This window comes from Hibiscus syriacus, unplaced genomic scaffold (genome assembly GCF_006381635.1).
Source record: "Hibiscus syriacus cultivar Baekdansim isolate YM2019G1 unplaced genomic scaffold, ASM638163v2 tig00003454_pilon, whole genome shotgun sequence".
In the NCBI taxonomy this organism is placed as follows: domain Eukaryota; kingdom Viridiplantae; phylum Streptophyta; class Magnoliopsida; order Malvales; family Malvaceae; genus Hibiscus; species Hibiscus syriacus.
The window spans coordinates 72,776-144,864 of record NW_024061972.1 but is presented as its reverse complement, the minus strand read 5'-3'; positions in this window follow the sequence as shown (position 1 = coordinate 144,864).

Here is a 72,089-nt window from a genome sequence, read left to right as displayed (position 1 = left end):
GAAAGCTTTTCTAAAGTTTGTGGCATCATTCCTTCCCTTGATACTTCTGGTTCCTAGTTCTTATAACTAGAGGGTCAAAGTCCTTACTACCATCCCTTATAAGACTTATAAGAAATGGGTCTTTGCTTCCTATAGCATTGGTTCCTTCTTAGTTTTATAAGATACAATCTGTCCATCACCATTATCACGCCTATATCATCATCATATTCCATCACCATATCACGCCTATATTATCACCAACTTCTAAATTTCCATTTGTTCATCTTTGAATTATCCTTCATCCTCAACAAGGCATTCGTCCATCACCACCATTGGAGGTTGAATTCATCAATTCTTGAAGGATTCTTCTATCATACTTTCGCAGCCATCTTCGATAACATTTCTATCCATTTCCTTTTCTTATCATTTCCTTTCTTCTTTCATATTCTATTTTAATCATTTCTTTCTTTAATTTTTGCAGATTACTTCCAATTCAACGTGTAGCATTTAGTGTCTCTCCTAGATCGGGAAACAACAAGGTTGCCAACTTCTCCATTATTGAAGAAGCCTGCTTAACCTTACATCAAGTATGAACACTCATCCATAAAGGTTCACTCATTAAATGTTTTGTATTCACACCATGCACTCTTAGGCCTATAAATAGATTTCCATTCATTTGTAAAAGAAAAGAATTCACTTTGTTTAATCAAATATTTGTGAGAGTTTCGCTCTTTAGTTCTTAAGTGATCTTTATCGACTTATCAAGCTTATGCTTGTGGCGTCACCCCTATCTATGTCACCCTGATACTTCTGGTTCCTATCTCTTTATAGATAGTGGGTAAAATTCCTTGTGTACCATCCCTTAAAGAAACAATATAAAGTTTTGGTCTTTGTTCTTTAACATTGGTTCTTCTTTGAGTCTTCTTTGAGATACTACTTTTCATATTCATCTCCATCACCTTCATTCTACTTCCATTACCATACTTCATCATTTCCTTTAAACATATCACCAACTTATATATATTTTCTGCTACCATATTTATCTTTCCATTTCATTACTTCTATTTAACCATTTTTTTAGCTTTCTTGTTTGTGCAGGATACTTGTTGCTTTCCTAGATCGAAACAATCAAAGGTACAACCTTGACTTCACCATCCATCCAAGTGAGGCTAGGTTGAACTGTATCATATGGTATCAGATCTAAGGTGGATTGCAAGAAGAACAAGTAAAAGAAACATCCTATCATTCAATAAAAAGAAAATCAAAAAGAGAAGTGCCAAAAGAAAAAAATCAGCAAGTTAATCCCAACATCAACAAGGGATTCCAAGTGAAAAAAAACTAAAGAAAGGAAACAAAGAAATCAAAATGCAAAGAAGTGCCAAAGGTGACAAGCGACATCATTATTTCAACCGATCCTAAGGAAGTCTTCAAGACCTTTGATTGTTCTTCTAGGAAGGTGGTGAGTATCTTTGCATAGTAAGTGAACCTTTCTTTATTTTTCTTCCTTTTATAAGACAACCTTTCATTATTTAATCTTTCTACCTTTCTATTTTTTTCCTCTACACTAACGAATTTTTCAGCCGACGTCCATAGCACTTGAAAGGTCTCGAGTTTGTTCTTTTAAGAACTTTACAAGAGAAGAATGAGTGGAAAAAGGCTAATCGAGTGTGCGAGATCAGAAGGGGAATTGAAAAAGCCAATTTATATTCCCGAGTGCAAACACGAGCGTTGAGTGGAGCATCATCATTTTTTTTGGAGTGATCGTGAGGATTTGTGAGTGATTATTGGTAAGGTCCTTTCATCTTATTCAACTATTAATTTTTCACTAACAATTCTCCCATCTTTCGAATGGAATACGGACAACAAAGGAGGAATCCATTTCATACTTGTTTTCATGTGAATGATAAAGTATGCCTTGTAGCCATTGATGGTGGTAGTTGTGCAAATCTTGCAAGCACATACATGGTTGAGAAGTTGGGGCTTATAACATTCAAACATCCCAGTCCATATGTTTTGCAAGGATTAAATGAAAATGAAGAGTTAGAAGTCATAAAGCAAGTACGTGTGTCATTTTCAATTGGGCGATATGAAGAAGTTTTGTGTGATGTTGTTTCTATGAATTTAAGACATCTACTCCTTGGACATCCTTGGTAGTTCGATAAACGAGCATTGTATGATGGGTTCTCCAACAAATATTCATTCAAACACTAAGGGAGAAAGATCGCGTTGGTTCCAATGTGCCCAAATCAAGTCCATGAATGGCAAGTTATCGTCAAATCACGTATAGAGGAATGGAAGAAAACTAAAGCCATGAAGAAAGTTAAAAGAGAAGTTTCACGTGAGAAACAAATAACAGTGGAGGGAGATCAAAATGAAAATGATAAAATTGATGTGAGAAACGTTGGAGTCGAAAATGAGAAAGTTGAAAAGATTGAATTTGAGAGGAAATGGGGAAGTACGTGTGGAAGAGAAAATGAAAAGATTCCAAGTGAGGTTGTGGTTAAAAGATATGATGGAGTTGAACATGCACAAACCAAAGAAGAACATTGTGAGAAAACCAAGATATTTGGAGTTGAAAATGAGAGTGTGATTTTTCGTGAGAAAGCCATTGGAGTAATTGAAAATGAGAGTAAGAGCATTGAGAGTAAAGATGAGTGTGTTGAAAAACATGAGCATGAAAGAAAAGAATGCGAGGAGAAGGAAGTTTTGCTTTATACTAATCAATTTTTTTCTTCTATTCATTCTTTGAATTTGCAAGTTATTCCAAGGGACATTCAAGATGATTCAAGCATCATATCTTTTGAAATTCCAAAAGATGTGTCACTTGAAATTATAAAGAACATGTTCATTAACCTTCAAAGTACATTCACCTCATACTCAAGATCGAATGCACCTTATAAAAGGGAAGATTCAATGAACCTAACCATGGAGAACATTAAGAGTCCAAACTCATTCATTCATGAATTTAATCCTTTCCTTTCCTTTGATTCTAAATTATCTACTTCTAACTTTGTTCTATTTTTTAGATTGTTGATTCAAAAGCAAAGACTTGACCATGTGAAGCATTTTGAGCAAAGAAAACGATGCAAGATGAGAATGAAAGAATTTCCAGTCAAACGAATATCAACGTTGTTCCCTTATGTACCAAGCATCGATTTGGGGACAAATCACCTTAAAGAAGGAGGGGATGATGTGATCCTACCGACCACCAAGTTCAAACAAAACATGCTCACAACTTTGATGTTCTTCCAAGATGATTCTAAGGGAGTCTTGCCTTATTTTATTATTTATTTACTTATTTATACATTACATGTCATGTGAATATGTTTATCTTATTCTTAATTATGCTTGAATGTTATATGTTGTCATTTATATGTATAATATATGATATTCATGCATGACTTATTAATTCACATCTTTATATAACTCATTCAATGCATATGCATTCATAGTTAGCTCATTTGCATTATTAACATAGGTGGAAGCATGCATTCATAATTATAATAGCTCAATTCCTATCTAATTATTTGTTTACATACTTTGTCTAGGGTCATTGGATGCTAAGAAGACTAAAGGCAATTGAAGAGTTGGTTGGACAGTTCACGTCAGTCAGATTGATCTACATTTTTGAACATGTTCCAAGCATCTTTGGGTGATGAAGTCTCTTAAAATTTAATCCCCTATCTCGTATCTTTCCAACGCATTTTGAATCACATCAATCCGATATCGGGAGCTTGAGATATGCCCAGATTACTGAAGACAGTGCAGGCTGGAAATTAATACGGGATTTGCAACCATTCATCTCCTTCAAATGACTTATGCATGGGAGTAATTAATGAAGACATGCGTGGACAAGAAAAGAATATTAAAATGAATCAGAACATTTGTGAGGAGGTGCAAGGATTCATTCAAAGGCTTTTAAATTCATCCATTCATTCATATTCATGCAAGAAGCTAAATAGTCATGTTCACACAAGGGGGAAGAATCTCAGCCAAGATACATTCATGAACATTCATCCATAGAAGAAAAATCAACAAGCTCACACAAGGTGGGATGAATTTGACCAAAGGATGTATTCCATTAAAAGATGAACATCCATTCAACAAAATTCATTCACCTAAGCCATGCTTTGTATCTACTTAAAGTATGAACACTTATCCATGAAGGTTCACTCATTAAATGTTTTGTATTCACACCATGCACTCTTAGGCCTATAAATAGATTTCCATTCATTTGTAAAAGAACCCAATTCACTTTGTTTAATCAAATATTTGTGAGAGTTTCTCTCTTTAGTTCTTAAGTGAACTTTATCGATTTATCAAGCTTATGCTTGTGGCGTCGACCCTATCTATGTCACCCTGATACTTCTAGTTCCTATCTCTTTATAGATAGTGGGTCAAATTCCTTGTTTACCATCCCTTAAAGAAGCAATATAAAGTCTGGGTCTTTGTTCTTTAACATTGGTTCTTCTTTGAGTCTTCTTTGAGATACTACTTTTCATATTCATCTCCATCACCTTCATTTTACTTCCATTACCATACTTCATCATTTCCTTTAAACATATCACCAACTTATATATATTTTCTACTGCCATATTTATCTTTCCATTTCATTACTTCCATTTAACCAGTTTTTTAGCTTTCTTGTTTGTGCAGGATACTTGTTGCTTTCCTAGATTGAAACAATCAAAGGTACAACCTTGACTTCACCATCCATCCAAGTGAGGCTAGGTTGAACTGTATAATGTACCATCTCTTCAATCTCTACATAATGCTGAAGTTCAACAAGGTTAGCAATATCAATATTTAGGCCAGATAAAAACCTTGCCATGGTTGCTTCTCTGTCTTCATCAACTTTGGCTCGGATCATGGTTATCTCCATTTCTTTGAAACAATCTTCAATGCTTTTGCTTCCTTGTTTTAGATTTTGTAGTTTATGGTAAAGAACTCGGTGATAATGAGTAGGTACAAACCTTTTCCTCATAATGGCCTTCATTTCTTCCCACGTAGTGATGGGTCGTTTACCATTTCATCTTCTTGAACTCACCAATTGGTCCCACCAAACTAAGGCATAGTCCACGAATTCCATAGCAACAAGCATGGCCTTCTTTTGCTCCATATAGTTTTGGCATTCAAAAATGTGTTCGATCTTGATTACCCAATCAAGATAGGCTTCAGGATCAATTCTTCATTGAAATGTAGGAATGGTTACTTTGATGTTGCTGAAGTTGATATTCTGATTTCGATGAGCATCTCTTCGCGCTACTGATGTTACTTCAGCCTCCTCTTCTTCGAATTCTTCTTCCATTCTAGGGCGATTTACTTTTCGGTTGCCTAAAGATGCATCAAATTGATCCATACGATCATGCAAAGGCTCCAATTCTAATCTAAGCAATCTAGCCATTTCATGCATGATTGCTTGAGTTTGCAAATTAGGGGCTTCTCTTTCAGGGGTTCATCCTGGACTTCGAGACATGGTTAGTGAAATAAGAAAAGAATAAAATGTGTAAAAGACCTTACCAGAATATACTCTCAGAAAGCCTCATGAGTCACTCCAAGGAAAACTTGAATGTCACTCAATCCGCTCATGTTTGCACTCTAGGACTTTAATGGCTTTTAATTGTCCTCTTCTGATCTCACACATGCTCCAGCCTTTTTCCTCTCGATTCTCTTGTCCCAAGTTCTAGAGAACTTTACTCAAAACTGTATCAAGTAAATTTTTACTTGTTTGGCGTCGGCTGCAAAAGGGTTAGTAGGAATGGAAAGCAAAATATAATTAAAAGGGTGGATTAGAAAATAGAAAGAAGAGAACAAAAGGGGTAACTTACACAAGTCACTTCACATCCTTTTATCATCACAATCAATTTAAAAGGCTTACTTGAATGGCTTGGTGATGAGAATTGTTGATGAGTGCTTCAACTTTCTTTCTTTTCTTTTCTTTGTTTTTTTCTTCTTCTTTTTGAGTGCTTAAATTTTCTTTCTTTTGGAGTGCTTCAATTTCTTTTCTGATTTTTCTAGATTTCTTTAACTTTGCACTTCTTTTTGTATTTTTCTTTTTGTTGTTGTTGCACGTTGCTTCTTCCAACAAAGCTCTGATTATCGCTTGATGTAAGGCACTTGTACCTCTTCAATTGATTGTGGATTTAGGAAGGAAGAAAAACAACATACACAAGTGAATGGCTCAAAAGAAATGGTTAAGGGTGGTGGAAGTAAGGGTGAATAGGTGGGTTGTTTAATAAATGAGAGATGGAAAGATGATTGATATGGTTATGGGTTATGGTTAATGAAACAAAGGGATGGTTGTGAGGATAATATCTTAAAGAAAACTCAAAGAAGAACCAATGCTATAGAGAGCAAAGACCCATACTTTATATTGCCTCTTTATGGGGTGGTATGAAGGACTTTGACCCACTAATTATAAGAACTAGGAACCAGAAGTATCAAGGAGAAGGGTTTGACGCCACAAGTATTAAAATACTTGATAAGTCGATAAAAGTCACCAGGACTTAAGAAAAGAGAATAATCTCACTTTAAATAATCAAAAGGTCTGAATACAAATGATATATGCTTTACTATTTATAGGAAATGGAGAGGCATGGTCAAATGATTACAAGGGGATTCGACCAGCCTTGTGTCTTCCTATAGAGTCATAATTTAATTACAAATAGAGATGATGGTTCAGTTTAAATGGAGGGTAATAACCCTTGAACGAATAGCTCTTGTGTCCCGTCATGTTGACGCCAAATTGGATGGGAGATGATGCTTGGTCGAATAGGGAGAGGGCTCTTCATCTTGGCGCCTAAATGAAATCACACTCAAGGCACATGGGGGCTGGTCATATGGCACACACATGGGTGCTCTAGGGAGCCTTGTGGTGTAGCCTTGTGCATGGGATGATGGCTAGTCATGTGCTCCATCTTGGGCATGAATGTGTATCATTTAAGCTAGATTGAGTGTGGGAGCTAGTAGCAAGCATCGGGCTATTTGTGAACAAGCTTCCTAGTCGAGTCCTTGTAAGCTCCATAGCAATATGATCAACTACATTCAGCTACCATTGATATCACTTTTGGCAACTCAGCTCCAAATAGTCTATCTAGCTGAGTTTAGCTAGCCTTGAGCTCCTGATGTAAGGCTAACCAGGCTTCTTCAATAATGGAGAAGTTGGCAACATTGTTGTTTCCCGATCTAGGATAGACACCAAATGCTACACCTTGGATTGAAAGTAATCTGCACAAAAGAAGAAGAATTGTTTAATTAATATGATAATTAAGAAATTAAAAGTGAATGGAATTGGAAAGAATAGAAATGGAAAGGAATGTTATCAAGATGGGCTGCGGAAGTGTTGAATAAATCTCCTTCAAGTGATGTTGACTTCGGCCTCCAATGGTGGTGATGAAGTATGCCTTGTTTATGAATGAAGGATGATTTAATAGTGATGAAATATTATTGGAATGATGGTAGAGTTGGCGTGAAAGTGATGGACTATGGTGATGTTATAGGCGTGAAAATAGTGATGGAAGGTAGTGATGATATAGGCGTGATAATGGTGATGGATTATGGTGATGATATAGGTGTGATAATGGTGATGGACAGATTGTATCTTATAACACTAAGAAGGAACCAATGCTATAAAGGAGCAAAGACCCGTTTCTTATAAGTTTTATAAGGGATGGTATGAAAGGACTTTGACCCTCTAGTTATATGAACTAGGAACCAAAAGTATCAAGGTGAAGGAATGACGCCACAAGCTTTAGAAAGGCTTGCTTAATCGATATAGTTCTAAAAAGAACTTGAAGAGAGAATAATCTCACAAAAGGATTTTAATTATCAAAGGGTTGGTTTACAAATGAATGCCAAAGCCTATTTATAGATTTGTAAAGGCTTGGTCGAATAAATACATGCCTTTTCGGCAAAGTTCATGTCTTAAAACGAAAATAAATGATGCTTGGATGAGGGGAGATGTCTTTGGCCGAATGGTTCCCATATCTCTTCATCTTGGCGCCAACTTGAAGCATGATGATGTTTAGGCCGAATAGAGAGAAGCCTTTTCATTTTGGCGCCTATTTCATTCACATGCAAAGCACATGGGTGGCTGGTCATGTGGCACTCACATGGATGGTGTAGAATGCTTAAGGCGTGGACTCCTCCATGGCTTGAAGATGAACAGCAACTTAGGCGTGACTTAGCATCAAACATGTGTCTAGATGACATGGCATCAATGGGGCAGCAACTAATTATGAAAGGTCATATTTGTGTGAAACAACCTTTCATCATTTGAGCTACTTCCCATGAGTTTGAGCTGAAGTTGAGCTGGCCATAAATGAAGGACATGTGTACAAGTCATAGGATAGCTCCTTGTGAAAAGGCACTTCTCGGAATGGCAACTCTTCGCGGAAAGGTATGAATCCACAAAAATTGACCTATACCATATTTGTAGTGCTCTGTGTGGTGAAGATGATGGTGCAACTCTCCAGCTGAAATTAAGTCTCTAGCTAGCTCAAAAGTCCAGCTCAAGTGAGCTATGAGCTCGGGGGTCAGCTAGCAACTTTTCACCATTTGTTCGTCATGATCTCCCGAGTCATCCTTTATAAGATTTTCTAGCTTATTGACTCCAATTCTAGCTTTAAATCAGCTCCCATAATGTGGCCGAACATGTACCTACAAAATAAAGCATTTATAAGCTAAGTAATATAAGATATAAATATGTGTTTCATAACAATAACTTCATACATTCATAATATCATCATCATAACTATAATTATAATGTATGTAAGCTATTATCATAACTACGGTATAAAGAAAGATTAAGTTAAGAAAAATCCCCCTTTGAATATTGAGAAAGGTTGGAGATGCTAGTCCATTTTTGACGTTGAATCGTATCACATCATCCCTTCTTTAGGCTCTTGAGTGAGATATGCCCATGTAAATTTGCTCTGAATATTTAGGTCCCTTGATATCCCAAAAGTGGTGTTTCTTAATACACCAATAGACATGATCATTGAATTCTCATAAGTCACGTCCATTGGTTCTTCTAAAGACACATTCTTTGAATGAAAATTGATGTCCTTTTGCTTTTCAATGGTCACATCTTTTGGATTCCCAAATGTCACGTCTCCTAAATCTTCCTTTTGGAAAATGGTGCCTCTTGGTAAATCCTGCAAGTTAAAGAAAAAATCTGCATGTTCAAAGTTAGAATAATCATCTTTAACCTTGCATTTTGTCAATAGGCATTCTTGAATCAAACACTTTGAAGAATAAACACTTGTTTTTGGATCAGTTTCTTCCACGGTTGTTGCTTTTCCTTTTCTCATAGCCTCAATACCCTTCAATTTGAGGACAAATTGCTTTAAAGAAGGGGGGATGATGTGATCCGATTCAGCGTAAAAAATGGACTTGCATCTCCAACCTTTCTCAATATTCAAAGGGGGATTTTTCTTAACTTAATCTTTCTTTATACCGTAGTTATGATAATAGCTTACATACATTATAATTATAGTTATGATGATGATATTATGAATGTATGAAGTTATTGTTATGAAACACATATTTATATCTTATATTAATTAGCTTATAAATGCTTTCTTTTGTAGGTACATATTCGGCCACATCATGGGAGCTGAATTAAAGCTAGAATTGGAGTCAATAAGCTAGGAAATCTTACATAGGATGACTCGGGAGATCATAAAGAACATATGGTGAAAAGTTGCTAGCTGACCCCCGAGCTCATAGCTCACTTGAGTTGGACTTTTGAGCTAGCTAGAGACTTCATTTCAGCTGGAGAGTTGCACCATCATCTTCACCACACAGAGCACTACAAATATGGTCTAGGTCAATTTTTGTGGATTCGTACCTTTCCCCGAAGAGTTGCCATTCCGAGAAGTGCCTTTTCACAAGGAGCTGTCCTATGACTTGTACACATGTCCTTCATCTATGGCCAGCTCAACTTCAGCTCAAACTCATGGGAAGTAGCTCAAATGATGAAATGTTGTTTCACACAAATGTGACCTTTCATAATTAGTTGCTGCCCCATTGATGCCATGTCACCTAGACACATGTTTGATGCCATGTAACGCCTATGTTACTGTTCATCTTCACGCCATGGAGGAGTCCATGCCTTAAGCATTCTACACCATCCATGTGAGTGCCACATGACCAGCCACCCATGTGCTTTGCATGTGAATGAAATAGGCGCCAAAATGAAGTGGCTTCTCTCTATTCGGCCAAAACATCATCATGCTTCAAGTTGGCACCAAGATGAAGAGATATGGGAACCATTCGGCCAAAGACATCTCCCCTCATCCAAGCATCATTTATTTTCGTTTTAAGACATGAACTTTGCCGAAAAAGGCGTGTATTTTTTTGGCCAAGCCTTTACAAATCTATAAATAGGCTTTGGCATTCATTTGTAAACCAACATTTTGATCAATTAAAAATCCTTTGTGAGATTATTCTCTCTTCAAGTTCTTTTAGAACTATATCGATTAAGCAAGCCTTTCTAAAGCTTGTGGCGTCATTCCTTCACCTTGATACTTTTGGTTCCTAGTTTAAATAACTAGTGGGTCAAAGTCCTTTCATACAATCCCTTATAAAACTTATAAGAAACGGGTCTTTGCTCCTTTTATAGCATTGGTTCCTTCCTAGTTTTATAAGATACAATCTGTCCATCACCATTATCACGCCTATATCATCACCATAGTCCATCACCATTATCACGCCTATATCATCACCATATTCCATCACCATATCACGCCTATATTATCACCAACTTATAAATTTCCATTTCTTCATCTTTGAATTATCCTTCATCCTCAACAAGGCATTCGTCCATCACCACCATTGGAGGCCGAATCTATCATCACTTGAAGGATCATTCTACAACACTTCTGTAGCCCTTCTTTGATAACTATTCTATCCATTTCAATTCTTTCCATTTCCATTTACTTTTCATTTCTTAATTATCATATTACTTAATCAATTCTTCTTCTTTTGTGCAGATTACTTTCAATCCAAGGTGTAGCATTTGGTGTCTCTCCTAGATCGGGAAACAACAAGGTTGCCAACTTCTCCATTATTGAAGAAGCCTGGTTAGCCTTACATCAGACTTGAACCCACTAGTTATAGGAACTAGGAACTCGAAGTATCTTTGGAAGAGGTTGACACCACAAACTTTAGAAGGTTGCTTAATCGATATAGTTCTAAAAAGAACTTGAAGAGAGAATAATCTCACAAAGATTTATATTATCAAAAGGGTTGAGTATAAATGAAATGCCAAAGCCTATTTATAGGCTTGTAAAGATTTGGCCGAATAATTATATGTCCATTCAGCTAGATACATGACATTTAAATGGAAATGCATGATGTTTAAATGAAGGGAGATTTCCTTGGCCGAATGGTCTCCTTGTGGTTCATCTTGACGCCAATTTTGAAGTAACACCTTGGTTTGGCCGAATAGGGAGAAGCCCCTTCACTTTGGCACCCAATTTTTTCTACATGCATGACACATGGGGGCTGCTCATGAGGCACTCACATGGGTGGTGTAGAATGCTTAAGGTGTGAACTCCTCCATGGCGTGAAGATAAGCAACAAGTTAGGCGTGACTTGGCATCCAAGATGTGTCTAAATGACATGTCATCACTGAGGCAACAACTTGTTATGAAAGGTCACATTTGTGGAAGGTAACCTTTCATCATTTGAGCTATTTTTCATGTGTTAGAGCTTAAGATGAGCTGGCCATATATAAAGGACAAGTAGGTGAGTTTTAGGATAACTCCTTATGAAAAGATACCCCTTGGAATGGCAACTCTTCGCGAAAAGGTACGAATCCACAAAAATTAACCTAGACCATATTTGAAGTGCTCTGTGTGGTGGTGATGATGGTGCAGCTCTCCAGCTAAAATAAGGTCTCTAGCTAGCTCAAAATTCCAGCTCAAGTCAGCTATGAGCTCGGGGGTGAGTTGGCAACTTTGTCCCAAAATGTTCTTGAGTTGTCCCGGAGTTATCCTAGTCAAGTTTCCATAGCTTTTTGACTCCAATGCTAGCTTGAAGTTAGCTCCCATAATGTGTCCAATTATGCACCTACAAAAGAACGCATATTATTAGCTAAGTAATATAAGATATAAATGTATAAATATGTGGTTAATAGATTATATTATATGTTAACATTAAACATATTATATAATCTATTGTTTGGGGATGAATTTTTAAATGATTCAAAAGTTTTAATGCATTTGGATGTAAGAGATTCCTTGAACAGTTTGGCTCTTTGATGTAAGGCTAACCAGGCTTCTTCAATAATGGAGAAGATGGCAACCTTGTTATTTCCCGATCTAGGAGAGACACCAAATGCTACACCTTGAATTGAAAAGTAATCTGCTCAAAAGAAGAATAATTGGTTAATTAAATGAATAATTAAGAAAGGAAATGGAAATAATTGAAATGGATAGAATAGTTATCAAAGAAGGGCTGCAGAAGTGTTGTAGAATGATCCTTCAAGTGATAATGGATTCGGTCTCCAATGGTGGTAAATGGACGAATGCCTTGTTGATGATGAAGGATGAATATGGGTGAGAAGGGATATGGATAATGGTGATGGAAATAGTAATGGAATGTTGATGGAGTTGGCGTGAAAGTGATGATGGAAGGTGGTAATGAATAGATAGTATCTTTTAAGACTAAGAAGGAACCAATGCTATAAAGGAGCAAAGACTCGTTTCTTATAAGTCGTTATAAGGGATGGTATTAAGGACTTTGACCCTCTATCTAAGGAGATAGGAACCAGAAGTATCAAGGTGAAGGAATGACGCCACAAGCTTTAGAAAGGCTTGCTTAAACAATATAGTTCTAAAAAGAACTTGAAGAGAGAATAACCTCACAAAGGATTTTTTTAATTATCAAAGGGTTGATTACAAATGAAATATCCAAGCCTATTTATAGGCTATCATAGGTTTGGCCGAATAAATATGTGTCCATTCGGCTAAATACATGACTATTAAATAGAAATACATGATGTTTTAATGAATGAAGATGTCCTTGGCCGAATGGTCTCCTTGCTCTTCATCTTGGCGCCAATTTTGAATCAAAAGGATGCTTAGGCCGAATAGAGAGAACCCTCTTCATTTTGGCACCCATTTCATCCACACGCATGGCACATGTGTGGGCTGGTCATGAGGCACTCACATGGGTGGCTTGGGGTCTTATGGTGTGTCTCCTACTTGGCGTGAAGTTGAGCAGCAACTTAGGTCTGACTTTGCATCCAACTTGCTTCTAGATGATATGGCGTCAATGGGGCAGCAACTATTTATGAAAAGGTCACATTTATGGAAGGCAACCTTTCATCATTTGAGCTACTTCCCATGTTTTTGAGCTGAATATGAGCTGGCCATAGATGCAATACATGTCAATGAGTCTTAGGACAGCTCCTTGTTAAAGGGCACTTCTCGGATTGGCAACTCTTCGCGAAATGGTACAAATTCACAAAATTCGACCTAGACCATATTTGTAGTGCTCTGTGTGGTGAAGATGATGGTGGAACTCTCCAGCTGAAAAGAAGTCTCTAGTAAGCTCAAAAGTCCAGCTCAAGTGAGCTATGAGCTCGGAGGTCAGCTGACAACTTTTCATCATTTGTTCTTCATGATCTCCCGAGTCATCTTATGGAAGTTTTCCTAGCTCATTGACTCCCATGCTAGCTTTAAATCAGCTCCCATCATGTGGTCGAACATGTACCTATAAAAGAAAGCTTTTATAAGATAAGTAATATAATGTATAAATGTATAAATATGTGGTTCATAACAATAACTTCATACATTCATAATATCATCATCATAACTATAAATATAATGTATGTAAGCTATTATCATAACTATGGTATAAAGAAAGATTAAGTTAAAGAAAATCCCCCTTTGATTATTGAGAAAGGTTGGAGATGCAAGTTCATTTTTGACGCTGAATCGGATCACATCATCCCCCTTCTTTAAAACGATTTGTCTTCTAATTGAAGGGTGGTTTCTTTTCAACTTTCCTCCATTCTATAGTTGTTGTTTCGTCATAAATTGGGATCCCTTCTTTAGGCTTTTGAATAAGATATGCCCATGTAATTTTGCTTTGAATGTTTAGGTACCTTGATATCCCAAAAGTGGTGTCTCTTAATACTCCAATAGGCATGATTATTGAATCCTCATAAGTCACGTCCATTGGTTCTTCTAAAGACACGTCCTTTGAATGAAAAATGGTGTTCTTTTGCTGCTCAATGGACATATCTTTTGTATTCCCAAAGGTCACTTCTCCTAAACATTCCTTTTGGCAAATGGTGTCTCTTGATACAACCTGCAAGTCAAAGAAACAATCTACATTTTCAAAGTTAGAATAATCATCTTTAACCTTGCATTTTGTCATTAGGCATTCTCGAAACAAGCACTTTGAGGAATAAGCACTTGTTCTTGGTTCAATTTCCTCCATGGTTGTTGCTTTTCCTTTCCTTATAGCCTCAACACTTTGCTTCATTTTGGCTTGATCATTATGGACTTGTTTAGGCGTTAAAGGAGTAAGGATAATCTTCTTCCCTTTATGGCTGAACGAGTATTGATTGGTAAAACAATCATGAATAATCCTTTTGTCGTATTGCCATGGCCTCCCAAGAAGTAGATGGCTAGCGTGCATAGGGACTACATCACACATAACCTCATCTTTGTATTTGCCAATGGAAAAAGGAATTATCACCTGTTTACTAACGTTGAGTTCTCCTCGTTCATTGAGCCACTGCAACTTATATGGATTCGGGTGCTTCATTGTTTTCAAACCAAGCTTTTCCACCATTATTGTACTGGCCACATTAGTACAACTTCCACCATCTATAATAACAAAGCATACCTTCTCATTCACATGGCATCGGGTATGGAATATGTTTTCTCGCTGTGCATTATCTTCCGCAACTTGAAGATTCAAACTTCTTCTAATTACCAAGGCTTCTCCTCTATCAACGGGATCTGCAAGAGTTATTTCTTCATTGACTTCAGTAGGTACTTCTTCTTCTTCAGATTCAGATTCTATTTCACCATTTCCAAGTAAAAGCATAGTGTTCCGGTTAGGGCATTGTGTAGATACGTGGCCCCTCCCAAGACATTTAAAGCATCTAATGTCTCTTGAACGTTCAGTAGTTTGCTTTCCTCGGTTGAAGTCTTTGTTTGCTTGCTGATTCTTTAAAGATTCAGCTTGTTCTTTGACAGGAGGAGGAGTTGGTTTCTTGATGTTGTTTGGACTCCATTTGGATGATATAGGTGCAATATTGCGAGATGTGTTTCTCCTCTTTTGTTGCCTTTCAATTTTCATTGTCATTTGCACCATCTCATCCATTTCGATGTAATGATACAATTCCAAGGTATTGGCAATTTCGGGATTAAGCCCGGTAAGGAATCTCGCCATAGTTGCTTCATGATCCTCCTCAATGTTAACTCTGATCATTGTCACTTCCATCTCTTTGTAGTAGTCCTCCACACTCCTATGGCCTTGTTTAAGATTCTGTAACCTTTGAAACAAGTCACGGTGATAGTGAACAGGAATGAATCATTTCCGCATAATACCTTTCATTTCAAGCCAAGTTGAGACCGATCGTTCTCCATTCCTCCTTCGATTCAAGGTAAGTTGATCCCACCATATTAAAGCATAGTCTATGAACTCCATGGCTGCCAATCTCACTTTCTTCATTTCAGAATAGTTGTGGCAACTAAAAACATGTTCCACTTTGCTTTCCCATTCGAGATAAGCTTCAGGATCAGTTTTTCCTTGAAATTGAGGAATTTTGATCTTGATATTACTCAGATTGTCATCAACAATGGCACGTCTAGGGCCTTGGAATGCTACTTGTTCTCCCTCGTCAAAATTTTCTTGAACATCTTCTTCTGGAGGGAGTGGTGGTTGTTGTCTTCTAGGAATTCTATTATTATGGCCTAGTGGTAGATCCTGGCGTTGATCTATCTTTTCATGAAGAGCATCGAACTCTTCACGAAACATTCTCATCATTTCGCCAATGAGTGCCTGCATTTGTAAGTTTGGTGTTCCTGCATTTTCTCTGGGGCTTTGAGACATGGTTAGTGCAAATAAAATGAATTGAAAACCTTACCAGCACACTCACAAATCCTCACTTGATCACTCCAAGAAAATTCAGATTGCACTCCACTCACTCTCGTGTTTGCACTCGGGGATATAATCCTTGGCTTTTTCTTGATCCCCCTTCTGATCTCACCCTCTCTTATGCCTTTTTCCGCTCGCTTCTCTCTTGTGGGTCCTTTTTAGGAACTAACTCAAGATTGAGCAAGTTTCTTTAGTTTGTGTGTCGGTTTAGAAAGGAAATGGTTATGGTATAGAATGATAAAGGTAAGATAGAATGGTTACGAAAGGATAAGATAGTGAAATAAGAAAAGATGAAAGAATAAAGAAATGAAATGATAAGAAAAATGATGATAACTTACAACTCAAGTTGCAACACTTACTATCTTCCTTCACAAGAAACAACAAGGATACCTCTTTCAAGTTTGATGTTGGGAAGATTGTAATATGCTTCTCTTTGAGTGTACTTTGCAACTTTGCTTCACTTTTTCTTTTGCTTTGAATTTTCTTCTTTTCTTTTCTTTCTTTTGCACTCCAAATTTGTTGTAGGAGTCTTTTCTTTTCTTTTTCTTTTCTTCTTTCTCGTTGCTTTTTGTTGTAGCACTTTGAATGTCAATCCACCAAAGCTCTGATTACCGCTTGATGTAAGGCTAACCAGGCTTCTTCAATAATGGAGAAGATGGAAACCTTGTTATTTCCCGATCTAGGAGAGACACCAAATGCTACACCTTGAATTGAAAAGTAATCTGCTCAAAAGAAGAATAATTGGTTAAGTATATGAATAATTAAGAAAGGAAATGGATAGAATAGTTATCAAAGAAGGGATGCGGAAGTGTTGTAGAATGATCCTTCAAGTGATAATGGATTCGACCTCCAATGGTGGTAAATGGACGAATGCCTTGTTGATGATGAAGGATGATTATATGGGTGAGAAGGGATATGGATAATGGTGATGGAAATAGTAATGGAATGTTGATGGAGTTGGTGTGAAAGTGATGATGGAAGGTGGTAATGAATAGATAGTATCTTATAAGACTAAGAAGGAACCAATGCTATAAAGGAGCAAAGACCCGTTTCTTATAAGTCATTATAAGGGATGGTATTAAGGACTTTGACCCTCTATCTATAGGAGATAGGAACCAGAAGTATCAAGGTGAAGGAATGATGCCACAAGCTTTAGAAAGGCTTGTTTAATCGATATAGTTCTAAAAAGAACTTGAAGAGAGAATAATCTCACAAAGGATTTTTTTAGTTATCAATGGGTTGATTACAAATGAAATATCCAAGCCTATTTATAGGCTAGCATAGGTCTGGCAGAATAAATATGTGTCCATTCGGCTAAATACATGACTATTAAATAGAAATACATGGTGTTTTAATGAATGAAGATGTTCTTGACCGAATGGTCTCCTTGCTCTTTATCTTGGTGCCAATTTTGAATCAAAAGGATGCTTAGGCCGAATAGAGAGAACACTCTTCATTTTGGCGCCCATTTCATCCACACGCATGGCACATGTATGGGCTGGTCATGAGGCACTCACATGGGTGGCTTGGGGTCTTATGGTGTGTCTCCTACTTGGCGTGAAGTTGAGCAACAACTTAGGTGTGACTTTGCATCCAACTTGCTTCTAGATGACATGGCGTCAATGGGGCAACAACTATTTATGAAAGGTCACATTTGTGGAAGGCAACCTTTCATCATTTGAGCTACTTCCCATGTGTTTGAGCTGAATATGAGCTGGCCATAGATGCAATACATGTCAATGAGTCTTAGGATAGCTCCTTGTGAGAGGGCACTTCTCGGATTGGCAACTCTTCGCGAAAAGGTACGAATTCACAAAATTTGACCTAGACCATATTTGTAGTGCTCTGTGTGGTGAAGATGATGGTGCAACTCTCCACCTGAAAAGAAGTCTCTAGCAAGCTCAAAAGTCCAGCTCAAGTGAGCTATGAGCTCGGAGGTCAGCTGACAACTTTTCATCATTTGTTCTTCATGATCTCCCGAGTCATCTTATAGAAGTTTTCCTAGCTCATTGACTCCCATTCTAGCTTTAAATCAGCTCCCATCATGTGGCCGAACATGTACCTACAAAAGAAAGCTTTTATAAGCTAAGTAATATAATGTATAAATGTATAAATATATGGTTCATAACAATAACTTCATACATTCATAACATCATCATCATAACTATAAATATAATGTATGTAAGCTATTATCATAACTATGGTATAAAGAAAGATTAAGTTAAAGAAAATCCCCCTTTGATTATTGAGAAAGGTTGGAGATGCAAGTTCATTTTTGACGCTGAATCGGATCACATCACTCTTAATCTAGTGACTGGTCCTTGTGGCATTACTTCGATATCCTTTGAAGATGGTGTGTGTGTGCTCACATCATTAATTGATGCACAATGTTATTTCAAGCATGTTAAGTATGTTATATTAGTTTTTGCATTCATTTAAGCATGATTCAATTCATTTATGAAATGGTAGCATGCTTAATCATTCATTTATTAGCTCATTTGCATTTATTTTAGCTCCTAAGTGATACGATCCAAACTAGCTCCAATTTTCTCCATGACTTAATCACACCATGGATGTTTTTCATTGTTGATTCTAAGGGAGTTCTTTCTTACCCTATCTTATATTATATCATTTATACATTATATTCTATCATAAGCATGCATTCACATGTTAGTATAAGTTATCATATTATTATTTCCATCCTATGCTTAGTTGATCAAGTCTTTTATATCATTCAAATATATGCTATGATTACATATCATTTCTTAGGATATTATTATTGCATATTTCCATTTATTATTTATGAATACCATGTTATATGATATTCATTCATACAACATATACCCAGATCTTTATGATTGATACGCAATGTTATAAGTATGTTAGATTAATCTTACATCCATTTAAGCATGATTCAATACATTCATAAAATGGGAGCATGCTTAATCATTCATTTGTTAGCTCATATGCATTCATTTTAGCTCCTAGGTCTTACACATTAGCTTACATATGTTATATCATTATGTACTTAGCTCATGACATGCATTCATAGCTTATATCACTCAAACACCTCACGGCAGCATGCATTTTACCTTAAATAAGCTGACACATTACTTATATTATTTGTTTGGTGATTCCTATAGGTGAAACACAAAGCAAGGCATATTATGGTAGCTTGGTTAGCTAAAAAGACAAGCATAGCAGCTCATTTCATCACATAAGGAGCTTCAACTTAGCTGGAGGACCTAGCATGTAGCTGAACTTAGCTGGAGGAGAGCTTTGGACCAAATTGTTGAAAAGTGGACTATAGGTAGCTGGAAGTAGCTGGGAGAGTAGCTGAGGAGCTGAGAAGACCAAAGCTAACTAGCTTGAGTTCATCAAGCTATAACTCACCTAGTTAGCTACCAAGACACTCATCTAGCTTACCTTGAAGCTAGTTCATCTCTAGGCTGCCCAAAGGATGCCATGTCATCTAGATACACGTTGGAAGCTAATTCACGCCTAGTTGTTGCCTATCTTCATTCCATGGACTTCAAGACATCATCTTATGGTTGCAACCTCATCAAAGCACAGCAAGAAGACCCATGTACATTCATGTAGGCTTCCATGTGCATCATTCAAGCATGTGCACTCCATGTGACATCAAATTGGCGCCAAAACATCAAGGGATGCTTCCTATTCGGCCAAAGACTATTTCCTCTTCATTTTGGCACCTAAATAACTTCCAAATGCATTCAAATCATCCTTAGGGCCGAACCAACACATAACCATTCGACCAAGAGCATGTATTTTCATTAAAGTCTTATTTTTTTCATTACAAATCATGTCATTTTAGGAAGGTACAAGGGCTGGCCGAACCAACATGTGCCTATTCGGCCAAGTCCCTTCAAAAACTATAAATAGGCCATTATATTTCATTTGTAAGGAGACCTTTTGATTAATATAAGTGAGATTATTTTCTTCCTTAAGTCCTGGTGACTTTTATCGACTTATCAAGTATTTTTATACTTGTGGCGTCAACCCCTTTGATGTGATCCGATTCAGCGTCACAAATGGACTTGCATCTCCAACCTTTCTCAATATTCAAAGGGGGATTTTTCTTAACTTAATCTTTCTTTATACCATAGTTATGATAATAGCTTACATACATTATAATTATAGTTATGATGATGATATTATGAATGTATGAAGTTATTGTTATGAACCACATATTTATATCTTATATTACTTAGCTTATAAACGTTTTCTTTTGTAGGTACATGTTCGGCCACATCATGGGAGCTGACTTAAAGCTAGAATTGGGATCAATAAGCTAGGAAATCTTACATAGGATGACTCGGGAGATCATGAAGAACAAATGGTGAAAAGTTGCTAGCTGACATAGCTCACTTGAGCTGGACTTTTGAGCTAGCTAGAGACTTCATTTCAGCTGGAGAGTTGCACCATCATCTTCACCACATAGAGCACTACAAATATGGTCTAGGTCGAATTTTATGAATTCGTACCTTTCCGCGAAGAGTTGCCATTCCGAGAAGTGCCTTTTCACAAGGAGTTATCCTATGACTTGTACACATGTCCTTCATCTATGGCCAACCAGCTCAACTTCATCTCAAACTCATGGGAAGTAGCTCAAATGATGAAAGGTTGTTTCACACAAATGTGACCTTTCATAATTAGTTACTGCCCCATTGATGCCATGTCACCTAGACACATGTTTGATGCCAAGTCACGCCTAAGTTGATGTTCATCTTCACGCAATGGAGGAGTCCACGCCTTAAGCATTCTAAACCATCCATGTGAGTGCCATATGACCAGCCACCCATGTGAATGAAATAGGCGCCAAAATGAAGAGGCTTCTCTCTATTCGGTCTAAACATCATCATGCTTCAAGTTGGCGCCAAGATGAAGAGATATGGGAACCATTCGGCCAAAGACATCTCCCCTCATCCAAGCATCATTTATTTTCGTTTTAAGATATGTACTTTGTCGAAAAGGCATGTATTTATTTGGCCAAGCCTTTACAAATCTATAAATAGGCTTTGGCATTCATTTGTAAACTCAACCCTTTGATATTAAAAATCCTTTGTGAGATTATTCTCTTTTCAAGTTCTTTTTAGAACTATATCGATTAAGCAAGCCTTTCTAAAGCTTGTGGCGTCATTCCTTCACCTTGATACTTCTGGTTCCTAGTTTAAATAGCTAGTGGGTCAAAGTCCTTTAATACCATCCCTTATAAAACTTATAAGAAACAGGTCTTTTCTCCTTTAATAGCATTGGTTCCTTCTTAGTTTTATAAGATACAATTTGTCCATCACCATTATCACGCCTATATCATCACCATAGTCCATCACCATTATCACGCCTATATCATCACCATATTCCATCACCATATTCCTTCATCCTCAACAAGGCATTCTTCCATCACCACCATTGGAGACCGAATCTATCATCACTTGAAGGATCATTCTACAACACTTCCGCAACCCTTCTTTGATAACTATTTTATCCATTTCAATTCTTTTCATTTCCATTTACTTTTCATTTCTTAATTATCATATTACTTAATCAATTCTTCTTCTTTTGTGCAGATTACTTTCAATCCAAGGTGTAGCATTTGGTGTCTCTCCTAGATCGGGAAACAACAAGGTTGCCAACTTCTCCATTATTGAAGAAGCCTGGTTAGCCTTACATCAAGCGGTAATCAGAGCTTTGGTGGATTGACATACAAAGTGCTACAACAAAAAAAAAAGCAACAAGAAAAAAGAAAACAAAAGAGAAAAGAAAAAGACTCCTACATCAAATTTGGAGTGCAAAAGAAAGAAAAGAAAAAGAAGAAAATCAAAAGCAAAAGAAAAGTGAAGCAAGTTGCAAAGTATACTCAAAGAGAAGCACCATACAATCTGCCCAACATCAAACTTGAAGGAGGTATCCTTGTTGTTTCTTGTGAAGGAAGATAGTAAGTGTTGCAACTTGAGTTGTAAGTTATCTTCACTTATTTACTATTTCATTTCCTTTTCTTTCATCTTTTCTTATTCCATTACCTTATCATCTTTCTTAACCTTTTCTAGCCTATCCTTTATCATATACCCTAACCATTTCTAAACCGACGCATAAACTAAAGAAACTTGCTCAATCTTGAGTTAGTTCTTAAAAGGGACCCACAAGAGAGAATCAAGCGATAAAAGGAAAACGAGAGGGTGAGATCAGAAGGGGGATCAGAAAAAGCCAAGGATCATATCCTCGAGTGCAAACACGAGAGTGAGTGGAGTGCAATCTAAAATTTTCTTTGGAGTGATCAAGTGAGGTTTTGTGAGTGTGCTGGTAAGGTTTTAATTTACTTTTATTTTACTAACCATGTCTCAAAGTCCCCGAGGAAATGCAGGAACATCAAACTTACAAATGCAGGCACTCATTAGTGAAATAATGAGAATGTTTCGTGAAGAGTTCCATGCTCTTCATGAAAAGATAGATCAACACCATGATTTACCACCAACCCATAATAATGGAGCCAATAGAAGACAACAACAACCACCCCCTCCTGAGAAGATGTTCAAGAAAATTTTGACGAGGGTGAGCAAGCAGCATTCCAAGGCCCTAGACGTGCCATTGTTGATGACAATTTGAGCAACATTAATATCAAAATTCCTCAATTCTAAGGAAAGACTAATCCTGAAGCCTATCTTGAATGGGAAAGCAAAGTGGAACATGTTTTTAGTTGCCACAACTATTCCGAGATGAAGAAAGTGAGATTGGCAGCCATGGAGTTCATAGACTATGCCTTAATATGGTGGGATCAACTTACCCTTAACCAAAGGAGGAATGGAGAACGACCGGTCTCAACTTGGCTTAAAATGAAAGGTATTATGAGAAAACGATTCATTCCTGTTCACTATCACCGTGACTTGTTTCAAAAGTTACAGAATCTTAAACAAGGCCATAAGAGTGTGGAGGACTACTACAAAGAGATGGAAGTGGCCATGATCCGAGTCAACATTGAGGAGGATCGTGAAGCAACTATGGCAAGATTCCTTGCTAGACTTAATCCCGAAATTCCCAATACCTTAGAGTTGTATCATTACATCGAACTAGATGAGATGGTGCATGATGTGATCATGTTTTGCACCAACTTTCTTCATGACACACTCACATCATTGAAGATTCATCATGCTCAATATAAGGGAGTTATACCTTACTTTATATTATATTTACTCATTTATGCACTATATATTATTATGAGCATACATTTGCATCTTAAACTATGCTTGAATAATCATATGTTATCATTCACTTTCAAATATATGATTTTCATGCATAACATATGTTTTCACATCTTTACTTAGCTTTATATTATGTTTACATATGTTTTAGATTCATTTATTATGTTTGCATTTCATTTAGATATCATGACAGCATGTATTCATTCATTCATTAACTCATGTCATGTTATTCTAGCTCATGTTATGTTTACATTAGCTCACTAGCTTTAAATCCATGATTCTTTAGCTCATTTGCATGCATGCATCTATTTTCTAGCTCATATATGTTTTCTCAAAGCTCATAAACGTCCTATGCCTTTTATCTAGCTTATATACATGTTATTTTAGCTTCTAGATGATCATTCATAGCTTATATCACTCAAACACCTCACGACAGCATGCATTTTACCTTAAATGAGCTCACACATTGCTTACTTGGTTTGTTTGTTAATTCCTATAGGTGAAACACAAAGCAAGGCATATTATGGTAGCTTGGTTAGCTAAAAGGATAAGCATAGCAACTCACACTAGCTCTTGAACGTTATGGCAGCTCATTTCATCACTTAAGGAGCTTCAACTTAGCTGGAGGAGCTAGCATGTAGCTGAACCTAGTTGGAGGAGAGCTTTGGATTAAATTGTTGAAAAGTGGACTAAAGGTAGCTGGAAGTAGCTGGGAGAGTAGCTGTGGAACTGAGAAGACCAAAGCTAACTAGCTTGAGTTCATCAAGCTATAACTCACCTAGTTAGCTACCAAGACACTCACCTAGCTTACCTTGAAGCTAGTTCATCTCTAGGCTGCCCATGGACTTCAAGACATCATCCTATGGCTGCAACCTCACCAAAGCCTTGCAAGAAGACCCATGTGCGTTCAAGTAGGCTGCCATGTGCATCATTCAAGCATGTGCACTCCATGTGACATCAAATTGGTGCCAAAACACCAAGGGATGCTTCCTATTCGGCAAAAGACTCCTTCCTCTCCATTTTGGCACCCAAATAACTTCCAAATGCATTCAAATCATCCTTAGGGCCGAACCAACACATAACCATTCGGCCAAGAGCATGTATCTTCATTAAAATCATGTATTTTCATCAAAAAAATCATGTATTTTCAAAGGGGTTTCAACCTTGGCCAAACCATAATGTGTTTATTCGGCCTAAACCCTTTGAAAAACTATAAATAGGCTAGTGCATTTCATTTGTAATCATCTCATCTCATATATAAAACATACTCTTGTGAGTTATTTCTCTTCAAAGTTCTTTGTGAACTTTATCGATTAAACAAGTGTAGTTCCTATACTTGTGGCGTCATTCCTTCCATTTTGATTCCTAAATTCCTAGATTGTTATCTAGTGGGTTGAAGACACTATCACCACCCCTTAAGCAAGTTTGTGAAGACCGGGATTGTGCTCCTTAGCACTATTTCATCTTTGGCGTGTTTGAGATACAACATCACCACCATTGCCATTTCATCATCAACATCATCCATCGCTTCCATCAATTCCGTAGCCATCTCTATCTTTTTATTTATTTCATTTCATTCTTATTATTTATTTTCATTACTTATATTATTACCCTTTATTAAGTCCATTATTAAACATATTTTCTTATCTTATTTTGCAGCCCAAACTTATAAATTCGAGGACATCAGTACTTGTCAATCCTAGATCGGGACACAATAAGGCTATCTACTCTTCTCACCAAAGTGTGTAGATTCGCCTTACATCAAGTGGTATCAGAGCATAGTTGGATTGACAACAAAAGTGTCATTTGGCGTGCAAAGCAAAAAGAAGTTCAAAAGAAAAAAAGACTCCTTCAACAAAATTGGAGTGCAAAAAGAAAGAAACAAAAAGAAGAAGAAAAGAAGAAAAGAAAAAGAATTTAAAAAGAAAGCAAAGCCAAGGAAAGTGCTCTACCATAGCAAAGTACATCAAAGAGGCCATCTACATTTAGAGAAGATAACCTTATTGTTTCTTGAGAAAGGTTGCAGTAAGTGTTGTTTCTTGAATTGTAAGTCACCTCTTTCTTTTCCATAATTTCATTTTCCTTGTCTTCAACCATTTCTTTCTTTTAATACCTTAAAAGCTTTCTTCTACCTTTCCATTTATTCTATTCTTTTCAACCCTAACCTATTTGCAGTCGATGCACACAAGGAAAGAGTTAACTTGTTTTAATCTTGAGTAAGTTCTTCAAAGGACTTAGCAAGAGAAATTGGAGTGGAAAAAGGCTAATTGAGAGAGTGAGATCAGAAGGGGAATTGTTAAAAGCCAAGATATATTCCCGAGAGTAAACACGAGTGTTGAGTGGAGTGATCTTATCATTTCTTTGGAGTGAACTTGTGAGACTTTGTGAGTGTGCTGGTAAGGTTTTAATTTTATTTAATTTTTTTTTACTAACAAATGTCTTGTGAGTTTTCATCTTTCCAAACCTTGGAGGACGAACATACATTTCACACTCGTTGCCATGTAAATGGTAAAGTGTGTCTTGTAGCTATTGACGGAGGAAGTTGTACAAACATTGCAAGCACATACATGGTGAACAAATTGGGGCTTACGACAATTAAACATTCTAGCCCATATGACTTGTAATGGTTGGACGACGAGGAAGAGTTAAGGGTCACTGAAAAAGTACTTGTTCCATTCTCACTTGGAAGTTACAAAGAAGATATTCTATGTGACGTGGTACATATGAATACGAGTCATTTACTCTTGGGGAGGCCATGGCAATTTGACAAGCATGTTGTTCATGATGGTTTCACAAACCGATACTCCTTCTTTCACAATGAAAGGAAAATCATCTTGACTCCACCATCTCCTAGCCGAGTAAATGAAGATCAAAACACCTTGAAGAAGAACATTGAAGCAATGAAAGAACAACTTAAAGACAATGCAACTGAAGAATGTTTTGAGAAAAATTCAAATGAACAAAAGCATTTTGAAGTTGAACAAAATGTTGGAGTTGAAAATGATGAACGAAGAGTGGATGCAGAAACCATTGGAATTGAAAAGAATGAATATGGAGGAAAAGAGGAGAGTGAAGAACAATTTTTATCTAACCTTACTTCTTCTCCTATTCTCTCTTTTGTTTTGCAGAATAATTCAAGAGACATATCTTTTCAAGGAGATGATTCAAAAATCATGGCTTTTGGAAAACCAAAAGATGTGACTTTTGAAGAACCAATAGTCATGACTTTTGGTGATTCACAAAACATGTCTCTTGATATTTCAAAGGTTATGCCATTTGAAGTTCCAAAAGAAGCATCACTTGAAGTGATAAGAGTTGTGTTCGTTGACATTCCAAGTACATTGCCAATCCAGAAAAGAATTCAGCAACCAACTCCCATTAAACATCCACCCTGGTTTGATATTTCCTTTCATCTTGTCAATAGTTTTTCATTTACATGTTTTGATTTATTTTGCAGAAATTCGATTCATATCTATAGTATTATCTTATCACTTGGTGATGGCAAGGTCATTCGAGAATGCCTATGGATGAAACGAAAGATCAAGGATGATTATTCTAACCATGTAATTATAGATTTTTTTTTGATGTTTCAAATTTTCCAAGCGACACAACTTGTCAAATTGGGAGGCTAGGGGACGTGACCTTCAAAGACCCAAGAGATGTGAGGCAAAGGGAGACATTTTATCATCCAAAGGACGTGTCTTATAAGGATTCTAAGGACATTTCCATTCTAAGAGTTATAACCTTTCATGATTCAATGAATACACCTATTGGAGGACCAAGGAACATGACTTTTGGGGACATGATTGTTCAAATCAACATATCTTGTGATTCAAAAGGCATCACTTTTGGCCATCCAAAAGATGTGAACAGGGAGTATACCTTTAACTTTCTAATGATTAATACTTCCCTTACATATGAAAGTCTTCTTTCTTTTCAGGACAAGGAGGTTCAAAGTACTTATTCAAGATTCATGACCTTTCATGAGGAACCTTTCATAGATCGTTTCAAAAGGAAATGTCTTGAACAATTTGGTATTGAATGGATACATTTTGAAGTCAAATCAGTAACATTTGAATGGAAAGACACTAAGGAGAAGTTACCTTGCGATTTGAGGACAAATCGCCTAAAAGAAGGGGAGGATGATGTGATCATGTTTTGCACCAACTTTCTTCATGACACACTCACATCATTGAAGATTCATCATGCTCAATATAAGGGAGTTATACCTTACTTTATATTATATTTACTCATTTATGCACTATATATTATTATGAGCATACATTTGCATCTTAAACTATGCTTGAATAATCATATGTTATCATTCACTTTCAAATATATGATTTTCATGCATAACATATGTTTTTACATCTTTACTTAGCTTTATATTATGTTTACATATGTTTTAGATTCATTTATTATGTTTTCATTTCATTTAGATATCATGACAGCATGTATTCATTCATTCATTAACTCATGTCATGTTATTCTAGCTCATGTTATGTTTACATTAGCTCACTAGCTTTAAATCCATGATTCTTTAGCTCATTTGCATGCATGCATCTATTTTCTAGCTCATATATGTTTTCTTAAAGCTCATAAACGTCCTATGCCTTTTATCTAGCTTATATACATGTTATCTTAGCTTCTAGATGATCATTCATAGCTTATATCACTCAAACACCTCACGACAGCATGCATTTTACCTTAAATGAGCTCACACATTGCTTACTTGGTTTGTTTGTTAATTCCTATAGGTGAAACACAAAGCAAGGCATATTATGGTAGCTTGGTTAGCTAAAAGGATAAGCATAGCAGCTCACACTAGCTCTTGAACGTTATGGCAGCTCATTTCATCACTTAAGGAGCTTCAACTTAGCTGGAGGAGCTAGCATGTAGCTGAACCTAGTTGGAGGAGAGCTTTGGACCAAATTGTTGAAAAGTGGACTAAAGGTAGTTGGAAGTAGCTGGGAGAGTAGCTGTGGAACTGAGAAGACCAAAGCTAACTAGCTTGAGTTCATCAAGCTATAACTCACCTAGTTAGCTACCAAGACACTCACCTAGCTTACCTTGAAGCTAGTTCATCTCTAGGCTGCCCATGGACTTCAAGACATCATCCTATGGCTGTAACCTCACCAAAGCCTTGCAAGAAGACCCATGTGCGTTCAAGTAGGCTGCCATGTGCATCATTCAAGCATGTGCACTCCATGTGACATCAAATTGGCGCCAAAACACCAAGGGATGCTTCTTATTCGGCCAAAGACTCCTTCCTCTCCATTTTGGCGCCCAAATAACTTCCAAATGCATTCAAATCATCCTTAGGGCCGAACCAACACATAACCATTCGGCCAAGAGCATGTATCTTCATTAAAATCATGTATTTTCATCAAAAAAATCATGTATTTTCAAAGGGGTTTCAACCTTGGCCAAACCATCATGTGTTTATTCGGCCTAAACCCTTTGAAAAACTATAAATAGGCTAGTGCATTTCATTTGTAATCATCTCATCTCATATATAAAACATACTCTTGTGAGTTATTTCTCTTCAAAGTTCTTTGTGAACTTTATCGATTAAACAAGTGTAGTTCCTATACTTGTGGCGTCATTCCTTCCATTTTGATTCCTAAATTCCTAGATTGTTATCTAGTGGGTTGAAGACACTATCACCACCCCTCAAGCAAGTTTGTGAAGACCGGGATTGTGCTCCTTAGCACTATTTCATCTTTGGCGTGTTTGAGATACAACATCACCACCATTGCCATTTCATCATCAACATCATCCATCGCTTCCATCAATTCCGCAGCCATCTCTATCTTTTTATTTATTTCATTTCATTCTTATTATTTATTTTCATTACTTATATTATTACCCTTTATTAAGTCCATTATTAAACATATTTTCTTATCTTATTTTGCAGCCCAAACTTATAAATTCGAGGACATCAGTACTTGTCAATCCTAGATTGGGACACAATAAGGCTATCTACTCTTCTCACCAAAGTGTGTAGATTCGCCTTACATCAGTGCAAATGGCAATGAAGATTGAAAGACAACTGAATAGGAGACATACATCTCGCAATGTTGCGCCCACACCATCAAGATGGAATCCAAACATAAAGAAACCTACTCCTCCTCCTGTTAAAGAACAAGCCGAATCTTCGAAGACTCAACAAGTAAGTAAAGACCCCAATCGAGGAAAGCAAACTACTGAACGTTCAAGAGACATTAGGTGCTTTAAATATCTTGGGAGGGGCCACATAGCTACACAATGTCTTAACCGAAATACAATGCTCTTACTTGGAAATGGTGAAATAGAATCAGAACCTGAAGAAGAAGAAGAGGCACCCATTGAAGTCAATGAAGAAATAACTCTTGCAGATCCCGTTAATCAAGGAGAAGCCTTGGTAATTAGAAGAAGTTTGAATCTTCAAGTTGCTGAAGATAATGCACAGCGAGAAAACATATTCCATACCCGATGCCATGTGAATGAAAAGGTATGTTTTGTTATTATAGACGGTGGAAGTTGTACTAATGTGGCCAGTACAATATTGGTGGAAAAGCTTGGTTTGAAAACAATGAAGCACCCAAATCCATATAAGTTGCAGTGGCTCAATGAACGAGGAGAACTCAACGTTAGCAAACAGGTGATAGTTCCTTTTTCATTGGTAAATACAAAGATGAGGTTATGTGTGATGTTGTCCCTATGCACGCTAGCCATCTACTTCTTGGAAGGCCATGGCAATACGACCAAATGACTATTCATGATTGTTTTACCAATCAATACTCGTTCAGCCATAAAGCAAAGAAGATTATCCTAACTCCTTTAACGCCTAAACAAGTTCAGAATGATCAAGTCAGAATGAAACAGAGTATTGAGGCTATGAGGAAAGGAAAAGTAACAATCGTGGAAGAAACTGATCCAAAAACAAGTGCTTATTCTTCAAAGTGTTTGATTCGAGAATGCCTATTGACAAAATGCAATGTTAAAGATGATTATTCTAACTTTGAACATGCATATTTTTTCTTTGACTTGCAGGATTTACCAAGAGGCACCATTTGCCAAAAGGAAGATTTAGGAGACGTGACCTTTGGGAATCCAAAAGATGTGTCCATTGAAAAGCAAAAGGACATCAATTTTCATTCAAAGAATGTGTCTTCAGAAGAACCAATGGACGTGACCTATGAGAATTCAATGATCATGTCTATTGGAGTATTAAGAAACACCACTTTTGGGATATCAAGGGACCTAAATATTCAGAGCAAATTTACATGGGCATATCTCACTCAAGAGCCTAAAGAAAGGATCCCAATTTCTGACGAAACAACAACTACGGAATGGAGGAACGTTGAAAAGAAACCACCCTTCAATTTGAGGACAAATTGCTTTAAAGAAGGGGGGATGATGTGATCCGATTCAGCGTCACAAATGGACTTGCATCTCTAACCTTTCTCAACATTCAAAGGGGGATTTTTCTTAACTTAATCTTTCTTTATACCATGGTTATGATAATAGCTTACATACATTATAATTATAGTTATGATGATGATATTATGAATGTATGAAGTTATTGTTATGAACCACATATTTATATCTTATATTACTTAGCTTATAAACGTTTTCTTTTGTAGGTACATGTTCGGCCAGATCATGGGAGCTGACTTAAAGCTAGAATTGGAATCAATAAGCTAGGAAATCTTACATAGGATGACTCGGGAGATCATGAAGAACAAACGGTGAAAAGTTGCTAGCTGACCCCCGAGCTCATAGCTCACTTGAGCTGGACTTTTGAGCTAGCTAGAGACTTCATTTCAGCTGGAGAGTTGCACCATCATCTTCACCACATAGAGCACTACAAATATGGTCTAGGTCGAATTTTATGAATTCGTACCTTTCCGCGAAGAGTTGCCATTCCGAGAAGTGCCTTTTCACAAGGAGCTGTCCTATGACTTGTACACATGTCCTTCATCTATGGCCAGCTCAACTTTAGCTTAAACTCATGGGAAGTAGCTCAAATGATGAAAGGTTGTTTCACACAAATGTGACCTTTCATAATTAGTTGCTGCCCCATTGATGCCATTTCACCTAGACACATGTTTGATGCCAAGTCACGCCTAAGTTTCTGTTCATCTTCACGCCATGGAGGAGTCCACACCTTAAGCATTCTACACCATCCATGTGAGTGCCACATGACCAGCCACCCATGTGCTTTGCATGTGAATGAAATAGGAACCAAAATGAAGAGGCTTCTCTCTATTCGACCTAAACATCATCATGCTTCAAGTTGGCGCCAAGATGAAGAGATATGGGAACCATTCGGCCAAAGACATCTCCCCTCATCCAAGCATCATTTATTTTCGTTTTAAGACATGTACTTTGCCGAAAAGGCATGTATTTATTCGGCCAAGCCTTTACAAATCTATAAATAGGCTTTGGCATTCATTTGTAAACTCAACCCTTTGATATTAAAAATCCTTTGTGAGATTATTCTCTCTTCAAGTTCTTTTTAGAACTATATCGATTAAGCAAGCCTTTCTAAAGCTTGTGGCGTCATTCCTTCACCTTGATACTTCTGGTTCCTAGTTTAAATAACTAGTGGGTCAAAGTCCTTTCATACCATCCCTTATAAAACTTATAAGAAACGGGTCTTTGCTCCTTTAATAACATTGGTTCCTTCTTAGTTTTATAAGATACAATCTATCCATCACCATTATCACACCTATATCATCACGATAGTCCATCACCATTATCACGCCTATATCATCACCATATTCCATCACCATATCACGCCTATATTATCACCAACTTATAAATTTCCATTTCTTCATCTTTGAATTATCCTTTATCCTCAACAAGGCATTCGTCCATCACCACCATTGGAGACCGAATCTATCATCACTTGAAGGATCATTCTACAACACTTCCGCAGCCCTCTTTGATAACTATTCTATCCATTTCAATTCTTTCCATTTCCATTTACTTTTCATTTCTTAATTATCATATTACTTAATCAATTCTTCTTCTTTTGTGCAGATTACTTTCAATCCAAGGTGTAGCATTTGGTGTCTCTCCTAGATCAGGAAACAACAAGGTTGCCAACTTCTCCATTATTGAAGAAGCCTGGTTAGCCTTACATCACCCTTTCTTTTCACCTTGATACTTTTGGTTCATAGTTCATATAACTAGTGGGTCAAAGTACTTAATACCGCCCCTTGAAGAAGCAATATAAAGTATGGGTATTTGCTCTCTATAGCATTGGTTCTTCTTTGAGTCTTCTTTAAGATACTATCCTCACCACCATTCCTTTGTTTCATAAGCCATAACCATAGCCTTATCAACCATCTTCCGCTTCCATCTCTCATTTTAAATAGCCCACCTATTCACCATACTCCTACCACCCTTAACCCTCTCTTTTTGAGCCATTCACTTGTGCAGGTTGTTTTGCTTCCTTCCTAGATCCACAATCAATTGAAGAGGTATAAGTGCATTGCATCAAGTGGCATCAGAAGCATCACATCAAGCGGTAATCAGAGCTTTGGTGGAAGAAAGAAACGTGCAACAACAACAAAAAGAAAAATACAAAAAGAAGTGCAAAGTTAAGTGCAAAGTCAAAGAAAAAGAAAAATCAAAAAAGAAAGTGAAGCACTCAAAAGAAAGAAAAAAATCTAGCACTCAAAAGAAGAAAATAAAAGAAAATAAAAGAAAGAAGTTGGGGTACTCATCAACAATTATCATGACCAAGCAATTCAAGTAAGCCGTTTAAACTGATTGTGGTGATAGAAGGTTGTGAAGTGACTTGTGTAATACTAACCCTTTTACAGCCGACGCCAAACAAGTAAATTTTACTTGATACAGTCTTGAGTAAAGTTCTCTAGAACTTGAGACAAGAGAATCGAGAGGAAAAAGGCTGGAGAGTGTGTGAGATCAGAAGAGGACAAGTAAAAGCCATTAAAGTCCAAGAGTGCAAACACGAGCGGATTGAGTGACATTCAAGTTTCCTTGGAGTGACTCGTGAGGCTTTGTGAGAGTACATTCTGGTAAGGTCCTACACACATCTCGTTTTTCCTTATTTGCTAACATGTCTCTTCCATCTAACACATTGTAGTCAAAAGGACTTTGAACATTCAAAGTCAAGAGGATGAACAAAGAGAGAACAACTTCCATACCAAATGTCACATGGGAGATAAAATTTATGTGGTGATCATTGATGGAGGAAGTTGCACAAACGTAGCAAGTACTCACAAGGTGGAAAAGTTGGGTCTCAAAACTTCCAAGCATCCTCATCCATACAAACTTCAGTGGCTTAACGATGTGGGTGAAGCAAAGGTAACCAAACAAGTTGTTGTACCTTTCTCAATAGGAAGATACAGTGATGAAGACCTTTGTGACGTGGTGCCCATGAGTGCAAGTCACCTTATACTAGGGCGACCTTGGCAGTTTGACAAGATGGCTAACCATGACGGATTTTTTTAACAAGTATTCTTTCCAACAACAAGGAAAGAAAATCATATTGGCGCCTCTGCTTCCATGTCAAGTTCATGAATGTCAAGTGACCCTTAAGTCACGCATAGAAGAATGGGAGAAAATGAAGGCCATAAAAAGAAGCTTTGAAGAAGAACGTTTTGAGGAGACAAGAAAAATTGGAAATGAATTTGTTGAAATTGAAAAGGATGTTTTGCAAGCAGTGGAGCAAATTGAAAGTGGCAAATTTGAAAAGGATGAGTATAGAGAAGAGAAGCAGAGTGAAGGACAAATTTTACCTAATAAATCTTCTTCTACTATTTCTTTTTCCTTGTAGGATATTCAAAGAGACATATCTTTTCAAATAGAAAATTCAAGAAACATGTCTTTTGAAGAACCAATAGGTGTGACCTTTGGTAATCCACAAGACATGTCCTTTGTCATTCCAACAGTTATGCCACTTGAAGTTTAAAAAGATGTGTCACTTGAAGTGTAACAAGTTGAGATCATTGAGTCTCCAAGTACATTGCAACTATTAAAGAGATTTCAACAACCAATGGGGTTTTCCATCATCAAGCAACCAACACCCTTTAAACATCCTCCATGGTTTGTGATTTCCATTCATCTTGTTTATTCAGTTTCTAACTTTTGTTTATTTTGCAGTGAAATGATTCATATCTATAGAGTTATTTTCACATGTGTTGAACAATTCGAAGAGATGAATCGAGCACTATCCACCAACTCAAAAGCTATCATTTGGAAAGGTACAAAGTTTAAAGGAGTGATCCAAAATGCAAGTTATATTCTAAAAGGACATCACGTTTCCAAAGAGGGATCTCAATGGACTTGTGCCTTTTCAATCGAATGTATTGTTTCAAGTAAAAATGTAAGATTATTTACCCACAAAGGAGATGATTCCCTTGAAGAGTTAGAGATTCATCAAAGGGCACATGATGGTTCAAAGGAAAACTTCCAAAGATTATGTCATTTCACCAAGGTGATGAATTTCCAAATAGACATGATGATTTAAATCAGCACCAAGGAGTTATTATCTTCACTAAAGGATATGTCTCTCCCATTCAAAGGACATATGATTATTCCCAAACATTGTGTCCTCCCATAAAAGGACGTGAAGTCACCAAAATTGAAGCCAAGAGTTTTAACATTTCGTGTGAAACATCTATTGGAGGAAAGCATAAGGATTCAATCCTTCCAACATCAAGAAGGTCTTCAATGAGAAACTACTTTGATTTGAGGACAAATCGCCTAAAAAAAGGGGAGGATGATACGATCCAAACTAGCTCCAATTTTCTCCATGACTTAAACACACCATGGATGTTTTTCATTGTTGATTCTAAGGGAGTTCTTTCTTACCCTATCTTATATTATATCATTTATACATTCTATTCTATCATAAGCATGCGTTCACATGTTAGTATAAGTTATCATATTATTATTTCCATCCCATGCTTAGTTGATCAAGTCTTTCATATCATTCAAATATATTCTATGATTACATATAATTTTTTAGGATATTATTATTGCATGTTTCCATTTATCATTTATGAATACCATGTTATATGATATTCATGCATACAACATATACCTAGATCTTTATGATTGATACACAATGTTATAAGTATGTTAGATTAATCTTACATCCATTTAAGCATGATTCAATACATTCATGAAATGGCAACATGCTTAATCATTCATTTGTTAGCTCATATGCATTCATTTTAGCTCCTAGGTCTTACACATTAGCTTACATATGTTATATCATTATGTACTTAGCTCATGACATGCATTCATAGCTTATATCACTCAAACACCTCACGGCAGCATGCATTTTACCTTAAATAAGCTCACACATTACTTATTTTATTTGTTTGGTGATTCCTATAGGTGAAACACAAAGCAAGGCATATTATGGTAGCTTGGTTAGCTAAAAGGACAAGCATAGCAGCTCATACTAGCTCGTGAACATTATGGCAGCTCATTTCCTGACATAAGGAGCTTGAACTTAGCTGGAGGAGCTAGCATGTAGTTGAACTTAGCTAGAGGAGAGCTTTGGACCAAATTGTTGAAAAGTGGACTAGAGGTAGCTGGAAGTAGCTGAGGAGTTGAGAAGACCAAAGCTAAATAGCTTGAGTTCATCAAGCTATAACTCACCTAGTTAGTTACCAAGACACTCATCTAGCTTACCTTGAAGGTAGTTACTCTCTAGGTTGCCCAATGGATGCCATGTCATCTAGATAAACATTGGAAGCTAATTCACGCCTAGTTGTTGCCTATCTTCATTCCATGGACTTCAAGACGACATCATCCTATGGTTGCAACCTCATCAAAGCATAGCAAGAAGACCCATGTGCATTCATGTAGGCTGCCATGTGCATCATTCAAGCATGTGCACTCCATGTGACATCAAATTGGAGCCAAAACACCAAGGGATGCTTCCTATTCGGCCAAAGACTCTTTCCTCTTCATTTTGGTGCCCAAATAACTTCTAAATGCATTCAAATCATCCTTAGGGCCGAACCAACAAATAACCATTCGACCAAGAGCATGTATTTTCATTAAAGTCTTATTTTTTTCTTTAAAAATCATGTCATTTTAGGAAGGTACAAGGGCTGGCCGAACCAACATGTACCTATTCGGCCAAGTCCCTTCCAAAACTATAAATAGGCCATTATATTTCATTTGTAAGGAGACCTTTTGATTAATATAAGTGAGATTATTCTCTTCCTTAATTCATGGTGACTTTTATCGACTTATCAAGTATTTTTATACTTGTGGCATCAACCCCTTTCTTTTCACCTTGATACTTCTGGTTCCTAGTTCATATAACTAGTGGGTCAAAGTACTTAATACCACCCCTTGAAGAAGCAATATAAAGTCTGGGTCTTTGCTCTCTATAGCATTGGTTCTTCTTTGAGTATTCTTTAAGATACTTTCCTCACAACCATTCTTTTATTTCATAAGCCATAACCATAGCCTTATCAACCATCTTCCACTTTCATCTCTCATTTTAAATAGCCCACCTATTCACCATACGCCTACCACCCTTAACCCTCTCTTTTTGAGCCCATCACTTATGCAGGTTGTTTTGCTTCCTTCCTAGATCCACAATCAATTGAAGAGGTATAAGTGTATTGCATCAAGTGGCATCAGAAGCATCACATCTGGTGACCTTCCATGGCAGCAACTTTTACGAAAAGACATGATGTTTGGATGGTACCTCTTCGTGAAAGGGCCCCTTTAAGGTGAGTGAGCTGATGATGAGCTGGTCGTTGATGCTTCTTAACGTGATGGTTTATTTGGTAGCTCATAGTGAAAAGGCACGATTTGAGAAAAAGTGAATTTTCATAGAATTTATGTCTCTTGGCCATAGATGATGTCTATTCAAGTCCCAAGTTGAATTGAAGTCTTTTTATAGCTCAAATCTTCAGCTCAATCCAGCTATGAGCTCACTTTGCAACAGTTAGCAACGGACAACATTTCACCATTTGTTCTTCATGATCTCCCGAGTAATCTTATGTAAGTTTTCCTAGCTCATTGTCCTTAGTTAAGCTCAAATTTAGCTCCCAAGCTGCTTTATACGTTGATTCCTACAAAAGAAATAAAAAGCTTATATTAAAATATAACTTAAATTCTTATATAATGTAAAGATGTGGTTCATAATAGTAACTCCATACATCACATAATATTATCATCATAACTATAAATGTAATGTATGTAAACTATTATCATAATTATTGTATAAAGTAAGAATAAGTTAGAGAAAATCCCCCTTGGATTATTATGAAAGTTTGGAGATGCAAGGATTATCATGATGCTGAATTGGATCACATCAAGAGACATTGATATAAGGTACTCCTACCTTTTTAATTGATTGTGGATCTAGGAAGAAAGCAAAACAACCTACATAAGTGAATGGCTCAAATAGATGGTTTGGTGGTAAATGTAAAGGTGAAATGGAGGGCTATTTATGTTAACAGAAATGGTAGCGAAAGTATGTTGATATGGCTATGGTATGGGTGATGAAACAAAGGATGGTTGGTGATGATAGTATCTTAGAAGGACCAAGAAGAACCAGTGCTACAATGAGCAAAGACCCATCCTTACAAATCTTTCTAAGGGGTGATAACAAGGAGTTGAACATACTATCTATTGGGAGGTAGGAACCACAAGTATCAAGCAAGAGGGATTGATGCCACAAGTAATTAAATTACTTGATAAGTCGATAAAAGTCACAAGGACTTAAGAAAAGAGAATAATCTCACTTTAAATTATAAGAAAAATGTGCTTACAAATGAATAGGACTAGCCTATTTATAGGTTTTGAAGGGACTTGGTCGAATGGATACATGGTGGTTCGGACAACCCTTGTGTCCCTCTAAAATGACATAATTAATTAATAAATAATATGATAACATAGGTACTGGTTTGGTTGAAATATAAGGGCATGTCTCATGGTCGAATAGTACTTGAATCCCTTCAAGTTGGCACCAATTTGGAGGAGAAATGATGATTGGCCGAATGGTTATATAACCATTCATCTCTGCGCCTAAATGGGGTCACACGCATAGCACATGGCTTGGTTGTTCACAAGGTGTGCACATGGTTCTCTAGGAGGCTTGTGGTGTAGCCTTATGTATGGGATGAAGATCAGGCATGTGCAGCAACCTTGGGAGTGAGTTGGGCTATATTCAAGCTTGTATGTGTCTAGCTAGCTAGCTAGCAAGGCAAGGGCTGGTGGTGAATGATCCTTTTAGTCTTGATCTCTCAAGCTTCATAGCAGCACATTCAGCTATGTTAAGCTACAATTGATGTCACTTATAGCAACTTGTCTTCAAATAGTCCAACTAGCTGAGATTAGCTAGCCTTGAGCTCCTCCAACTGAGTTGAGCTACCCATTGTATTCCAAGAGCTGTTATGATGTTTGTGAGATGATTCTGAGCTGCATATGGATCCCAAACACTTCAACAAACTGCCCCAATGTGTGTCATGCTCCTATGTACCTAAATGTGCAAAGAAAACAAGGTAAGTCAAAGGCATTGAGCTTGGATGATCTAATTACCTTGTTTCCATGCATAATTAGGACCTTGTGTGCTATGAATGCATGGCATGAGCTAAGTATATCATTATATAATATATGTAAACTAATACATAAGACCTAGGACCTAGAATGAATGCATATGAGCTAGCAAATGAATGATTAAGCATGCTCCCATTTCATGAATGTAATGAATCATGCTTAATATGAATGCAAGACTATTCTAACATACTTAAATAACAATATGCATCAATTATAAATATGTGTATATGCTAAGTTATTCTTTAGTTATATAACTAATAACCTTAATATGATATGTATAATTATTACTTATATGATCAAACTAATATAAAGTAAGTATAATATAGATTTGTACAAGAATACTCCCTTTGTATGTGAAAACGTGCTTGCATCATCACTTTTCTTTAGGGTGATTTACCCTCAAATCGAAGCCCTTGAAGTTTTTATCATTCTATCCTTGCATAGCTTTACGTCCCTTTGATAAAAGAAAGCATCATTTGAGCGAATGTGTTCTTCTAATAGGTACCCTTTCATAAGATCTCCTTTTAGGTCTTTCTTTGGAATATAAATTACCAACAGGTACCTTTTTGGAATGATCTTCTTCTCAGGATATCCTTTTTAGAACCTTTCATTTGGCTTGTCTTGAAAAGTGAAGATATATGAGGTCTCAAACGAAGGGGTACTTACCTTTTGAAGATATGAATCAAAACCCTTGGTGAAGAGTTATGACTTTGAATCCCAACCATCACCATTATTCATAGGAGTCCCTCAATTTTCCAGCAATGAACTATCATGTTTCTTTATGAAGAAGTTTGGTTTCATGTTTCGTCCATCTTCATTCTTCATTGGTAGTTTGTCTTTTCACAAGGCTTGGAAACTTCTTCGCATATGCATTTGATCTTGTTGAAGTTCTTTAGGAGTCAAAGGCACCAAAATTACCTTGCGTCCTTCATGCTTAAATGTGATAACAATCATGAATGGCCTTTTGTCATACTGCCATGGCCTCCCAAGTAGAATTTGGCTAGCATGCATAGTTAAATAACAATATGCATCAATTATAAATATGTGTATATGCTAAGTTATTCTTTAGTTATATAACTAATAACCTTAATATGATATGTATTATTATGGCATATATGATCAAACTAATACAAAGTAAGTATAATATAGAAAATGTTCAAGAATACTCCCTTTGTATGTGAAAATGTGCTTACATCAGACATGCCCCCTCCATTCATCCGAATCATTATACCCTTTTATTCATTCATATAATAAATTAATTATGTTCTTTCATAGAGACACAAGGGCTGGCCGAACCATTATGTTCCTATTCGGCTATGTCCCTTCAAAAACTATAAATAGGTTAGTCATATTTAATTGTAAAACACATCTTTCTTATAAATTAAAGTGAGATTATTCTCTTTTCTCAAGTCCTTGTGACTTTTATCGACTTATCAAGTAAATCCTTACTTGTGGCGTCAACCTCCATTCCATTGATACTTGTGGTTCCTATCTCTTTATATATAATGGGTCCAAGTCTTTAGTTACCATCCCTTAGAGAGATTTTTAAGGTTGCGTCTTTGCTCATTGTAGCACTGGTTCTTCCTTGGTCTTTCTAAGATACTATCCTCACCAACCATTCTTTATTTCATAAGCCATACCATAGCCATATCAATATACTTCTGCTACCAATCTCATAACATAAATAGCCCTCCATTTCACCTTTACATCAACTACCAAGCCATCTATTTGAGTCATTCACTTATGCAGGTTATTTTGCTTCCTTCCTAGATCCACAATCAATTTAAGGTAGGAGTACCTTACATCAAGCTGTATTCAGAGCTTTGGTGGAAGAAGCAACGTGCAAAAAAAAGTGCAAGTTAAGGGCAAGTGAAGAAATCAAAATCAGCAAAGAAAATTGGAAAGCACTCAATGAAGAAACAAAAGGAAAAAGAAAAGAAAATTACAAAGAAAAGTTGAAAGCACAACAACAAGTCTCATCACCAAGCAATTCAAGTAAGCATCTCAAATTGATTGTGGTGATTGAAAGATTGTGAATTGACTTTGTGTAAGTAACCCTTTATTCTTTTCTTTCTTATTTCTAAGCCACCCTTTACATGATATTTTGTTTTTCCATACCTACTAACCATTTGTAGCTGACGCACAACAAGTAAGAATTACTTTGTATAGTTTTGAGTAAAGTTACTTGGAACTCGAGAAAAAGAGATTGAGAGTGGGAGACTAGAAGAGGACTAGTAAAAGCCTTGAAGTCCTATAGTGCAAACACTAGCGTATTGGGTGACATTCAAGTTTCCTTGGAATGAACTCGTGAGGCTTTGTGAGAGCATTATTTGGTAAGGTCTTTTACACATTTCATTTTCTTTATTTTCACTAATCATGTCTCGGAGTCCAGGACGATCACCTGTAAGAGAAGCCCCTAACTTGCAAACTCAAGCAATTATTCATGAGATGGTAAGATTATTGAAATTAGAGTTGGAACCTTTACATGAAAGAATGGATCAAGTTGAAGCATCGTTGGGCAACAGAAGGATAGTACGCACTAGAATGGAAGAAGAAATTAAAGAGGAGACTGAGGTAGATCAAGTCACCCAATGATCCAGAAGAGATTTTCATAGAAATCAAGGGGAAACATATCAAAATGATAACTTCAGCATCATCAAGGTAACAATTCCTCCATTTCAAGGATGAACTGATCTGGAAGCCTATCTTGATTGGGTAATCAAAATCGAGAATATTTTTGAATGCCAAAACTACACGGAGCAAAAGAAAGTAAGGTTTGCCGCTATGGAATTTGTGGACTATGCTCTCGTTTAGTGGGACCAATTAGTAAATTCAAGAAGAAAAAATGGTGAATGCCCAATCAATACTTTGGAAGAAATGAAGGCTGTTATGAGAAAAAGGTTCGTGCCCACTCACTATCACCGTGATCTCTATCACAAGCTTCAAAATCTTAAACAAGGAAGTCAGAGCGTTGAAGATTATTTCAAGGAAATGGAGATAGCCATGATTAGAGCCAATATTGATGAAGATAGGGAAGCAACGATGGCAAGGTTTTTATCTAGCTTAAATCCTAAAATTGATAACCTTGTTGAATTGCAACATTATATAAAGATTGAGGAGATGGTACATATGGCCATGAAAATTGAACGATAAGTTAAAAGGAATGTCTTCAATCGGAGTAGTCCAAATTCTACCACCAAATGAAAACAAGAGCCCAATACTTTCCAGAAGCCAACCCCAGTCCAAGTGAAGGATAATTTTGAGGGATCCAAAACAAAATAAGTGGGTGAATCCAGCAAGGGAAAAGAAAAACAAGTAAACACTTTTGAGAGGTCCAGATACATCAAGTTTTTTGAGTACTTTGGAAATTTACATGTTGCAAGGCAATGTCCCAATCGAAACACTATGATAATGCTAGATAATGGAGAGGTTGTCTCAGATTCCGAAGAGCCTATTCATGATGAGGAATAAGAGGCAATCTATGAAGAAGAACCAAAGGAACCAGAGATTGTTGTTGGTGGAGAAATGCTTGTTTGAAAGAGGTTCCTCCAATCACAACAAATTAAAGAGGAACTACAAAGAAACAACATCTTTCACACATGCCATGTCAAGGACAAGGTTTGTACAATGATTATTGATGGAGGGAGTTGTACAATGTAGCCAACACTATTATGGTGGATAAACTTGGCTTGACAACTTTAAAGCATCCAACAACGTACAAATTCCAATGGCTCAATGAAGGAGGTGAGTTAAATGTTACAAAACAGATCCTAATTCCATTTTCAATTGGTAGGTACAAGGATGAGGTACTTTGTGATATTGTCCCTATGCATGCTAGCCATATTCTTCTTGGGAGGCCATGGCAGTATGATAAAAGGCCCCTTCATGATTGTTATCACAAGCAATACTCCTTTAAGAATGAAGGACGCAAGGTAACTTTAGTGCCTTTAACTCCTAAAAAATTCCAACAAGGTCAGATTCATGTGAGAAAGAGTGTCCAGGCCTTGCGCAAGAACAAGCCACCATTGGAGGTTGAAGATAGACAAGACGTGAAATCAATTTTTTTATGAAGAAGTATGATGATTCATTGCTAGGAAAGATTTCAACAAATAATGGTGATGGTTGGAATTAAAAGTCACAACTCTTCATAAAAGGTTATGATTCATGTCTCCAAAAGGTATGTAACTCTTCACTTGAAACATCATACCTTTTCACTTTTCAGGAGAAGCCAAATAAAAGGTACTTCCAACAAGGATATCCTTAGAAGAAGATCATTCCAAAAAGGCACCTGATGGTAATTTATATTCCAAAGAAAGGCCTAATAGGAGATCTTATGAAAGGGTACCTATTGGGAGAACACATTCGTCCAAAGGATACATTCTTTTGCTAAAAGAACACAAAGCTAAGAATTTTGGAGAACACAATGATAAACACTTCAAGCATACCAAAGGCTTCAATTCGAGGGCAAATTACCCTAAAGATGAGGGGATGATGCAAGCATGTTCTCACCATATGCAAAGGGAGTGTTCTTAAACATCTTAATGCTTTAGTTTTTTTATATCATTCTGATCATATATCAAATAATCATGTATATCATGCTAAGGTTGTTAGTTATGTGATCTAATGAGTAAAGTAACTTTGCATATCCACATATTTATGTTAATTGATGCACAATGTTATTTCAAGCATGTTAAGTATGTTATATTTGTCTTGCATTCATTCATTTAAGCATGATTCAATTCATTTATGAAATGACACCATGCTTAATCATTCATTTATTAGCTCATTTGCATTCATTTAAGCTCCTAAGTCTTAAACATTAGCTTACATATGTTATATCATCATATTCTTAGCTCATGACATGCATTCATAGCTCATTAGATCATATACATGCACGACAATAATTGAATCATTATATCTCATATCCTTTGATTTAGCTTGTTTTCTTTGCACGTGTAGGTACATGGAAGAATGACACACATTGGGGCAGCTTCTGGGTGCATTTAGAATTAATATACAGCTCATAATCAGTTCACAAACTTCACGGTAACTCATGGAACACAAGGGGAAGCTCAATTCAGCTGGAGGGTCTCAAGGCTAGCTAAACTCATCTAGTTGGGCTATTTAAATACAAGTTGCTAAAAGTGACAACATACATAGTTGAACATAGTTGAAAGTGATGCTAAGGAGCTTGGAAGTTCACGGCTAAGAAGATCCTTCACCATCAGCCCTTGCATTACTAGCTAGCTATACACTTGCAAGCTTGAAGGTAGCACAACTCACGTCCAAGGCTGCTACACATGATTTGGACTTCATCACATGCCCAAGGCTACATCATAAGCCTCCTAGAGAACCATGTGCATGCATGGTGACTAATAATCATGTGCCAAGCGTGTGGATTCCTCCTAGGGGCACCAAACACCAAACAACCCAACTATTCGACCAAGGTTCCTAATGCTTCATTTAGGCGCCAACTTGAAGGGGCTCAAGCTCCATTTAGCCAAGAGACATGCCCCCTCCATTCAATCGAATCATTATGTTCCCATTCAGTTATGTCCCTTCAAAAACTATAAATAGGCTAGTCCTATTCAATTGTAAAACATACATTTCTTATAAATTAAAGTGAGATTATTCTCTTTTCTCAAGTTGTTGTGACTTTTATCGACTTATCAAGTAAATCCTTACTTGTGGTGTCAACCTCTATTCCATTGATACTTGTGGTTCTTATCTCTTTATAGATAGTGGGTCCAAGTCCTTAGTTACCATCCCTTATAGAGATTTGTAAGGCTGGGTCTTTGCTCATTGTAGCAATGGTTCTTCCTTGGTCTTTCTAAGATACTATGCTCACCAACCATCCTTTCTTTCATAAGCAATACCATAGGCATATCAACATACTTCTGCTACCAATATCATAACATAAATAGCCCTTTATTTCACCTTTACATCAACTACCAAGCCATCTATTTGAGCCATTCACTTATGCAGGTTTTTTTTTTGCTTTCTTCCTAGATCCACAATCAATTTAAAGTAGGAGTACCTTACATCACCGTTCATAATTGTTATCACAACCAATACTCCTTTAAGCATTAAGGATACAGGGTCACTTTGGTGCCTATGATGAGTAAAGAAGTCCAACTAGATTAGATTCATATGAGAAGGAGTGTAGAGGCCTTGCGATAGGACCATCCACTATTAAAAAGTGAAGATGGACAAGACATGAAATCAAATTTTTTATGAAGAAATGTGATGATTCATTGCTGGAATTTGAAAGGATTTAATTGAATTTGGTTGGGCATTAAAGACACAACTTCTCACCAAGAGTCACAATTCATGTCTTCAAAAGGTATGCATCCCTTCATCACGCCTTTTCACTTTTCAGGAGAATCCAAAAGAATGGTCACTTCTAACAAGGATATCCTTTGAAGAAGATCATTCTGAAAAGGTACCTGTTGGAAGATTATACTCCAAAGAAATTCCTATTAGGAAATCTTATGAAAAGGTACCTATTGGAAGTACCCATTCATCTAAAGGATCCAATCCTTTACCGAGAGAACACATAGCTAAGCATTTGCAAGGACAAAATGATAGATCATTCAAGCATACCAAAGGCTCCGATTTGAGGATAAATCGCCCTAAAGAAGGGGGATGATGCAAGCACATTCTTACTATATGTAAGCATTGTTTATTTAGCCTTCAAGGGAGTATTCTCAAACCTTATAATACTATACTTTCTTTACATCATTCTGATCATATATGAACTAATAACATATATCATGCTATGGTTGTTAGTTATGTAATTTATTAAGTAAAGAAACATGCATAATTAATCACATCTTTATATCACTTGCTGAATGATGTTATTTCAAGCATGTTATTGATTTATATTAATCTTGCACTCATTAAGATAGGTTTCAATTCATTCATGAAATGGCAGCATGTTCATTCATTCATTTCTTGCTCATTTTCATTTATTTCAGCTCCTAATTCATATACAATAGCTCACATATGTTATATCATATAGTTCTTAGCTCATGACATGCATTCATAGCTCATAAGGCTATAAACATGCTCGACAGCAAGGTAATTCATTAATGCCAACTCATTTCCTTTGATTTACCATGTTTTCTTTTCACATATAGGTACATGGATGCACGATACACATTAAGACAACTTGTGGAGTATTTGGAATTCATATGCAGCACACAATTAGCTCACAAAGGTTATGTCAGCTCATGGAGAATTATAGAAAGCTCAACTTAGCTGGAGGAGCTAGCATGTAGCTGAACCTAGCTGGATGAACCATTTGAAGTCAAGTCTCTATAAGTGATCAATAGGGCAACTGAAGGTAACTCGGAGAGGTGATAAGGAGCCAAGGAGATCTCGGCTAGGAAGCTCATTCACATCCAGCATTTTGTATTGCTAGCTAGCTACACATTCAAGCAAGCTTGGTGATATAAGACAAATTTACACTCTTCAAGGGAAGTGAATAGATAACCTTATTGTTGTCACAATCTAGGAATGACAAAAAGTAATGCTCTTGAATTATAAGTATGGTTGCAATAAAGAATATACATATATAGTATTAGTAATGATATAAGGGAACAGATAAGTAAAATAAAAGATGAAAAGATAAGAAAGAGTTGAATTGAATATGATGATGATAATATTCTTCAATGGAAGATGATTGATTGTGTGGATGTTGAATGGTTGATGGTGATGAAAGTGTATCTCAAACACGCCAAAGAAGAAGCTATGCTAGAGAGCATAACATAGGTCTTCAGAAACTTGCTTAAGGGATGGTAATGGTGTCTTTAACCCACTAGATATGAAATCTAGGAATTATAAGAATCAAGGTAATAGGTTTGATGCCACAAGTATAGAAATATACTTGCTTAATCGATAAAGTTCTCAAAGAAATTTGAATAAAGAATTAACTCACAAAGAAGTTGTTTATAATATGAATGAGACGAGTACAAATGAAAGCAACCTCTCTATTTATAGGAAATGAGAGGGCTTGGCAAAATAGGCACCTAATGATTCGGCTAAGTACATGATTTTAATGAAAGTATATAATGCTTCAATTGAAAGAATGAGTCCCTTGGCATGGTGATGGTTCAACTATCTCTTCAAAGGAGTCATGATGGTTCGACCATGCATGAATCAATCCCCCTTGTCCGAATAGTGATATGCTTGTTCATTTTGGCACCAAAGTCTTCATGTGCAAGGCATATGTGTGGTGGCCAAATAGGCATGATGCTTGCCTTTTATCTCTTTATGATTTAAGCTTCCATTTAATGAGATCTCTTCACCAACGTGCACCTTAATGAAAGGGCATCTTCATTGGCAGCAACATTCATGAAAGGTCACAACTGTTGGAAGGTAACCTTTCATGTTTGAGCTAGTTCTAAGGTTAATGAGCTAGAGGTGAGTTGGCCATAGGTGTATTGCAACATGATGAACGTTATGGCAGCTTCTTGTGGAAAGGCACCTCTTGGAATGGCAACTATTCGTGAAAAGGTACAATTTCACAAAATTTGACTTAGGCCTTATTTGAAGTGTCTTGAGTGGTGATGATAATGGTACAGCTCCCTAGCTGAATTGAAGTCATCTTCTAGCTCGAATCTTCAGCTCAACCCAGCTATGAGCTCACTGGTCTCCAGATAACTTTTTACCAAATGTTCCTTATACTCTTTTTAAGTGTTCCCATATAAGTTTCCTTGTTGTTGCTTTCACAATTTACCTCAAATCAACTCCCATAAGTGTGTGACCGAATGTACCTACAAAAGAAAACATAATATAATCTAAGTATTTAAGTAATAAATATTAAATATAAAGATGTGGACAGGCTATAATAATAACTCATGCATCATATGATAATGAATGAATATTATTATTCCAACTATAAATTATATGCATGAATATCAATCAATGATGCAAACTATATGACATAATGAATGAATGCACATGTGATGATAATTCAAGTATAGTCTAATATGCAAATGTATATTCATAATAATATATAGTACATAAATGAGTAAATATAAGATAAAGTAAGGTAGAACTCTCTTAGATTGAGATTGATGAATATTCAATGAGTGAGTATGTCATGAAGAAAGTTGGTGCTAGACAGGATCACAACATCCCCCTATTCTTTTAAGTGATTTGTCCTCAAATCGAAAGGTGACTTCTCCAAATTGTACGCCCACTCAATAGTTGTTGGTTTGCCTTCATATGTCATCTTTATGAAAGGATTCTTATCAAAAGTCATATCCCTTGAATAAGTTCCTTGAATGTCCATGAACTGAAAAGAGAAGAAACTTTCATAAGTAAGAGAATTATTAATTATGAGTAAATGAAAGTTATGTCTCATTTTTTTGGCACTCCAAAAGACATATTCTTTGGCTTCCCAAAGGTCATGTCCTTTGAATGAAAAGTCATAGCTTCTAGCACTTGAGAAGATAATTCTCTTAAGCTTCCAAGGATCACGCCTCTTAGTTCCTCTATTTGATAAATTGAGTCATTTGGAATATCCTGCAATTCAAAGAAAATTTCTTTTTTTGAATAGGCACTTACAATGTGTCCTTTGGTGATGGATCTTGTTTCTTGTATCACTCATTGATCCGACACATCATGTTCTTTAAAAAGAATATGTAACTATTTAACTCCACTATTTGAATCATTATGATGGTTTGCGGAGAGTCTTAAATTTTGAAACTTCTTAAAATGTTTGAGTTTAATGCACCAATCTAGCTCAAAACGATAAAGGATCTTGCCATCAACGTTTGGTAGGATAATATACCATGTACATAAATCAAATTCCTACAAAGTAAATCAAAGTTAAAATATAATAAATTATTAACAAGATGAATGGAAACATCAAACCAAGGTGGATGTTTAATGGGAGTTGGCTGCTGAATTCTTTTCAGGATTGGCAATGCACTTGGAATGTCAACGAACACAACTCTTGGCACTTCAAGTAATGCTTCTTCATGAACTTCAAATGGCATAACCTTTGAAATATCAAGAGACGTGTTTTTTGAATCACCAAAAGTCGTGACTATTGTTCTTCAAAAATCACATCTTTTAGTATTCCAAAAGCCATGATTTTTTAATCATCTTCTTGAAAAGATACGTCTTTTGAATTTCCCTACAAAAAAAAGAAAGGATATGATAATGAGTAAGGTTAGATAAAATTTGTTCTTTACTCTCATTTTTTGCTCCAATTTCATTCTTCTCATTTTCAACTCCAACGTTTTCTGTATTCACTCTCTTTTGTTCAACTTCAGAAAGTTTTTCTTCATTTGAATTTTCCTCCAAACGTTCTCATTCAATTGTATTGTCTTTTAGTTGCACTTTCATTGCTTTAATGCTATTTTTTAAATAAGTTTGATCTTCATTTACTCGGTTAAGAGATAATGGAGTTAAGATGGCTTTTGTTTCATTGAGGATTAATGAGTACCAATCTGTGAATCCATCATGGACAACTCGCTTGTCAAATTGCCAAGGCCTCCCCAAGAGTAAATGACTTGCACTCATAGGCACCACGTCACATAAAATCTTGTCTTTGTATCTTCCGATTGAGAATGGCACAAGTACTTGTTTTGATGTGATCCAATTCAGCATCATGGATATTCCACCCTTACAAGGGGAGAGACTTTCTAACTTTACACATATATATGCTTATTTCAAATATTTTAATATAGTTATTTTTAACTATATTTATTATATCTATAGTTATTATGATGATAACTTATCCATTAATATGTGAGGTATAGGTTATCATAATATATTATAGTTCACATACTTATATTATACATTATATAAGTTTATATATACTTAGTTATTTCTTTATGTTATGCATGTAGGCACATTCGGCCAACAATTGGGAGCTACATTGGAGCTAAATGGAGCATGCAACATCAATGATACTTATATGGGAACGATTAGGAGAGCATAAGGAGCAGATTAGTGAAAAGTTATTTTGAGGCCGTGAGCTCATAGCTGGATTGAGCTGAAGATTTGAGTTACAAGATGACCATATTTCAGCTGGGGAGCTGTACGATCATTATCACCACTTAGGACACTTCAAATATGTCCTAAGTCAAAATTTGTGAAATCGTACCTTTTTGTGAATAGTTGCCAACTCAAGAGGTACCGTTTCACAAGGAGTTGCCATAATGTTCACCATGCTACAAGTCACCTATGGCCAGCTCACCTTTAGCTCATTCACACCATAAGTAGCTCAAACATGAAGGGACACATTTCTCAAACATTGTGACCTTTCATGAATGATGCTGCCCATGAAGATGCCTTTAAATCCAAGAGCATGCTGATGAAGACAATGTAATCATTGGAGGTTTAAATCACCAAGGAACATGATATAAAGCTCCATGCCTATTCGACCACAAACATGCCATGCACATGAGAACTTTTGGCGCCAACATGAGAATACTCAACACCATTCAGCCAAGGGAGATGTTTCCTCATCATTGTCGAATCATCAAGCCCCTTCATGAAGGGTTAGTCGAACCATTACAAGCCCAAAGGACTCCTTCATTCATTTTAAGCATTATGTATTTTCATCAAAAGCCATGTATCAACCGAATAACTATGTAACCATCCGGCCAAGCCCTCTCATTTTCCTATAAATAGAGTGGCTTGCCTTCATTTGTACTCATCTCATCTCATATATAAAAATTAATCTTGTGAGTTATTTCTCTTCAACGTTCTTTGTGAACTTTATCGATTAAACAAGTATAGTTCCTATACTTGTGGCGTCATTCCTTCCATCCTGATTCCAAAATTCCTAGATTGATATCTAGTGGGTTGAAGACACTATCACCACCCCTCAAGAAAGTTTGTGAAGACCGGGATTGTGCTTCATAGCATAGTTTCCTCTTTGGCGTGTTTGAGATACAACATCACCACCATTGCCATTTTATCATCATCCATCATCCACATCCTTCATCAAGACCATGATCAATTCCATAATTCCGCAGCCATCTCTATCATTTCTTTATTTCTATTCATTTCTTATCTTTATTATTTCACTTATTCTTCCGTTTTTAATCATATTCATTTTCTTATATTTGTTGCAGCCAAGCTTATAATTCAAGGGCATCAATACTTGTTAATCCTAGATCGGGACACAATAAGGCTATCTACTCTCTTCCACCAAAGCGTGTAGATCACCTTACATCAAGCGGTAATCAGAGCATAGTTGAATTGACAACAAAAGTGTCATTGGCGTGCAAAACAAAAGAAAAATAGAAGAAAAGACTCATACATCAAAATTGGAGTGCAAAAAGAAAAGAAAAAGACAAAAAGAAGAAAAAATCAGAAAAGAAGAAAAGAAGAAAAGAAAAGAAATTCAAAAGAGAAGGCAAGCCAAGCAAAAGTACTCTACCATTACAAGAACATCAAAGAGGCCATCTACACTAAGAGAAGATAAACTTATTGTTTCCTAAGAAAGGTTGCAGTAAGTGTTGTTTCTTGAATTGTAAGTCACCTCTTCCTTTTCTATCCTTTCATTTTCCTTGTCTTCAACCATTTCCTTCTTTTAATACCTTTGAATCCTTTCTTCTACCTTTCCATTTCTTCTATTCTTTCTACCCTAACCTATTTGCAGCCGACGCACACAAGGAATGAATTAACTTGTTCTAATCTTGAGTAAGTTCCTCAAAGGACTTAGCAAGAGAAATTTGAGTGGAAAAAGGCTATTGAGAGAGTGAGATCAGAAGGGGAATTGTTAAAAGCCATAATTATATTTTCGAGAGTAAACACGAGTGTTGAGGAGAGTGATCTTATCTTTTCTTTAGAGTGAACTTGTGAGACTTTGTGAGTGTGCTGGTAAGGTTTATTTTTGTTTTATTTACTAACCATGTCTCAAAATCCTAAAGGAAATGCAGGTCAACCCAATTTGCAAATGCAAGCACTGATTGGAGAAATAATGAGAATGTTTCGAACAGAATTTGATGCTCTCCATGAGAAACTAGACCAAAGACAAGATCAACCACAAACTAGAAACAATGATACTCCTCATAGGTAACAACCTCTTCCAGAGATGATGTACCAGATCCTTATGATGATGAAGAACCAGCATTGATACAAGGACCCAGGCGTGCAAATGTTGATGATAACATGATGATGTGATCTTGTCTAGCACCAACGTTTTGCATGACATACTCACATCATTGAAGATCCATCAAAATCAATCTAAGGGAGTTCTTCCTTACATTATATTATATTTACTCATTTATATATTATATATATTATTATGAGCATACATTTGCATTTTAAACTATGCTTGAATAAACATATGTTATCATTCACTTGCATATTATATGATTTTCACGCATAACATATGTTTTCACATCTTTACTTAGCTTTATATTATGTCTTACATATGTTTCAGATTCATTTATTATATTTGCATATCGTTTACATATCATGTCAACATGTATTCATTCATTCATTAACTCATGACATGTTATTCTAACTCATGTTATGTTTACATTAGCTCAATAGCTTTAAATCCATGTTTCTTTAGCTCATTTGCATGCATGCATCTATTTTCTAGCTCATATATGTTTTCTTAAATCTCATAAACGTCCTATGCCTTTTATATAGCTTATATACATGTTATCTTAGCTTCTAGATGATCATTCATAGCTCATATCACTCAAATACCTCACGACAGCATGCATTTTACATTAAATGAGCTCACACATTGCTTACTTGGTTTGTTTGTTAATTCCTATAGGTGAAACACAAAGCAAGACATATTATGGTAGCTTGGTTAGCTAAAAGGATAAGCATAGCAGCTCACACTAGCTCATGAACGTTATGGCAGCTCATTTCATCACTTAAGGAGCTTCAACTTAGCTAGGGGAGCTAGCATGTAGCTAAACCTAGTTGGAGGAGAGCTTTGGACCAAATTGTTGAAAAGTGGACTAAAGGTAGCTGGAAGTAGCTGGGAGAGTAGCTGAGGAGCTGAGAAAACCAAAGCTAACTAGATTGAGTTCATCAAGCTATAACTCACCTAGTTAGCTACCAAGACACTCACCTAGCTTACCTTGAAGCTAGTTCATCTCTAGGCTGCCCATGGACTTCAAGACATCATCCTATGGTTGCAACCTCACCAAAGCCTTGCAAGAAGACCCATGTGCGTTCAAGTAGGCTGCCATGTGCATCATTCAAGCATGTGCGCTCCATGTGATATCAAATTGGCGCCAAAACACCAAGGGATACTTCCTATTCGACCAAAGACTCTTTCCTCTTCATTTTGGCGCCCAAATAACTTCCAAAGGCATTCAAAACGTCCTTAGGCCGAACCAACACCTTACCATTCGTCCAAGAGCATGTATCTTCATTAAAATCATGTATTTTCATTTAAAAATCATATATTTTCAAAGGGGTTTCATCCATAGCCAAACCATCATGTATCTATTCGGCCTAAACCCTTTGAAAACTATAAATAGGCTATTGCCATCATTTGTAATTATCTCATCTATTATATAAAATATACTCTTGTGAGTTATTTCTCTTCAAAGTTCTTTGTGAACTTTATCGATTAAACAAGTATAGTTCCTATACTTGTGGCATCATTCCTTCCATTTTGATTCCAAGATTTCTAGATTGATATCTAGTGGTTTGAAGACACTATCACCACCCCTCAAGCAAGTTTGTGAAGACCGAGATTGTGCTTCATAGCATAATTTCCTCTTTGGCGTGTTTGAGATACAACAACACCACCATTGCCATTTCATCATCAACATCATCCATCTCTTCCATCAATTCCGCAGCCATCTCTATCCTTTCTTTATTTCATTTCATTCTTATTATTTCTTTTCATTACTTATATTCACTTTATTAAGTCCATTATAAATCACATTTCTTATCTTATTTTGCAGCCCAAACTTATAAATTCAAGGACATCAGTACTTGTCAATCATAGATCGGGACACAATAAGGCTATCTACCCTCTTCTCCCAAAGCGTGTAGATTCAGCCTACATCACATGAGCAACATAAAAATCAAGATTCCTCAATTTCAAGGAAAAACTGATCTGAAAGCATATCTTGAATGGGAATGCAAGGTGGAACATGTTTTCAGTTTCCATAACTATTCTGAACTCAAGAAAGTAAGATTGGTAGCCATGGAGTTTGTCGATTATTCTTTGATATGGTGGGATCAACTTACTATTACTCGGAGGTGGAATGGAGAGAGACCAATTTTAACATGGCTCGAAATGAAAGGTATCATGCGTAAATGTTTCATTCCTACTCATTATCACTGGGACATGTTTCAGAAATTGCATAACCTAAAGCAAGGCCAAAGGAGTGTAGAGGATTACTATAAGGAAATGGAAGTGGCAATGATCCGAGTCAATATTGAGGAGGATCGTGAAGCAACCATGGCTAGATTTCTTGCCAGACTCAATCCTGAGATTGCCAACACACTAGAGTTGTACCATTACATAGAACATGATGAAATGGTGCAAATGGCTATGAAAATAGAGAGGCAACTACAGAGAAGATCTATATCTCGCACTACCATGCCTTCGAGATGGATTCCTAACAATTTTAAGAAGTCTACTCCTACTCCTATCAAGGAAAAGGTCGAATCCTCTAATGCTTCCCAACTCAGCAAGGATAGTCGGGGAAAAGAGATCCCTGAATGATCAAGAGACATCCGTTACTTTAAATGCCTTGGGAGGGGGCATGTATCCACACAATGTCCCAATCGAAACACCATGCTACTACTTAGAAATGGTGAGATTGAATCTGACCATGAAGAAGAAGAAGCGCCACCACCACCAACAGAAGTTGAGGAAGAAGCCGAAATTGGTGCTCTGGTGGAAGGTGAAGCCCTAGTGGTCAAAAAAAGTCTAAGTGCTGAAGTGGTAGAGGACAATGCACAACGGGAAAACATCTTTCATACACGTTGCCATGTGAATGAAAAGGTGTGTTTCATGATCATAGACGATGGAAGTTGTACCAACGTGGCAAGTACCATTATGGTAGAGAAATTGGGATTAAAAACGTTGAAGCATCCAAGTCCCTACAAATTACAAAGGTTAAATGAACGAGGATAACTTAATGTCAATAAATAGGTGATGGTTCCTTTCTCTATTGGTAAGTACAAGGATGAGGTTATGTGTGATGTTGTTCCTATGCATGCTAGTCATTGACTCCTTGGAAGACAATGGCAATATGATAGGAGGATCATTCATGATTGTTTTACCAATCAGTATTCATTCAACCATGGAGGGAAGAAGATCATCCTAACACCCTTGACGTCTAAACAAGTCCAAATTGATCAAATCAAGATGAAACAAAGTGTTGAGGCCATGAGGAAAGGAAAATCGAAGTAAATAGAGAGTGCTTGTACATCTAGTGCTTGTTACAAAGATGTCTATTAACAAGACGCAAAGTTGATGATGATTTTTATAACCATAACAATACAAGAGTTTCCTTTGATTTACAGGATGAACCAAGTAACACAATCCATCAATTTGGTGAACTAAAGGATATGACTTTTCAAGAGCCAAGAGGTGCGACTATTGAAGAGAAAATAATGGTAATTCTTCATCTAAAGGACGTGATCCATCAAGAATCAAGAGTCATAATGATGTAAGGCTCTTCTGATGCCTTAACAAATTGATTGTGGATCTAGGAAGGAAGCAAAACAACCTGCAAAGTGAATGGCTCAAAACAAAATGGTTAAGGGTGGTAAACGTATGGGTTATTAGGTGGGTTGTTTAATTAAGAGATAGAAGCGGAAGATGGTTGATACGGCTATGGTTATGGTTTATGAAACAAAGGGATGGTTGTGAGGATAGTATCTTAAAGAAGACTCAAAGAAGAACCAATGCTATATAGAGCAAAGACCCAGACTTTATATTGCTTCTTTAAGGGGTGGTATGAAGTACTTTGACCCACTAGTTATAAAGAACTAGGAACCAGAAGTATCAAGGTGAAAATAGAAGGGGTTGACGCTACAAGTATAAATTATACTTGATAAGTCGATAAAAGTCACCAGAACTTAAGGAAGAGAATAATCTCACTTTAATTAAACAAAAGGTCTGATTACAAATGAAATATGAAAGCCTATTTATAGTTTTTGAAGGGACTTGGCCGAATAGGTACATGTTGGTTCGGCGAGCCCTTGTACCTTCCTAAAATGACATGATTTTTAATGAAAAAACAAGACTTTAATGAAAATACATTCTCTTGGCCAAATGGTTATGTGTTGGTTCGGCCCTAAGGATGATTTGAATGCATTTGGAAGTTATTTGGGCGCCAAAATGAAGAGGAAAGAGTCTTTGGCCAAATAGGAAGCATCCCTTGATGTTTTGGCGCCAATTTGATATCACATGGAGTGTACATGCTTGAATGATGCACATGACAGCCTACTTGAATGCACATGGGTCTTCGTACAATGCTTTGGTGAGGTTGCAAACATAGGATGATGTTCCATAGGATGATGTTCCATGGAATGAAGATAGGCAACAACTAGGCGTGAATTAGCTTTCAACATGCATCTAGGTGACATGGCATCCATTGGGCAGCCTAGAGATGAACTAGCTTCAAGGTAAGCTAGGTGAGTGTCTTGGTAGCTAACTAGGTGAGTTATAGCTTGATGAACTCAAGCTAGTTAGCTTTGGTCTTCTCAGTTCCTCAGCTACTCTCCCAGGTACTTCCAGCTACCTCTAGTCCACTTTTCAACAATTTGATCCAAAGCTATCCTCCAGCTAAGTTCAGCTACATACTAGCTCCTCCAGCTAAGTTTAAGCTCCTTATGTGATGAAATGAGCTTCCATAATGTTCATGAGCTAGTGTGAGTTGCTATGCTTGCCCTTTTAGCTAGCCAAGCTACGATAATATGCCTTGTTTTGTGTTTCACCTATAGGAATCACCAAACAAATAAAATAAGCAATGTGTTAGCTCATTTAAGGTAAAATGCATGATGCTGTGAGGTGTTTGAGTGATATGAGCTATGAATGCATGTCATGAGCTAAGTACATAATGATATAACATATGTAAGCTAATGTATAAGTCCTAGGAGCTAAAATGAATGCACGTGAGCTAACAAATGAATGATTAAGCATTCTGCCATTTCACGAATGAATTGAATCATGCTTAAATGAATGCAAGACTAATATAACATACTTAACATACTTGAAATAACATGTGTATCAATTATAAAGATGTGAATATGAATATCATATAACATGGTATTCATAAATGATAAATGGAAACATGTAATAATAATATCCTAAGAAATGATATGTAATCATAACATATATTTGAATGATATGAAAGACATGATTAACTAAGCATATGATGGAAATAATAATATGATAATTTATATTAACATGTGAATGAATGCTTATGATAGAATATAATCTATAAATGATATAATATAAGATAGGGTAATGAAGAACTCCCTTAGAAACAGCAATGAAAAACATCTATGGTGTGATCAAGTCATGGAGAAAGTTGGAGCTAGTTTGGATCGTATCACATGCCTATTGAAAACCAAAGGGAAATGATTTTTCATCCAAAGGACGTGACTTATGAGGACGTCACCATTCCAAGAGTCATCACCTTTCATGAATCAATGCATCTATCTATGGAAAGGGGCATGATTTTTAAAATACAAAAGGGCACCAACGTTCAAATCCAAATGTCTTCAATAGACATGAACTTTGAACCTACATTTTTCAGGAAGTATTTCTTAACTTTAATTTTGTTTGATCACATTCATACTAATGAAAGTTTTCTTTCTTTTCAGATGAAGAACTTACAAGCCTTTCTTTTAAAAGATATGAACCTTTTCATAAAGGTACTTATCGAATGGAAGGACTCAAGGAAAAGAAGATCTTTCGATTTGAGGACAAATCGATTAAAAGAAGGGGATGATGATGTGATCCAATTCAGCATCATGGATATTCCACCCTTACAAGGGGAGAGACTTTCTAACTTTACACGTATATATGCTTATTTCAAATATTTTAATATAGTTATTTTCATCTACATATATTATATATATAGTTATTATGATGATAACTTATCCATTAATATGTGAGATATAAGTTATCATAATATACTATAGTTCACATACTTATATTATCCATTATATAAGTTTATATATACTTAATTATTTCTTTATGTTATGCATGTAGGCACATTTGGCCAACACTTGGGAGCTACATTGGAGCTAAATGGAGCATGCAACAGTAAGGATACTTACATGGGAACGATTAGGAGAGCATAAGGAGCAAATTGGTGAAAAGTTGTTTTGAGGCCATGAGCTCATAGCTGGATTGAGCTGAAGATTTGAGCTACAAAATGACCTCATTTCAGCTGGGGAACTGCACCATCATCATCACCACTTAGGACACTTTAAATATGTCCTTAGTCAAAATTTTTGAAATCGTACCTTTTCACGAATGTTCACTAGGAGAGCTTTTTGTGCCAACATGAGAAGACACAACACCATTCAGCTAAGGGAGATGTTCCCTCATAATTTCCGAATCATTAATCCCCTTCATGAAGGGTTAGCCGAACCATCACAAGCCCAAAGGACTCCTTTATTCATTTTAAGCATTATGTACTTTCATCAAAAGCCATGTATCAACGTATCAACCGAATAGCTATGTAACCATTCAGCCAAGCCCTCTCATTTTCTATAAATAGAGTGGCTTACCTTCATTTGTACTCATCTCATCTCATATATAAAAATTATTCTTGTGAGTTATTTCTCTTCAAAGTTCTTTGTGAACTTTATCGATTAAACAAGTATAGTTCCTATACTTGTGGTGTCATTCCTTCCATCTTGATTCCAAAATTCCTAGATTGATATATAGTGGGTTGAAGACACTATCACCACCCCTCAAGCAAGTTTGTGAAGACCGAGATTATGCTTCATAGCATAGTTTCCTCTTTGGCGTGTTTGAGATACAACATCACCACCATTGCCATTTCATCATCATCCATCATCCACATCCTTCATCAAGACCATCATCAATTCTATAATTCAGCAGCCATCTCTATCCTTTCTTTATTTCTATTCATTTCTTATCTTTATTATTTCACTTATTCTTCCGTTATTAATCATATTCCTTTTCTTATCTTTGTTGTAGCCAAGCTTATAATTCAAGGGCATCAGTATTTGTCAATCCTAGATCGGAACACAATAAGGCTATCTACTCTCTTCCACCAAAGTGTGTAGATCACCTTACATCATGTTTAGTGACCTTCATCTCTTCCTCGTCATTCAACCATTGCAATTCATATGGGTTGGAATGTTTGATTGTTGTAAGCCTTATATTTTCTACCATATATGTGCTTGCAATGTTTGTACAACTTCCTCCGTCGATACCTACAAGACACACTTTACCATTTACATGACAACGAGTGTGAAATTTGTTTGTTCTTTGTTGTTCGTTCTCCAATGTTTGGAAAGATGGAATATCACAAGACATTGTTAGTAATTAAAACCTTACCAGTACACTCAAAAAACCTCACAATGTTCACTACAAAGAAAAAACAAGAGGTCACTCCACTAAACGCTTGTGTTTATGCTCGGGAATATAATTTGGCTTTTAATGATTCCTCTTCTGATCTCATTCACTCAGTATGCCTTTTTCCACTTTATCTCTCTTGTTAGGTACTTTTAAGAACTAACTGAAGATTAGAATAAGTTATTTCACTCTTGTGTGCGTCAGCTGCAATATAGGTTACGGTAGAAAGGAAAAGAAGAAATGGAAAGATAGAAGAAATGATTTAAGGAAATTGATGCAAGCACGTTTTCACCTACAAAGGGAGTACTCTTAAACATCTTTATATTGGATTTACTTTATGTTAGTTATATACTATATGCTTTTATAATACATTTAATGATAAGAATACTTGTTATGTAGTTAATGAATAACTTATTATGAACACAACATGTACTTGATATTTAAACATGTTAGAATAGTCTTATAATCATATTAAGCATGATTATCATATATACATCAAGGCAACATCATTTTAAATCATTTCATTAGTTTATATGCATTCATATTAGCTCTTAAGCTTCATAAATTATCTTACACATATTTTGAGATGATATAATTAGCTCATGACCTTAAAACATAGCTCACATCACCATAATCATACATGGAAGCAAGGTATTTAGCTCATAACAGCTCAATATCATGGAATTACCTTGTTTCCTTGCACATATAGGTACATTGGAGTGTGATACATGTTGAGGTAGCTTGGTGGATGATTTGGATGTCACATGCAGCTCACAAAGTACAAGGTAGCTCATGGAACACTAAGGAAAGCTTGATTCAGCTGGAGGAGCTTAAGGCTAGCTAAACTCAGCTAGTTAGACTATTTGAAGCTAAGTTGCCAAAAGTGATGTCAAAGGTAGCTGAATGTAGCTGAACAAGTAGTTATGGAGCTCACAAGGACTCGGCTAGGAAGCTTGTTCACAAACAACCCATGCTTGCTAGCTAACTCCACACTCAAGCTAGCTTGGAAGGAGACACATGCACGCCCAAGATGGAGCACATGACCAGTCATCATTCCATGCACAAGGTTCCTAGAACACCCATGTGCGTTCCATATGACCAGCCCCCAAGTTCCTTACGTGTGATATCATTTAGATGCCAAGATGAAGAGCCCTCTCCCTATTCGACCAAGCAACATCTCCCATCCAATTTGGCGCCAACATAAAGGGACACAAGAGCTATTCGGCTAATGGTTATCACCCTCCATTTAAACTGAACCATCATCTCTATTTTGTAATTAATTATGACTCTATAGGAAGGCACAAGGCTGGTCGAATCCCCTTGTAACTATTCGGCCATGCCTCTCCATTTCCTATAAATAGGAAAGCATATATCATTTGTACTTAGACCATTTTGATTAATATAAGTGAGATTATTCTCTTCATTAAGTCCTGGTGACTTTTATCGAATTATCAAGTATTTTATACTTGTGGCGTCAACCCCCTTTTCACCTTGATACTTCTGGTTCCTAGTTCCTATAACTAGTGGGTCAAAGTACTTAATACCACCCCTTGAAGAAGCTATATAAAGTCTGGGTCTTTTCTCTCTATAGCATTGGTTCTTATTTGAGTCTTCTTTGAGATACTATCCTCGCAACCATCCCTTTGTTTCATCAGCCATAACCCATAGAAAATCAATCATCTTCCGCTTCCATCTCTTGTTTAAACAGCCCACCTATTCACCCTAACGTCTACCACCCTTAACCATTTCTTTATGAACCATTCACTTTTGTAGATTGTTTTTCTTCCTTCTTAGATCCACAATCAATTGTTAAGGTACAAGTGCCTTACATCAAGTGGCATCAGAAGCCAAACAAGGGTACATCAAGCGGTAATTAGAGCTATTGGTGGAAGAAAGCAACGTGCAACAAAAAAAATACAAAAAAAAGTGTAAAGTGAAGTGCAAAGTCAAAGAAAAATAAAAATCAGAAAAGAAAGTGAAGCACTCAAAAGAAAGAAAAATCCAGCACTCAAAATAAAGAAAAATTCAACACTCAAAAGAAGAAAAAGCAAAGAAAAGAAAGAAAAGAAGTTCAAGCACTCATCAACAATTATCATCACCAAGCAATTCAAGCAAGCCATTTAAATTCATTGTGGTGATAGAAGGATGTGAAGTGACTTGTGCAAGTAACCCTTTTTGTTCTCTTCTTTCTATTTCTAAGCCACCCTTTCATTATATTTGTTTTTCCATTCCTACTAACCCTTTTGCAGCTGACACCAAACAAGTAGAAATTTCTTGATACGGTCTTGAGTAAAGTTCTCTAGAACTTGGGACAAGAGAATTGAGAGGAAAAAGGCTGGAGCGTGAGTGAGATCAGAAGAGGACAAGAAAAAGTCATTAAGTCCTAGAGTGCAAACACGAGCGGATTGAGTGACATTCAAGTTTCCTTGGAGTGACTCATGAGGCTTTGTGAGAGTGATGCAAGCACGTTTTCATCAATAAAGGGAGTACTCTTGAACACCTTTATATTGAAATTACTATATATTAGTTATATACTATATGCTTTTATAATACAATTCATGATAAGAATTCTTGTTATGTAGTTAAAGAATAAATTAGTATGAACACAACATGCACATTAATATTTAAGCATGTTAGGATAGTTTTATAATCATATTAGGCATGATTATCATATATACATTCAATGCAGCATCATTATAAATCATTTCATTAGTTCTTATGCATTCATAATAGCTCTTAAGCTTCATGCATTATCTTACACATGTTTTGAGATGATATAATTAGTTCATGACCTTCAATCATAGCTCACATTACCATATTCTTACATGACAGCAAGGTATTTAGCTCACAACAACCCAATATCATGGACTTACCTTGTTTCCTTGCACATATAGGTACATTGGAGTGTGATGCACGATGAGGTAGCTTGGTGAATGATTTGTACGTCATATATGATGCGATCATGCCAAGGACCAAACTTCTTCAACACATGATCACTTCATGGACGTTCTGCCTTGTTGATTCTAAGGGGGTCTTACCTTATTTTATTATTTATTTACTCATTTATGCATTACATGTCACGTGAATATGTTTATCTTATTCTTAATTTTTTCTTGAATATTATATGATGTCATTTATATGTATAATATATGATATTCATGTATGACTTATTAATTCACATCTTTATATAACTCATTCAATGCATATGCATTCATAGTTAGCTCATTTGCATTCTAACATATGTGCATTCTAACATAGGTGGCAAAATGCACTCATATTTATAATAGCTCAATTCCTATCTAATTATTTGTTTACATACTTTGTCTAGGTACATTGGATGCTAAGTAGACTAAAGGCAATTGAAGAGTTGGATGGACAGTTCACGTCAGTCATATTGATTGTCATTTTTGAACATGTTCCAAGAATCTTTGGGTGATGAAGTCTCTTAAAATTTAATCCCCTATCTCTTATCTTTCCAACTCACTTTGAATCGTATCAATCTGATATTCGGAGCCCAAGATATTCCCAGATTAATTAAGACAGTGCAGGCTGGAAATAAGTACGGGATTTACAACCAAATGAAGAGCCATGTTCACACCTGATGCATTTCCACCTTCATGAATCCATTTATGGCGTGTACAATTATACAATGAGGCTAAAGGACTTGTTCACATTCAAGGGAGATGGATGTATTATTTTTAAACTCATTCATCAAATCCAAGTGCATGAAGGGAGCTTATGAGTTACGTTCACACTTGGTGCATGCATTACAAAGGGGGCCGAACATACAATGAAACATTCCTCCAAATTCATGCAAGGAAATGAACCAACATGTTCACATCAAGAGAGGATGAATTCGGCTATGAAGATGTATTCACTTAAATGGATGAACATTCATTTATTTTATTAGTCCATGAACTTGCATAGGGGACGTACATTGTATCTACTTAAGGATGAACATTCATCCATGAATGTTCAATCATTAAATCTTGTATGTGCATCCTAGACATCTCTTTGGCCTATAAATAGCTTTCCATTTCATTTGTAAAAACCAATTCACTTTGTTTAATCAAATATTTGTGAGAGTTTCTCTCTTTAGTTCTTAAGTGAACTTTATCGACTTATCAAGCTTATGCTTGTGGCGTCACCCCTATCTATGTCACCCTGATACTTCTGGTTCCTATCTCTTTATAGATAAAGGGTCAAAGTCCTTGTTTACCATCCCTTAAAGAAGCAATATAAAGTCTAGGTCTTTGTTCTTTAACATTGGTTCTTCTTTGAGTCTTCTTTGAGATACTACTTTTCATATTCATCTCCATCACCTTCATTCTACTTCTATTACCATACTTCATCATTTCCTTTAAACATATCACCAACTTATATATTTTCCGCTGCCATATTTATCTTTCCATTCCATTACTTCCATTTAACTATTTTTTGAGCTTTCTTGTTTGTGCATGATACTTGTTGCTCTCCTAGACCGAAACAATCAAAGGTACAACCTTGACTTCACCATCCATCCAAGTGAGGCTAGGTTGAACTGTATCATATGGTATCAGAGCGAAGGTGGAATGGAACAAGAACAAGCAAAAGCAATATCCTACCATTCAATAAAAAAGAAAATCAAAAAGAAAATCAAAAAGAGAAGTGCAAAAAAAATCAGCAAGTTAATCCCAAATCATCAAGGGATTCCAAGTGAAGAAAAACTAAAGAAAGGACACAAAGAAAGAAAAATGCAAAGAAGTGCCAAAGGTGACAAAGCAACATCATCATTCCAACTGATCCTAAAGAAGTCTTCAAGACCTTTGATTGTTTCTTCTAGGAATGTGGTGAGTATCTTTGCATAGTAAGTGAACCTTTCTTTCTTTTTCTTCCTTTTATAAGACCACCCTTCATTATTTAATCTTTCTACCTTTTTATTTTTTCCTCTACACTAAGAAATTTTTCAACCGACGTCCATAGCACTTGAAAGGTCTCGAGTTAGTTCTTTTAATAACTTTACAAGAGAGGAACGAGTGGAAAAAGGCTAATCGAGTGTGTGAGATCAGAAGGGGAATTACAAAAGCCAAAGACATATTCCCGAGTGAAACACGAGTTCTTGAGTGGAGTGACATCATAATGTTTTTTTTGGAGTGACCGTGAGGTTTTGTTATGTGAAATTTGGTAAGGTCCTAATTTTAACATTTCAAATTTTTACTAACAATGTTATTTGATCTTTCCTCTTCCCAAGCAATGGAGAACATTCAACAAAGAGAGAATGCATTTAATACTCGTTGCCATGTAAACGGTAAAGGTGGCAAAGTATGTCTTGTAGCCATTGATAGTGGAAGTTGTACAAATATTGCAAGCACATACATGGTCAAGAAGTTGGGTCTTACAACATTCAAACATCCCAGCCCATGCGTTTTGCAAGGATTAAATGAAGATGAAGAGTTCGAAGTCATAGAGCAAGTTCTTGTGCCCTTTTCAATTGGGAGATATGAAGATGAAATCTTTTGTGATGTTGCCTCCATTAATTCAAGCCATCTTCTTTTCGGTCGACCTTGGTAGTTTGATAAACAAGCATTGTATGATGGGTTCTCCAATAAGTATTCATTCAAACACCAAGGGAGAAAGATCACGTTGGTTCCAATGTGCCCAAATCAAGTCCATGAATGCCAAGAGACCCTTAAGTCACGTATAGAGGAATGGGAGAAAACTAAATCCATGAAGAAAGTTGAAAGAGAAGTTTTACATGAAAAACAAATAAGGGTGGAGAGAGTTGAACATGCACAAATCAAAGAAGAACATCGTGAGAAAACCAAGACTTTTGGAGTTGAAAATGAGAGTGTGATTTTGTGTGAGAAATCCATTGGAGTAATTGAAAATGAGAGTAAGAGCGTTGAGAGTGAATATGAGTGTGTTGTAAAACATGAGAGTGAGATTGAAGAGAGAATTTAAAACAAACATGAGCATGAGAGAAAATAATGTGAGGAGAAGGAAGTTTTACTTTATACTAATCAATCTTTTCTTCCTATTCTTTTATTTGATTTGCAGGTTATTCCAAAGGCCATACCATTGCAAATTGATGAATCACATTTGTCTATTGAAGTTCCAAAGGTTGTAACATTTGGTATTCCAAAGCATGTGCTCTTTGACATTCGAAGTACGTTCATTCTACATTCAAAGGTCAAACAACCTTATGAAAGGAAAGTTTCAACGAACCAAATTCCATTCATGAACTTTAATGAATCTTGTATGTTAATTCACATTGTTAATGATGTTTCATGTTCTATCTTATTTCTATTTTGCAGCACATTGAATCATTTATATGGAAGTGTTCTTGCTTGTGATCATCAATTCAAGGAAAAGAAACGAGCATTATCCAACTATTCAAGATTCATAATGTGGAAGGGTACAAAGACTAAAGTTGGAAAGCCTTACTTACTTGAAGGATTCAAAGAAATTCATGCATACCCTAATAGGCATAATGATCTTCATTCATCCTTTCTTACACCAATGGATCAATCAATGACAAAAGCTTTCGATTTGAGGACAAATCGCTCTAAAGAAGGGGGATGATGTGATCATGCCAAGGACCAAACTTCTTCAACACATGATCACTTCATGGACGTTCTGCCTTATTGATTCTAAGGGAGTCTTACCTTATTTTATTATTTATTTACTCATTTATGCATTACATGTCACGTGAATATGTTTATCTTATTCTTAATTTTTTCTTGAATATTATATGCTGTCATTTATATGTATAATATATGATATTCATGTATGACTTATTAATTCACATCTTTATATAACTTATTCAATGCATATACATTCATAGTTAGCTCATTTGCATTCTAACATATGTGCATTCTAACATAGGTGGCAGAATGCACTCATATTTATAATAGCTCAATTCCTATCTAATTATTTGTTTACATACTTTGTCTAGGTACATTGATGTAAGGTAATCCTACCTTCTCGTTTGATTGTGGATCTAGGAAGGAAGCAAAACAACCTGCACAAGTGAATGGCTCAAAGCAGAATGGATAAGGGTGGTAAACGTATGGTTTAATAGGTAGGCTATTTAATAAATGAGAGATGGAAGCGGAAGATGATTGAATGGTTATGGTTATGGCGATGAAACAAAAGGATGGTGGTGAGGATAGTATCTTGAAGAATGCTCAAAGAAGAACCAATGCTATAAAGAGCAAAGACCCAATATTTATATTGTTTCTTCAAGGGGTGGTGTTAAGTACTTTGACCCACTAGTTATATGAACTAGAAACAAGAAGTATCAATATGAAAGAAGAGGGTTGACGCCACAAGTATAAAATACTTGATAAGTCGATAAAAAGTAACCAGGACTTAAGGAAGAGAATAATCTCACTTTGATTAATAAAAATGGTCTTATTACAAATGAAATATAATGGCCTATTTATATTTTTTGAAGGGACTTGGCCGAATAGGTACATGTTGGTTCGGCCAGCCCTTGTACCTTTCTAAATTGACATGATTTTTAATGAAAAAACAAGACTTTAATGAAAATACATGCTCTTGGCCGAATGGTTATGTGTTGGTTCGGCCCTAAGGATGATTTGAATGCATTTGGAAGTTATTTGGGCGCCAAAATGAAGAGGAAATAGTCTTTGGCCGAATAAGAAGCATCCATTGGTTCTTCTTTGAGCATTCTTCAAGATACTATCCTCACCACCATCCTTTTGTTTCATCGCCATAACCATAACCATTCAATCATCTTCCGCTTCCATCTCTCATTTATTAAATAGCCTACCTATTAAACCATACGTTTACCACCCTTATCCATTCTGCTTTGAGCCATTCACTTGTGCAGGTTGTTTTGCTTCCTTCCTAGATCCACAATCAAACGAGAAGGTAGGATTACCTTACATCAAGCGGTAATCAGAGCTTTGGTGGAAGAAGCAACGTGCAACAAAAACAAAAATACAAAAAGAAGTGCAATGTGAAGTGCAAAGTCAAAGAAGCAAGAAAAAAATCAGAAAAGAAGCACTCAAAAAGAAGAAATTGAAAACACTCAAAAGAAGAAAAAAGAAAGAAAAGTTGGAAGCACTCATCAAAAATTCTCATCACCAAGCCATTCAAGTAAGCCTATAAATTTGATTGTGGTGATAGAAGGTTGTAAAGTGACTTGTGTAAGTAACCCCTTTATTCTCTTCTTTCTATTTTTTCTAAGCCACCCTTTCAATTATATTTTGCTTTCCATTCCTACTAACCTTTTTGCAGCCGATGCCAAACAAGTAGAAATTTATTTGATATAGTCTTGAGTAAAGTTCTCTAGAACTTGAGACAAGAGAATCGAGAGGAAAAAGGCTAGAGTGTGTGAGATCAGAAGAGGACAAGTAAAAGCCTTAAAGTCCTAGAGTGCAAACACGAGTGGATTGAGTGACATCAAGTTTACTTGGAGTGACTCATGAGACTTTGTTAGAGTATATTCTGGTAAGGTCCTACACACATTTCAATTTTTCCTTATTTGCTAACATGTCTCTTCCATCCAACATCTTTGTAGTCAAAAGGACTTTGAACATTCAAAGTTAAGAGGATGAACAAAGAGAGAACATTTTCCATACCAAATGTCACGTGGGAGATAAAATTTGCGTGGTGATCATTGATGGAGGATGTTGTACAAATGTAGCAAGTACTCACATGGTAGAAAAGTTGGGTCTCAAGATTTCCAAACATCCTCATCCTTATAAACTTTATTGGCTCAACGATCTGGGAGAAGCCAAGGTAACCAAGCAAGTTGTTGTACCTTTTTCAATTGGAAGATACAATGATGAAGTTCTTTGTGACGTAGTGCCCATGAGTGCAAGCGACCTTATACTAGGACGTCCTTGGCAATATGATAAGAAGGCTACTCATGACGGATTCTCTAACAAGTACTCTTTCCAACATCAAGGAAAGAAAATCATATTGGCACCCTTGCTTCCCAGTCAAGTTCATGAATGCCAAGTGACCCTTAAGTCACACATAGAAGAATGGGAGAAAATGAAGGCCATAAAAAGAAGCTTTGAAGAAGAACGTTTTGAGGAGACGACTTTAATGAAAATTCATGCTCTTGGCCGAATGGTTATGTGTTGGTTCGGCCCTAAGGATGATTTGAATGCATTTGGAAGTTATTGGGGTGCCAAAATGAAGAGGAAAGAGTCTTTGGCCGAATAGGAAGCATCCCTTGGTGTTTTGGCGCCAATTTGATGTCACATGGAGTGCACATGCTTGAATGATGCACATGGCAGCCTACATGAATGCACATGGGTCTTCTTGCTATGCTTTGATGAGGTTGCACCCATAGGATGATGTCTTGAAGTCCATGGAATGAAGATAGGCAACAACTAGACGTGAATTAGCTTCCAACATGCATCTAGGTGACATGGCATCCATTGGGCAGCCTAGAGATGAACTAGCTTCAAGGTAAGCTAGGTGAGTGTCTTGGTAGCTAACTAGGTGAGTTATAGCTTGATGAACTCAAGCTAGTTAGCTTTGGTCTTCTCAACTCCTCAGCTACTCTCCCAGCTACTTCCAGCTACCTCTAGTCCACTTTTCAGTAATTTGGTCCAAAGCTCTCCTCCAGCTAAGTTCAGCTACATGCTAGCTCATTCAGCTAAGTTTAAGCTCCTTATGTGATGAAATGAGCTGCCATAATGTTCATGAGCTAGTGTGAGCTGATGTGCTTGTCCTTTTAGCTAGCCAAGCTACCATAATATGCCTTGTTTTGTGTTTCACCTATAGGAATCACCAAACAAATAAAATAAGCAATGTATGAGCTCATTTAAGGTAAAATGCATGCTGCCGTGAGGTGTTTGAGTGATATGAGCTATGAATACATGTCATGAGCTAAGTATATCATCTCAAAGTATGTGTAAGATAATGCATGAAGCTTAAGAGCTAATATGAATGCATATGAACTAATGAAATGATTTATAATGATGCTGCCTTGATGTATATATGATAATCATGCTTAATATGATTATAAGACTATCCTAACATGCTTATAACATTGTGTATCAATAATAAAGATAGGGTATATGTTGTATGCATGAATATTATATAACATGGTATTCATAAATGATGAATGGAAACATGTAATAATAATATCCTAAGAAATGATATGTGATCATAGCATATATTTGAATAATATGAAAAACTTGATCAACTAAGCTTAGGATGGAAATAATAATATGATAACTTATACTAACATGTGAATGCATGCTTATGATAAAATAGAATGTATAAATGATATAATATAAGATAGGGTAAGAAAGAACTCCCTTAGAAACAGCAATGAAGAGCATCCATGGTGTGTTCAAGTCATGGAGAAAATTTGAGCTAGTTTGGATCGTATCAAAAAGCCAAGAATATATCCCCGAGTACAAACACGAGTGTGAGTGGAGTGACATTTTAATTTTTTTGTAGTGTTACTATGAGGTTTTGTGAGAGTGTTCTTGGTAAGGTCCTTTTACACATTTCCATTCTTTATTTTACTGACAATTTTTCATATTTTCAATGGAGTATGAGCAGAAAAGAATGAATGCATTTCACACTCGTTGCCATGTAGATGGTAAAGTGTGTCTTGTAGCTATTGACGGAGGAAGTTTTGCAAATCTTGCAAGCACATACATGGTCACGAAGTTGGGACTTACAACATTCAAACATCCCAGCCCATATGTTTTGCAAGGATTAAATGAAGATAAAGATTTAGAAATCAAAAAGCAAGTCGTCATCCCATTTTCAATTGGCAAATATGAAGATGAAGTTCTTTGTGATGTTGTACCAATAGATGCTGGACATATACTTTTGGGAAGACCATGGCAATTCGACAGACGAGCAATCCATGATGGGTTTACAAACATATTTTCTATAACCTATAATGGCAAGAAATTCACTTTGACACCACTTTCTCCTAGTCAAGTGAATGAAGACCATCACCATTTGAAGAAAAGAATGGAATCATTCAAAAACATTGAAAATAATGAGAATCAAAGAGTAGATGAAGAAAACGTTGTAGTTGAAAATGAGAAAGATGAATTTGGAGAAAAAGAGGAGAGTGAAGAACAAATTTTATCTAACTTTTCTTCTCCTATCATTCATTTTGTTTTGCAAGGCAATTTCAGAGACGTATCTTTTCAAGGTGATGATTCAAGAATCATGGCTTTTGGAGGACTAAAAGATATGACTTTTGAAGAACAAATAGTTGTTACTTTTGGTGATCAACGAAACATATCTCTTGATGTTTCAAAGATAATGTCATTTGAAGTTCCAAGAGAAACATCACTTGAAGTGCCGAGAGTTGTGTCCGTTGACATTCCAAGTACATTGCCAATTATGAAAAGAACTCAGCAATCAATTCCCATTAAACATCCACCCTGGTTTGATATGTCCATTCATCTTGTCAATAGTTTTTCATTTACTTATTTTGATTCATTTTGCAGCAATTCAATTCATGTCTGTGGCATTATTTTATCAATTTGTGATGACAATGATGATTCAAAAGACATAATTTGTCAAGGGAAAGAGCCAAGAGACGTGAATCATAAAGGCTTAATGGACGTTTCAAGAGCATAAAATCGTGAATTTTCATGACCCAATGGACATGAATTTTGGGATGCCAAGGGACATGAACATTCAAAGCAACATGTCTTCAACAGACATGATTTTTAACCAACCATCAAACACCAACAGAAAGTACAATTTTCCTTTATTTTTTTAAATCGTGTTTTTACTTATGAGAGTTATCTTTCTTTTCAGTTCATGTACATTCAAAGCACTTATTCAAAGGACATGACTTATGAAAAGAATCTTTTCATAAAGATCCCTGTTGCATCTATCGGATGAGAGGACACAAAGGAGAAGTCACATTTTGATTTGAGGACAAATCGCCCAAAAGAAGGGGAGGATGATGTGATCCTGTCTAGCTCCAATTTTCTCCATGACTTGATCACACCATGGATGTTATTAAAATCTGGTTCTAAGGGAGTTCTAACTTACTTTATCTTATATTTACTTATTTATGCTCTATATATTATTATGATCATACATTTGCAGATTAGACTATACTTGAATTATCATAACATGTGCATTCATTCATTATATGGTTTACATCATTGATAGATATTCAAGTATAAAATCTATAGTTGTAATAATATTCATTCATTATCATATGATGCATGAGTTATTATTATAACCTATAGGTCACATCTTTATATTATAAGTTATTTACTTTAAATATTTAGCTTATATTATGCTTTCTTTCGTAGGTGCATATTCGGCCACATGATGGGAGCTAACTTAAATCTAGCATTGGAGTCCAAGAGCTATGGAAACTTGACTAGGATAACTCTGGGATAGCTCAAGAACATTTTGGGACAAAGTTGCCAGCTGACCCCCGAGCTCATAGCTCACTTGAGCTGGACTTTTGAGCTACCTAGAGACCTCATTTCAATTGGAGAGTTGCACCATCATCATCACTGATGTAAGGTAATTCTACCTTCTCGTTTGATTATGGATCTAGGAAGGAAGCAAAATAACCTGCAAAGTGAATGGCTCAAAAATAGAAAGGTTAAGGTGGTAAACGTAAAGGTGAAGAGGTGGGTTGTTTAATAATTAAGAGATTGAAGCGGAAGTTGATGGATATGGCTATGGGTTTGGTTATCGAAAAAATGGAATGG